General features: G+C 32.6%; 6 protein-coding genes across 14 annotated transcripts in view; 4 read left to right on the forward strand and 2 right to left on the reverse strand.

The window, feature by feature from the left end:
* Positions 1 to 4,853: 4,853 nt before the first annotated feature.
* Positions 4,854 to 7,197, forward strand: LOC107913282 (cyclin-D5-1). The gene is made up of 5 exons (XM_016841823.2): positions 4,854 to 5,565; positions 5,654 to 5,740; positions 5,826 to 6,117; positions 6,200 to 6,333; positions 6,417 to 7,197. Exons 1-5 carry the CDS (start codon positions 5,263 to 5,265, stop codon positions 6,639 to 6,641), a joined length of 1,041 nt encoding a protein of 346 aa, XP_016697312.2. The 5' UTR covers positions 4,854 to 5,262; the 3' UTR covers positions 6,642 to 7,197.
* Positions 7,198 to 17,466: 10,269 nt separating this feature from the next.
* Positions 17,467 to 22,862, forward strand: LOC107913283 (uncharacterized). Of its 2 annotated transcripts, XM_016841825.2 has the most exons (6): positions 17,642 to 18,016; positions 18,108 to 18,673; positions 19,124 to 19,588; positions 19,687 to 20,742; positions 21,122 to 21,305; positions 21,751 to 22,862. In XM_016841825.2, exons 1-6 carry the CDS (start codon positions 17,977 to 17,979, stop codon positions 22,725 to 22,727), a joined length of 3,288 nt encoding a protein of 1,095 aa, XP_016697314.2. In that variant the 5' UTR covers positions 17,642 to 17,976; the 3' UTR covers positions 22,728 to 22,862. The 2 variants fall into 2 exon arrangements, with proteins under 2 accessions (XP_016697313.2, XP_016697314.2); XM_016841824.2 differs by having other exon boundaries at positions 17,467 to 18,673.
* A 3,275-nt stretch (positions 22,863 to 26,137) lies between these two features.
* LOC107913284 (mitochondrial outer membrane protein porin 2) lies at positions 26,138 to 28,491 on the forward strand. Its single transcript, XM_016841826.2, has 6 exons — positions 26,138 to 26,331; positions 26,459 to 26,526; positions 27,225 to 27,335; positions 27,416 to 27,502; positions 27,598 to 27,806; positions 27,903 to 28,491. The coding sequence occupies exons 1-6, from the start codon at positions 26,283 to 26,285 to the stop codon at positions 28,207 to 28,209; spliced, it is 831 nt and encodes a 276-aa protein (XP_016697315.2). The 5' UTR covers positions 26,138 to 26,282; the 3' UTR covers positions 28,210 to 28,491.
* Positions 28,492 to 29,019: 528 nt separating this feature from the next.
* On the reverse strand, positions 29,020 to 29,749 carry LOC107913285 (60S ribosomal protein L26-1). The gene has a single exon (XM_016841827.2). It carries the CDS (start codon positions 29,632 to 29,634, stop codon positions 29,194 to 29,196), a length of 441 nt encoding a protein of 146 aa, XP_016697316.1. The 5' UTR covers positions 29,635 to 29,749; the 3' UTR covers positions 29,020 to 29,193.
* An 18,972-nt stretch (positions 29,750 to 48,721) lies between these two features.
* LOC107913287 (adenylyl-sulfate kinase 2, chloroplastic) lies at positions 48,722 to 51,685 on the forward strand. 2 transcript variants are annotated; one of them, XM_016841828.2, is made up of 6 exons: positions 48,730 to 49,081; positions 49,763 to 49,888; positions 50,640 to 50,758; positions 50,880 to 50,964; positions 51,052 to 51,098; positions 51,209 to 51,685. In XM_016841828.2, the coding sequence occupies exons 1-6, from the start codon at positions 48,856 to 48,858 to the stop codon at positions 51,305 to 51,307; spliced, it is 702 nt and encodes a 233-aa protein (XP_016697317.1). In that variant the 5' UTR covers positions 48,730 to 48,855; the 3' UTR covers positions 51,308 to 51,685. The 2 variants fall into 2 exon arrangements, with proteins under 2 accessions (XP_040959927.1, XP_016697317.1); XM_041103993.1 differs by having other exon boundaries at positions 48,722 to 49,081; positions 50,880 to 51,098.
* Positions 51,686 to 70,427: 18,742 nt separating this feature from the next.
* LOC107911113 (uncharacterized) overlaps positions 70,428 to 72,089 on the reverse strand; it is a 3,119-nt gene continuing 1,457 nt past the window's right edge. For 2 of the 7 annotated variants that reach the window (XM_041103995.1, XM_041104001.1), the window contains 3 exons: positions 71,896 to 72,089; positions 70,967 to 71,038; positions 70,428 to 70,784 (listed from right to left, as the gene is read on the reverse strand). The exon at positions 71,896 to 72,089 is cut by the window's right edge. In XM_041103995.1, the coding sequence (XP_040959929.1) occupies positions 70,584 to 70,784; positions 70,967 to 71,038; positions 71,896 to 72,089 (467 nt within the window). In that variant the 3' untranslated portion in view covers positions 70,428 to 70,583. Of the gene's footprint in view, positions 71,811 to 71,895 lie in introns of all 7 variants that reach the window. The other 5 variants (XM_041103996.1, XM_041104000.1, XM_041103999.1 and 2 more) reach the window with 5 other exon arrangements.

Raw genomic sequence — 72,089 nt, forward strand, 5'->3', positions numbered from 1 at the left:
TTTAATAATATATCACAAAAATATTAGTAAGCTCTAATAAATATCTTAATCTAATTAAACTAAATAATAAAACAAAACACACGCCTTCTTTTTTTTTCTTAACTAAGGGTTAATTACAAGATTAGTCTCCCATTAAACATTAATAATTTAATTTAATCCTTAAAACAAAGTCGAAATTTAATTTGACCTCGAAATTAAACTAAAAATTTAAATAAGTCCGTAATTCATAAAAATACTAAAAATTTAAATTTTATAATTGTATCCAAAATTTCAAAATTAATTTATTATATGCAAAAAAATTATGAATTTATCTCGATTCGATGTAAAATCCGATATCAAAATTTATAAACCCAAAGAAAAAGAGAATTCTTTATTGTAGAATTTTTGAAACAATCAAATTATTGGATGGAAGAAGAGAATGAATTTGATTGGATCTTGAACCTTGATATACAAGGCATGATTGTTTACAAAATTATGGGCAATGTTGAATAGTTGCACGACATAAATTGGAGGTTGACATTGAAGAGTTATATATGGTTCCAAACTTGTTTTTTTTTATACGATGCTTAAAACTATTCATAATCATTTACAACTCGTAAATAAGAGGAAAAATTTACTTCAGCACACTCAAATTTATGTTCTCCTACTTTGACAACAATATCAATATTAATCGAATTAAGATTTGTACTTGACGATGGTTGAAGCTTGTGTCTGAGTACTGTGAGAAGATATTTTCAAAAGGGAGAAACAAAGAGGGCCCTTGCTGCAATGGGTTGATAATTGGAACTGGTAAATCATAGAGAAAGTCAACTATCATAGATGACTACATCTGCCTGGGCCATATAGATCGTTGGAACAATGAGCCACATGGTTCTGGGCTTAGATGATTAGTTGAGGTTTCCATTCAGGCTCAATTGAGCTGACCCAGATAGATGAACCCAAACATCAAGCCGACTGTAAAAAAATAAAAGTGGAGTTAAATTACGAAGATATAAGTAAGAGATGGTTGAAACACTGTAAAGAAACATATTATAAAACTATATTCATTCATGGCAGCAGCAACAACAACACTAATAATATGAAATTATGAAAATAAGTAAGAGATGGTTGGCAGTTGGCAAAGGGCCAAAGGCTAAAGCAGGGGAGCGTCTTCTTTCCATGATACTACTAATAAAATTAAAAACCAGAGTGGGCTGAGGATGGTCCAGCCTTTGGCACGTGAAGACGCTCCTCACCCTGGCCTCCCATTATCATCACCCGTGTTTATCAAATTCCCTTTTCTTTTTCTTGCTTTAGCTTACCCCTAAATCTTCCTTATTTTAACCAACATATGGGACCTATAATATTTACACATATATAACAACATAGCTTTCACATTCCATTCTATTTTACAAATTAATGTAACCTCCCTCTCCACGATGATTTCTTCACTTATTTATAGACTTATGAAACCCCTTTTTTTGTTCCAGGAAAGGATTGCATCTTGTTCTTCTTTTTAATAGATAAATTACATTAATAATTTAATCAAATGTTTGGATACTTTACACTATCATTTGAATTTTGTTTTGTTTTATATATACTAAATAAAAGATTGTGCACTAATTATTGAGCTCAAAATATAATTGCATGGGTAAAAGTATTATGGAATTCATTGTACTAGAAGTTGGATTGCATTTTGCTTCTTCTACTAAAAAAATAGATAAATTAGCTCACATGCGTTAGCTTAAATAGCAAACCGTTGTTTCTATAAAATTTTCATCTATTTCTACTATTAAGAATTGATACCTGTACATCAAAATGAGGTACACATGGTATCACATGTAACTTTTTGGGTATTCTATTAGTCATGCTAGTTTTTAATAGTAGAAATGGGTAAGTTTTTTAATAGAAATTATCAATTTACTCTTTGATCTAATGTATATGGACCATTTTGCTCATTTTTTAAATAATAAATAAAATGTAATCTAACTCCTAATACAAGGATTCTGTGATACTTTTACCTAATTCGTTACCAAAACAATGAAAAGAGCAAGAAATTAAAGTATATAGAGCATGCTACTTGTGTTAGATATGACCCCTTTTTCCTAACTAAATAAATGAAGAATTATATATGTACATATTGATTACATTATTTGTTGGTGAAAAACATTAATATTCATAATTTTTGGACCATATTGAATAGGGAGTTTTAGCTTGGTTTGATTTATATCTATAACAAAACTTTACAGCTTGTGTTCATATATCCCAAATTCACACACACATTTATATAATATTAATGATTTCCAAGGTTGATAACAAATGAAACATGCATGTGCATCACAATTTGTGAAAAACTAATTAAAAATACTACCAATTAATTGATACTGTTTATTGGAAATATATAAATGAAAGAAAACAGACAAAAAAAATTGAAAGAACATATTCTCTAATGCAACAATGATCACTGTATATCTTTTTTGGTAAAATTAATATTATTTTGTCAGACCCTCTGATCATTAAGAAGTGATTAATATGATTATCTGAGTTTTTGGGATTTTGTAATCTAAATCCATTTTTCTTAATTTATATCACTGCATGCATTGCAGGAGCCCTAAAAAGAATTGGCTTTAATTCACATTCTAATTAAAATAGCATTGAATTTATGGTAAAGTAATCCAAATGTGTAATAAGCCAGAAACATCTTGTATATTTTTATTTTCTTTTGGGCAAAATTAAAGATGGATTCTTCTCTCCTACCTTTTGCTTGCACATAATTTGTTTTAGATGGTCTTAAAAGCAATTTCCTGTCTATCAACTTGATATATTCAAGATTTTTAATGCCACAAGAATCAAATATTAAAAGGATTCATATCGGGGTATGGATCCCTCCATAAATTTTAATTATTATTAATCCTCTTAAATTATTGTATTTTTTTTAACCTCTTCTATAAATTAATAAAACACAATATATATGATAAAATTTTAACCAAAAAAGAGTGGTCGACTTTACCCTTATTTATAGAAAAATAAATTAAAGAGACATGTGTGAGGAGGGTAGGTAATTCTATTAATTTTGTTAACTTGTATATGGAGCTACCACTATTTTTACTCGTTTACAGCTATTACCAAAATAATGCAGATTTCTTTGTCCCCCCCAAAAAAAAATGTGATAGAGAAGTTGGGACTGCCTTAATTTTATTTAAACATAAATTATGAAATATATAAAATAGTAGTAAAAACTTTTTTTGATAATAATACAAACTTTGAGACGATTCAACTTAAATCTGGATGCATTATATATATATATATATATAAACCCTATTACTTATCTTTTTTAAGTTTTTTTCAAAATTTAATAATGAGAAACAATGAGTAATATATTCATCATACACATGCTACACTCTCTCCGACTTTGTGAAGCTCATTTTTCTAATGCAACTTTTTATATCTTTTGAATTTTTAGATTTTTTAATTTTAAATAGTTTTATTATAAATTTTAATATTTTTATTGGAAATAGAATAACTTCTGATTTTTTATTTTTTTTAATTTTAAATTGTTAATGCGACATATAAAATAAAATAGTGACATAGGCAACCACATGAAATATCACATCATCATCTAACATCTGTTCTAAAATTTTAATTGCTCAATTACAATTTTTGTCACAATATGCCTGATGTAATATGTATTGAACGAATAACTTACAATTTAGACAAAACTTAGTAAAAACACTTTTTTTTTAATTTTTCATTGTTTTGAAAAGTTTTAAGTTTTTAGGGTTTTTTTAAATTTTAAATGATTTTTTAAAAAAATATGTACTTTATCAAATTGATAAACTATAAATGTTTGGGAGATAAATTCTTTTTATAAGTGTTTAGTGTAATTAACTATAAATTTCGATGTTGTTATTTTCAAAAAAAAAAAATTGGATGGTGTTATCAAATTACACTAAACTTATTATATCATTATAAAAATTAGGGGTAAATCTTAAAATTATATATGAATTTTGATTTGGTGCAATTATATACGTGAAACTCTAATTGTGGTTCAGATGTATACTTAAAACTTTTAATTTTGATTTAAGTATACACATTTAAAGAAATAAATACATTAATTTATTTTTATATTAGATAAATATAATTATTTATGTATGCAGTACATAAACATAAAATGATGTTATATCAATAATTGTGTTAATAATTTACAAGAATTAAATCAAATTAAAATTTCATGTATAAATTTACACAAAATTAAAATTTATGTATACAAATATACATTAAACTATAATTAATGTATAGTTTTAAAATTTATCCCTAAATATTATAACTTATTGTTTGAAATTAAAGTACAAGGAATAATTTTGCAACAACATAAATACCTTCGGTAGGTTTAATCCAAAATAATAATAAAAATGAAAACATTACCAATACTACAACTATGAACTATCTTGTATAAAAAGAAGTAAGAATTATCTCTTATATTTTAAATTAAAAAACATTTTAATTGATATTAAATAGCAATTTAAATCTGTCATTTATTTCATTTTATTTTAATACATTAGATTAAGTTGTTAATGCAATAGGTAGAGCTTAAATATGCTCCCATGTAAGATTTAAGTTGTTATAGAACTCTCAAGATAAAGATAAAAGTACCTAACTCATACTTTAAATCCAGTGATTAATTTAACATCTAATCATACTTTGAGGACGTGGAGTGACATTTAACTAAAATATATATAATATGAACTTAAAGTAATTTTGTGTTATTTTTTCGGCCTGACTAATTAACCCACAATATATATACAAAATTTTACAACTTTACTACAATCTCCCCCAAAAACTAAATTTTCACCCACAAAATATGGTAGAATCACCCAAAACATGGAAGGATTTTATAATATAGAAGAGATTAATGAGTCTACCCTACTTTTTTTACTTTCCTGCAATCTTGAATCTTGATTCTAATTTGCACAGTGCACGTCTGCAAGTAAATGCTGAATAGCGGCCTCTCTATTTATCTAATCCGCTAATTTTGGCGCCTTCAAAACCGCAAATCTCATCACCAACTTTCCTTTTCGTTGTAACCCTCCTTCCCTTCTTCACTTTTAACTTACCATATTCTCATTTTTTGTATATTTTCCTTAATCTCCTCAAACGTGGATTCAACTGTTAACAACTTAACATATATAGTAGTTGTATTACAGTGGGTAAACACCGACCGACCAAACCCATGTTTTGTTTTTGTTCTTTTTGTTGCTGGGGATTGAGATTTTTCCACTGCTGATGTGTAATACAGAACAGAGAGCTGAGAGAGAAATGGGAGAGTTAGACACTTCGTTTTCTTGTTCCAGTCTCTTGTGTCGGGAAACTGAAGAAGATGCATGTTTTTCCGAAACAGAGAAAGAAGATGATCGAAGTGTTTACTTCAAATCATGTTTTGTTTCGGACAATGAAGACGAGTATATCGAGATGTTGGTTCAAAGAGAGATTGAAATCGGATTCAAAACCAGTGCATCGTTTAGTGATTCGAAACATAAAAGTTGGTTGGAATGTGCTCGCTTAGATGCTATTCAATGGATGTTCAATGTTTGTGTCTCTTCCCTAATCTCTGTTTTCTTTGTTTCATTGTATGATTTTGATTAATCAAATTTTTATTTTTCATTGTTTGGTTCAGACAAGAGCAATTTTTGGGTTTCAAATCCATACAGCTTATTTATCTGTCATATACTTTGATCGGTTTCTATCAAAGAGATCCATTGATGTAAGTTTTTTTTGTCAATTGTATAAACAATAATAGTTAAATGAAGTTTCTTGTCTGTGTTTGTAACATTGCCTGTTTGGTGTAGGATGGGAAGTTGTGGGCTATTCGATTGTTATCAGTAACATGTTTATCATTAGCAGCAAAAATGGAGGAATGCAGTGCCCCTGCTTTTTCAGAATTTCCTATACAAGATTACCAATTTGAGAATAAAACGATCCAAAAAATGGAGTTATTGGTACTTACCACCTTGGAATGGAAGATGAGTTCAATCACACCCTTTGCTTATTTGGATTATTTCATCCATAAATTTTATGGTGAATATAGGCCTAAAGGATTAGTCTCCAAAATTATGCAACTTATCATGTCAATGATAAAAGGTAATCCAGAACTTCAGTTTTTATTGAAATGTATGAACTTTTATCTTTATTATGTGTTGACTCCTTCGTTACCGTAATGCAGAAATCAGTTTCGTGGATCATCGACCCTCGATTATTGCTGCGGCCGCAGTGTTAGCTGCTTATGATAGCCGATTAACAAGAAAATCAATTGATCTCAATGTTGACTTCATTTCATTTTGGGGAACTCTAGAAAATGTGAGCATTCATTTTTTTAATTAAGAACAGCATTCATATGTTTATGTATATACTAATATCTATCTTTATACTGGATGATGCAGGAACATATATTTTGGAGCTATAATATGATGCAGGAAATAGAGATGAGAAAATCGAAGACACCACCGTCTGTTATTTCTTCAAATTATTCATCAGTAACTTATAGCTCACTTGATGCTATTGAGACTTCTTCTGCTGTCAGTAATGGAGCTGGCACTAAGAGGAAACTTACATTCAATGAGTCCGATCGAAATAGCCCACCGACGAAGAAATTCTATCAGCTGTGAATGAGTCTGAGTTTGGTGGTAGGATTTGGGTTTATTGATTGGATTACTTTGACAGTCTATGAAAAAGAAAAGATTGATTATTGCAATTAGATTTGGTTAGATAGGTGTAATGAATGTTTTCATCCATTTCATTAAGATTTGGTGTTGATCCTTTGGGGGATTTCATTTTCCAATAACAAACTAAAGTTTTCAGCCTGCGACAACTAAGTTAGATAAAAACAAAGGGATAACTTTAGCCTACAGTAAAAGATAAGAATCCATCGGGGAAGAGATCTGTCAAGTGAATGCCAGAAGCCAATTGAAGATCGTTCGGTTTAGTCGTTTTCTCAAGCGTTGCTTTGAAGAATGCTACTGTTGCTTACCCGTTTCTTTCAATTTGTTTGTATTTTGTTCTTCCTTTTGATGTTTTTGTTTTGACAAAGTATAGTTAAATAGATATAATGACTTGCAACCTTGAGGCCTACCCCTTTTGATGAGGGGGGACTTGGGATGCTTCCTATGTCTTTCAAAAGGCTGAAAGCCATGAGGAATGAGGAGCTGCTTTTGTTTGATTTGATTCATCTGTGTTTCATTTGGGCCAATCTGAAAAGCATAACAAATGGTGAATGGTGATTGGATTTGTCTGGAGTGTTGGGTTACTTTTAGATTAGTGGGAAAGTGCACTAAACCTTGGGGTCATGTAAACCCAGCAATCAAAGAGGTGCTTCTTTAAATGATAAACAAAAATAGTGCACCAATGATGAGATAGATCGTAAGAAATGCAAAGTGCACCCCTATATATGCGGCTAGCTATGGCATTGTCTTTGCCCACACATGTGAATGCTGATACTTGTAGGACCCCAAGGAGCCATGATGGAGTTAAGCGAAGTTTGTATTTGGGGGTGAATTAGGGGAGGCATGCATTTGGCATATTGGGTGTCAGAGACTCTCCACCTTTTCCACATGCTTTCATGGTAGGAAATCCAGTCTGGCACCGTACAAACATTTGTATATATTTTAGTCTTCCTGTAGTAATCCTGTGAATATACATGGTAGATGCTTCCTCTGCCACACTCATATCCAGAGGTTCAATCATCCTTCGAAATGAGATAATGTTTTAAGGATTCTGCAAACCATGCTTTTAGGTTTTCTTCCCCAAGTTATTTCTTTTTCATTGCCTAACATAGCATTACAGTTTAATGGACTGTTCCTTAAGCTACACTTTGATAACATAACATTGCAAAAATGGCAGACAAGAGACATAGTATAGTAGAGTAGTCATAAATGTAGCGACATAGCAGGATTTGTTGTAGCCGGCCAAGATGGCAACCTTAAGTAGACAAACTGAAAATCATCCTTCATATAAAGTTTTTGAGACTTAAAAGGTATAAATAAGGCTATGAATTTTATTTTTAAATGAAAATTTCATTGTAATTAAAACAAGTGTACAATAGATATATTAATTAAATTTTTACATGTCATGACTCGTCTATGGACAAGTACTAGTACTTTTTTAAATTGCATCACAGTGATGTTGTGAGCACAATATCAATATTGTCCTTTTTGAGCATTCATTGATTTCTCAAAGATTTGTCGTCTTGAGATGTACCTTTTTAAGTATGAATTAAGGATTTTTTACTTATATTTGAGTTACCTAAGTTCATTCAACCTAAATACCCTTAAATTTCACTAGGACTGTTGTCAAGTAAAAATGAAATGGAAGGAACTCTATTAAACTAGATAACTTCAGACTATAAGCATCTACGGCTTTCTAAGAATCTCAACTAATCTATCGAACTATATCTCATCTCTCTAGATTAGTTAAGCCAAATCTTTCCAGTTTCCTCCCTAACGCAACTCTCACTTGTAGGCTATGCAATTGTTAACATTTTCGATACAGATGAGAGAGATAATTAATTAATTTGATCGACTAAGGTTAGATCTCTCATATACCTCAATGAATTATACCAAATAGGTAATAAATTGACTTAGTATTAGCAAGCTCAACCACTTAATCAAGCTCTAGCAAAACATTCAAAAAAATACAATTAATCAATAGATCTCAATATTACCCAATCACAATTAATACAATCACACCATTATTGAATCGCAAACATAAAAAACTAAACAATAGATGCAACAACAACAACAAATAATTAAGAAAAGAGTTTTAGTGATTCTCGTTAATCAAGTTAAAACTCCAAAATCCTCCTTTGAATTTTCATTTGCACCTTTTAACCCAAAGTTTCAACTCTCAATTGTCAAGATATCACAAATGAAACTTGAAACTTGTTGGGGATCGACCCATATAAATAACGAGATAGTAAAAGTGGAGAAGAACGAACACAAATATTTTACATGGAAAACCCTCAAAGAGGAAAAAATCACGAGCAAAGGAGGTATCGACTTTTCACTAAATGTGTAAACAAATTAAAGTACAATATGGAGAAAATAAACTTAAATGTACTAAACGTACAATCCTAAACCCCGAAAATAAAGTCCTAACTCGAGAACAAAATTCTCTCCATAATTACCACGAAACTCTCACCAAAACTCATATACAACTACATCTTGTCACCCTTAAGAAAAACCTTTATTGATTGGCTTATCAAAATAGGGATACAATGGCTCCTTTAAATGGGCTAAGATTAGAGTTCTAATTATACAAAATACCCCTGGAATAATCAGAGTCTAACTAGGAGAAAAAGTCCTACTTGAAGTCTAAAATGTAGCTGCCAAATAGGATCATACGTCGTGACGTCGCAACATCTCATTCGCCTTGTCACGACATCGTCCATCACGTTGTCCTAATGAGCCAACACTCCTCGTCTCAATGTCGGGCCTGTTTTGTCCCTTCTTTTGTTGCTCGTTGGTTCTCGTCTAAGGTGTCTACAATGTATCCGATAAATGTGAGGCACACCTCACAAATCTCTACCTTGAATCGTATTTATCATGCCTCCTTTTTCATGCCCCGTCACGAGCCAAAATCAAAATTTTCAGAATACCAAACAAGCTCGAGCAGTGCTTAAACTTGTAAATTGAAAGACTCCTAGTTTTCAAATCAAAGTTGTATAATGTAATAAGGACCAGTAATATCCAAACAAGAGAGAAAAGATCAACTCTTTCTACCTGACTATAACCCTCTACGACTAACCTTACCTCAAACACTTTGTGAACCATTCGAGTCCTAAAGACTAAAAGAGGATTATATTCTTCTCTAAATCAGACACATGCCTGACATCTGACATGACTCCACCTTCACCAGATTATGTGGAGAACAACGAATCATCACCATTGTTCTCATTCACATTAGCTACCTCTGTAATTATCTGAAATTGCCAGAAACTAAAATTTGTGGATCCATCGAATTTCTCGATATCCAAAATTATTGTTGTGTCACCGAATAAGTCAATCTATGAAAGTTGAATCAGGCTCTAATACCAGTTTGTTAGGAATCGACCTGTATAAACAACGAGATAGTAAAAGTAGAGAAGAACAAACACAAATATTTTACGTGGAAAACCCTCAAAGAGGGAAAAACCTATTGGAAAATGTGCCCATATTGTAGTAAACATGTAATTATTTTTTATGTATTTGAACGACAAACAAATAAATAAAGCTAATTTAACATTCACTATTATGTGTTTTGTGTTTCTGTCTTTCATGTTTTACATGCATAACGAAATTGTGATGAACAAATATTAGCTCATTGATTGTCTCAGTTCAAACTAATGATAAGTGGCACTATAAGAACGTTTACATTGTGAAAAAGACAACTTACTTTAGTAGATAATCTAAACGAGTCCGTAATCTACTTAGAAGGATTACTATGTTGTCTACAATTATATTTAGGAAGATGACTAGTCTTGGCTATCAGAGCAATTGACTCCATGGGTAGAGACATAGATGTATTCATTGAAAGAATGATACATTGGATTGGACCCAAGATGAATTAATTCTAAATCCGTTTGTGAGTTAATTCACTTGTGACGATCATGATATGATTTACCTAAATCTTGAGTTAATCATTGACCATGCCTATGTAACTCATGTGATTTGATATAAGTGGAGGCTTATACTCTAAAGATGATTGAGCCTATACTTGGTATGTTGGGTACATGACTTGTGTATGGTATGGCTTTACTAGCAACAATGGAACTCATAGCTCGATTAAAGAGTGAACGATATCTTTTAATTGGCATTGTGTGAATTGATAAATATGGAACATGGCCATGGGTTGCTCATTCTTGAACAAGGAATTTATTATAGTCATTTGTTGACAGTGATAATATTAATCATTAAGAATACACACTGGTGACAATGAGATAATATAGGATTGTATTGAGTGAACAGATTTAACTCAAAAGAATCAAAGATATCATATGAGGGTAACACACACATGACGAGGTCATTGGACAAAGTAGTTTGAATGAATTGCTTTCATAAAGAGTATACTATAATGAGTTTTCAATCATGGTACTTCTTGTGGACTGACTCCATGATTAAGTAATTGCGAATTATCGAAATGATGCTTTTGGACATAATTGCAATTACTAGAGCCTAATTATATATGTTCGGTTGTCCCCTCTGCTAGTTCAACAAAAGCTCGATCGAACTGCATTTAAATTAGAAGAAAATTTTACGACTTTGGAAATAACTTAATTGAGTTGATTTTTTCGATATGAAATTAAATTAGGCTATCGTGAGAATTGTTTAACTAGAGAATTTGATTAAAGAATTTTCTTGAAAAATTAATTCAAAAAATCTAAGTGATTTTTGGAAAATTAATTTTGATCAAGTAAAATTAAATTAATAAAATTAATTAAAATAATATGATATTTTTGGAAATTAATTTTCGAGTCAGACAATTAATTTCAAGTTAAACAATTGAACCGATAGGTAATTGAATTTGAAAATTGGACCTGAGTACTCAAAATTGAGATTGATTCCCAAAAACTAGTTGAACCGGGTCTGGTATATGAAACTGGGTTGACGGTCCAACCGGTGGTAGGACCGAACTAGTTGTGCCGTCATTGGCCCGAACCAAGTTAGCTTGAGGGTGTCGTGAGGGTGTCACACCTGCGATGGCACCATCAGACACGATGGTGCCAACAACATTTCAGTGGTTGGCGGGTGGTCCTTCGGCGGTTGAGCAATAGAGGAATCACACTCTTACTGAGACTCTACCGAATAATTTGATTTCAGATTAACTAATTCAAAAATAATAATATTTTAATAAATTTAATATTAAAATTAATTTAATACTTGTCTTGATAGTATTTTATTAATTTAATATTGAAGTTATTATCTTGACATTAAATTTAATTTAATATTTTTTTGTAGATAAATATTCTATTAATTTAATAGATTTAATATTAAAGTGATTAAGTTTAATCATGGGACTCTCTAAACTTTCCTTATATAAAGAGAGCTTAGGTCATTATTTTTCACACACTTGAATTCAAGAGAAAGTTGTAGAGACAAAATTCTCTAAAGAAATTATTTTAGAATTTTTAGAGATATTTTTTTATTTACAACTTGACCCTAAAATTTAAAGAAATTACAAAATTACCCCATTAGTAATTTTTGTAAAAAAATTTCTGATTCGAAGCGAGCCCACACTTGGCATACGTGAGCTTGAGGATAGTGGAGAAGACTACTTGGTCGAAGCATTCATCCTAGACGAATCGAAAAGGTACAATTTTAATTAAATGTTTATTACTTTACATATCACAACCAAGTTCTTTTTTTTTTGGAAAAGAAATTTAAAACTCTGATTTTTTCTCAAATTTATTTTTCGTTGCGTTTTCCAAACCTGATTTTCCAACAAAATCATAGGCAAAGGAGGTATACACTTTTCACTAAATGAGTAAACAAATGAGAGTACAATATAGAGAAAATAAATCTAATTGTACTAATCGTACAATCCCAAACCCCAAAAATAAAGTCCTAACTTGGGAACAAAATTATCTCCATAATTACCACTAAACTCTCACTAAAACTCATATGCAACTACATCTTACCTCCCTTAAGAAAAACCCTTACTGATTGGTGTCTCAAAATAGGGATACAATGGCCCCTTTAAATAGGCTAAGATTAGAGTTCTAATCATACTAAAATATCCCTAGAATAATTAGAGTCTAACTGGGAGAAGAAGTCCTGCTTGAAGTCTAAAACGCAACCTCCAAATAAGAGAACACATCATGACGTCGCAACGTCCCATTTGCCTCGTCACGACGTCGTCCATCACGTTGTCTCGATGAGCCAACGCTCATTGTCCCAACGTCGGGCTTGTTTTGGCCCTTCTTTGATTGTTCGTCGATTCTCGCCTAATGTGCTTGCAACATGTTTGATAAATTCGAGGCACACCCCACAAAACTAAAGAAATTTTACAAAAGAGTCTAAAACAAATATTAAAGAAAATACAAAAGGAAATGAAAGAAACTACCTATGACTATTTATAATTCTTAGTATCAATTAAGTGTCTCAAAATTTGATTCAAATTAGAGTATTTTTAATAAATCCAAAATTATGAAAGGATGTTTTGTGTCCTACTATCCCCTAGAGCACGACATCTGGACGGCTAGTTGTAGCATCTATACACCAACCCCTATAACTCATGGTCTTGTCTTTCTTTGGGGTCTCATGCCAAGCCTCTTCACCTACAACTTAAAACCTTAGATCCAACCATTATTCATACACTAGTTAACATGCTAGAAATTGACACTAGAAACAAACTTAAGACACTAACACGAACAACTAACAAAAAAAAACACTAAAATAGCCATTTCCTGTTGTTGTTGTAGCATCTCATTCCATGACCCAAAAAATAACTAAAACACCTTAAGATCTCACCTAATACTAAGAACTACAAAAACAACATAAAATACGACATAGGCATGCATATGAAAAAAAACATATTATAAACCCCCTATAAAGCTCACAGACTTAGCTTAATAAAGTTTACAAAGGAAAAACATGAAATATTTGTTAATCATTGGATAACCTAAGGAAGTGGTATTTTTCTATCATTGGATAACCTAAGGTAGTGGTAGTACCTTTTGGCCCTGGCATAAAAAATAATGGCCCACTGACTAGCAATGTACTATTGTTTTCTTGGGATGTGTCGTGTTGGCATCGTGAGCATAATATTGATATTGTCCTCTTTGGATGTCCAGTAATCCTTCAAGAATTTGTCACCTTAAGTTGGGTCTTTCTCAGTTCGAGTTCAAAACTTTCTACTCATAAGTCCTTGCCACAACTTCGGTACCATTTGATCTTGGTGGACACAAAGGCTTGATTAGGAATATAAGAATTCACAGAATAATCTTGTAAGCAAAATTAAAACATCTTATGAGTGAAAAATGAGTTATCTTCTCTAAACAACTTTGTTTTATTATCAAAATAAGATATTTTTTTAGTTAAGCTCTTTTAGCAAATGCAAGTCATATTCAAGTAGTAAAAGTTCGGGAGTTCGAGCTAGGTCCACATAGAAGTCTCTTTTAGAAATTACAAGAATATAAATGTTTAACCAAAAATGAAAAGATATTTAAGTTTTAGACTATAATTATCTATATATTTCTAAATTCTAATGAGTGCGAAAATATATAAAATAAATGTAATTGAAAGAGATATCAGAAATAAAAGATGTTGTGGTTAAGATATCTACTCTCGGAGTCATACTATAATTAATTTTTACTCGATTTTATTACTCAATTGGAGTCTACACGTTACGGAGGTTTCAACATGAGAGTTTAGAAATTTAAATCCAATAATATATTTTATGATATTATATTTACTTGATGACTTTAAAACTTACATAAATTCAAGTATTCATTATGTCAATTTATATGTCTACACCAAATAATGGTTGAAACTAAGCAAATATTGTGCATTCCTCATCTATAATAAATAAAGACTCCTACTTTAAATATATGATTGCAAAACAAATGAATATAATACATATATTAATGAGAAAAATAATAATTCATGCTAATCCAAGTCAATAGTATCACATGTGTCAAATATTGATTCTGTAGTTGTTTCTATGGCTAAAATAGTGACCACAACTTTAGGTATTGTTTCATTGTCCAACTTGTCTATTTCCAAAGTTGGTAGATTTTAGAACAAAAGTATTGAACTCTCTATTTTGGAGATATTTGGAAGAGTTAGAACCCAAAACATAAATACCAATTGAGTTGAAATTGAAGACTTGAAGATTGATTCTTACGGAACAAGTAAGGTCACTTTCTATAGTTGAAGACATTAAATTACATCAAGACTCTTATGGAATTATTATCCTATGTTGTTTTTTAGCTTTACTTTATAGAAAAGTGGTTAGACTATAACTCTTACGTAAACAAAACTTATGTAATATATAACTTAAGTTTTGTAGGTTAAAGTGAACCGTGAGACCTAGAGTTCGAAAGAGAACAAATTTGTTCAAGTTAGGAATGTGTATGTGTGCAGTGTTTTTGTACAACGATAAGGTCGCTAAATTGGTCAGAGTTAGACCAATGTTAGAACTTAAATTATTAGTTGTACTGTGAAAAAGATAGTGGATCATTGCTTTGGGCAAGGTTCCGTAAACTGAGGTTGAACTACGTAAACAATCTCGGTGTTCATCTTTACGCTTTCACACTTGTGATTTCAAAACTAGTTACCAATCCAAGACCAGAATATTCAGAGGGTTCTTCTGAACAAAATAGAAAATATATAAAAAAAACTAAGAAGTATAATAAATAAGAAATAAAAAAGTTACATATAATTTGAATATCTAATTGTACTTAGAATTGTATAATGTATAATTGTAATTTGTTAACAAAGTTGTTGTTTTTTTCTTCAAATTCAAAGAATTATTCTCCGTTTATGCATAGGTCATTGATTCAACATTGGAAAAAAGAGCTCAAATGGTTTTATTGACATGTGTGTTTTATATCGAAAAGATATTTTTATTTTGAAAATATTTCTATATTTAATAGTGATTAAAATAAAAACACCTTAAAATTTGAGTAATTAAATTGCAATGATTTTATTAAAACACTCTAAAAATTGAGTAAACAATTAGATAGTTTACCATTTCTATTATTTGAAAATCGCTTTATCCCTTCATCATCAATCTTTCAAATTTTTTTTCTCAAAATCTTTCAGTTCCACTCTTTGCTTTTTAGATTTTTTTTCTTTAAATGATCGAGTATTTTCTTTTATAGTTTTATTAAGTTTCTCTCAGCATCACATATGCTCTCATCTCATTTATTGCTTCTATTCTTTTTATTTTCATTTTTCTTTGGTTGGGTGATTGGATTACATAAAATTGGACTAAAATTATATACAAAAAGTAAAAAAAAAGAGAAAAATTATTAAAACACACTTGAATAAGTTTTTTATCGATTCAAACGATTTCAATTTTTGATTTAATAACAATTTTGAACGATTCAATTAAAAAATATTCAACATTTTTATTCGCATTATTAATTAACGATTCTTAATTTAATTAGTCTAATCCCAACAACACCCCTTTTAATTTCATTGAATTCAAAACAACAAATTATATTAATAAATATTCATTAAATTGATTAATTTCTTTCATTCATAAATGGTGAAAATTAAATTTGTTCCAAATTAATTTGATAAAATATGTAAATATTAAAGATTAAATTTATTATTATGTTAATATAAAATATACCACATCAGCTTTTAATGATAAAAATTATTATTTTTATAATTAGATGATGAAAATAAAATCGGGCAAATAACCAAAAAAGGCCGGTTTTTTTTCAAAATTTACCGAAATGGGCCGGTTTTTTAATTATTTACCGGAATGGGCCATTTTCCGCGAAATCGCGTCCACGTCAGCACGATGTCAGGGTGCGCGCAGGAAATCGCGTCCACGTCAGCGCGATTTGCTGACGTGGAAGGAAATCGCTCCCTCTAGGACGCGATTTGCTGACGTGGCATGAACAGTGTGTTTTTAGCTTGGAAAACTTTGAAAGGCCATAACTTTTGGCTCGGTTGTCCGATTGAGACGAATTTTTTTTTGATTTCGAATAACTTTTTGAGATCTACGCGCTAGCAAACCGTCAAAGGTGGTTTGCCAAATTTTTCGTCGAAAAAGATCCTTTTTTGCCCCTAAATTTTAATTTTTTCGGTTTAAAATTGAATTTTGAAACATTCAAATCGTTATTTTCCTCATTTATTTGAAGTAAACACCGGATCTTTTTTTACAGAATTATCTTATATCATCCTGTTATAGGTATAAGTCAGCTCATTCCACTTTTGAGAAGTTCCCTAAAATTTTCCATTTTATTCAATTTAGTCCCTAAAACCTAAATAGTCATATTTTCAAATCTAAGCTTCATTTTTCAATTAAAATTCAATTTCATCCTTCCATAACATTCAAATATTCTTAAATACAAAAATTTCGTGCTAATTTTGAAATAATTACACTTTAGTCCCTATACTCGTAACTAACAAATTATACTTTACAAATTAGTCCCTATTCATCTCTAAGCAGTTTTCCAACGCGTAGATCTCTAAAATTTATTCGAAATAAAAAAAATTTGTCTCAATCGGACAACCGAGCCAAAAGTTATGGCCTTTCAAAGTTTTCCAAGCTAAAAACACATTGCTCATGCCACGTCAGCAAATCGCGTCCTAGAGGGCGCGATTTTCTTCCACGTCAGCAAATCGTGCTGACGTGGACGCGATTTCCTGTGCGTACCCTGACATCGTGCTGACGTGGACGCGATTTCGCGGAAAATGGCCCATTCCAGTAAATAATTAAAAAACCAGCCCATTTCGGTAAATTTTGAAAAAAACGGCCTTTTTTGGTTATTTGCCCAATAAAATCACCCTAATAATTCCTAAAATAATTCTTTTACAGCCAAGCAGGCCCAACCCAAACTCTACGATTCATCGTCCCCAAAAATAAAAAATTGAACGGTTTCTTCATTTCCCCCCATTTTTGTTTTTCAAACTCTCCCGATCTTATCCCGAAGAGGGGGGAAAGTAAAGCTATGGAGAAAAGGCTCCGCTCCTCCCTCAAATCCTCTGCCGAGGACTTCCTCTCACACGCCGTCAAACTATCCCTTAAATCTTCAAAACCAGCTCTCAAAACTCTCGTCCACACCATTCCTCCTTCTTCCCCTCTCTCATCCACTCTCCCGCCTTGTCTTCACCTCTCTATCTCCAACTCAATTCTCTCCTTCCAAAACGGACCAACCCACCCTGAAGCTGACTCCTCCCGTTCCCCGCCCGCCAAACGCTCCCGCCGCTCGACTCGAAGCTCCAACCCTGAAGACAACCAACCAAACAACAATAGCGAAACCCTCCGCGTTCTCGTTTATATCACCGGCTTATGCGTTTCGCATCCCCGGAACACGTTTCAACACTCCGAGGTAATCTCATCCATCCGTTCCTTGCACGATAGCATCATCCTTTTCGAGTCGGATCCGGGTTTATCTTACGAAATAGCGTGTTTATGTGAAGATTGGTGGAAACAGAACTTACCAGAAAAGGAAACCCTCATTTCGCAAACGTTGCCCTTTTTGCTCTCGAAGTCGTTAACTTTGAAGAAAAAAGTGGATGTTCACAAAGTTTATTCGCTCCGCGAGGCCTTCAATTCCTTCGATTTTGAAGACGAAAGCATCGAAGATCTGAAGCTGTTATTAATCCGATGTGTCATCGAGCCTTTGTATTTGAAATCGGATGAAGGAAAGAGATTCGTGGCGTTTACATTTGGGTTAAGTTTGCAGTTTTTGAAGGAATGCTTGGCGATGATTAAAGCACAGATTCCGTTTGGTAGGAAATCCATGTTGGAAGCTTACGGGGAGATCGTGTTTAAGGGATGGAAAGGGGTTGAAGGAGAATTGAAAAGGGAAATTGAAGACGGGTTCTTGATGGGTTTAGTTGAAGGAGCCATACATGCAAGATCGAAAGGTTTGGGAAGTAGTATTAGAAGGGTTTTAGGCGGCTTTATTAATCAGAGAACAGTTGATGGAGTTGAGAAGTTGCTTTTTAGACTAGCTGAGCCTGTGATTTTCCGTTCTTTACAGGCAGGTGATCCTAGTGCTTTTTTTTTTAAATGCTTTGTTGACTGATTTTGTGTTCATATATTGTGGATACAACATTAATATGGCATTTTCTTAGTTTCTTTTTTTTTTTGTTGAAAGAATCAGAGAGACTGAAAAAGGAAGTTTGGTTAAGAAAGCAAATAAGCTCTTTTGAAGAATGTAGAATCAAAGTTTTGATTCTAAGAAATAAGCTACTTGAATTTTCCCCCCTCAAATAAAATAGTTCTGTTTAAATTGGGGTTATATTTAGTTACACTTTGCAAATATTCTTGCCACAAGTTTCATGGAGGCAAAAACCTTTTTGGATCAGATATCTTTGCCCTGTCAACTAGGATAACTTCTGGTTTGTAACTTAGCATGTTTCTAGTCTGGTATTGGGTTTGGGTGTTTTGGATGACATCTATTTAATCGAGCTGCGTGGTCCTTGAACAGGTTGCAAATTCAAATGTTCGCCAAAATGCATTGCATTTACTTCTAGACTTGTTCCCTTTTGAAGACCCTGATGCCACTAAAGAGGCTAAAGATACATTGCTGGATAGACAGTTTTTTTTGTTGGAGAGATTGATCATGGATGATTGTCCTGACGTGAGAGTTATTGCTGTAGAAGGTTGCTTTCGCATTCTCCATTTGTTTTGGGAAGTTATTCCTCCACCTACCATTACAAAGATGATCACAAAAATTTTTGATGAAATGGCATTTGACGCTTGCCATGAAGTTAGGCTTTCCACATTGAATGGCATTATCTATTTGCTTGGCAATCCACAGTCTCATGAAATTCTTAAAGTGCTTCTGCCAAGACTGGGGCATCTTATGTTAGATAATGTTCTTTCAGTAAGAGTTGCTATGGTAGATCTCCTTCTTCTTTTAAAGGACATTCGAACTTTCCAATTTAATAAGGTATAAAGTACATTTCACATCTAATTTTGCATCAGCAGTGCTTTAATTCCTTTCTCTTAGGGTGGGTGTTGATGTTGTTCATTTTTCTATTTTTGAAGGTGATTGGTTTAGAAGTCTTGTTGCATAAACTTGCAAGTGACCAATCTCCGGTTGCTCAGAAAATTGTAAGACTGCTTATGCCATCATACTTTCCTGCAAGACTAGACGTTGAGGAGGCATGCGATCGCTGTGTCACACTAATGAAACGGTCTCCGCTAGCTGGAGCTAGGTTTTGTGAGTTTGCTTTATCAGAAGGAGCATCTCCTAAATCTATGATGGAACTTGTCAAGGTTTTCATCAGCTTACTGTTGTCAAATGCTAAACTTGAAGAACCGGTGGTTGAGGGTTTACTGGTTGCATCAGCCAACCTTTGCAGGAGCCTAGCAAATGAGCGAAATCAGCAGGATGCCCTTAAAGAGTTGTTTTCTAATGAAAGCGTTAAGCGTTTATTAGCTGTTGCATCGACTGCTCATGCTAGGTCTACTGTTTTTGACATGTTATCCACCACTGCTTCAGATGATGTAGCTGGGCTCCTTGGAGATTGTATGAGCCTAATCACTGATTGTAGTGATTTATCCGAAAATTTGGAAAAACAGGCTGAAGTGAGGTCTGCCCACAAATTATTGATATCATGTGATGCCTTTGATAATATGTTTGAGGCTCTAACAAGGCTCTTGCAAAAAACTGCCTATCGTTGCCATATTAAATTTGACACAGAAGCACCAAAACAGAATGTTTCTCCTGCAAAAAGAAAGAAATCAAAGTCTTCATCAAAAACTTCTGTTAAATGGAAACATGTTGGAGGAAAAAAGTCATCCAATTTCAAGGATGATTATTCAGTTGCTATTGGAGTATCGTGGCAGATAAAAGATATGCTTTCTTCTGAGGATGCTCGGAAAGCTATGATGGCTTCTCAAGCTTTGGAACTGCCATTCCTAGCTTTAAAGGTTATCTCTGAGGCCAGCATTGTCCAATGTGAGTATTATGAGTATATGGACCCATATCCAGTGTTGGCATATACAGCTCTTGCTCTGCGGATGGCTGTTCAAAATGCTACCACTGAATCTGGTACAAAGAAGGATGATCGGATCAACTCCTCAGGTTTAATTTCAAAGGCAAGTTACGGTGTTGACTTTTCTTTAACTTCAATGCTCATTTCAAAATTCCTTTCTCTTTGCTTTACAGAGTTATAGCTGGTGATTTGCTCTTATTTTAATTCTTCCTACAGTAGGATTTGTCAAATCTTAAATGAACTAGAGGATTCCTTTGCATTGTGTATTTGTGTTGGTTTTTGTAAATCAGGCTACATTGTTATGGTTTTGACCTGGTTGAAGTTTGTTACTAGGATTAAATATTTGGACCTGCTACCACCTGTTTCTCTTTGATATTTAATGCTATAAATATCTTATACATAAAAAATATATATTATGGTTCTAAGTAAATTAATGTCACTGATGGGCTGAGTGCTTATCTTTTTCGTTAAACTTCTGACAGGCAATGCTAGACCAGGTATTGGATCACCTACTTGATTGTACAGATAAGCTGTTTGAGGCAGGTGACTCGGAAAAGAATGGTAAATCACTTCAAAAATCTAAGCAGGACAACAGCAAGAGCGCCACACGTCTTGGGCAGAAACGGAGAGAACCTCAAATAGATGCCTCTAGCTCTAATAACGATGGTAAGAGATTGGGAAGAATGCATGTGGACATGTTATCCAAAGTTAGATGCATAAGCATTCATATCAAAGTATTTAGTGTGGATATAGAGAGAAGTGCTTTTAGTAATGAGTTTATACGTTCCTAAAATCTAAATGATTATAATCCATTTGGGAATTTGTATATGTAGCGGTGGGTTTAGGCTTAGATTTAGAAATAAGTATATTGCTTGAAAATCCACTAGTATTAACGCCTATTTCTGGACTAGGAGAGACGCCTAACACAAAAATCTAGATTAGGAGTGATCTGTTGTATTAACTTCCATTTCTAAAGGCGTCGTTGTGGTTCCTTTGTTTGTCAAGTTGTTTGAATTCTCATGCAAGCTTTTTATGACTTTTTTATAAAGAAAATGGCTGTAAAAATAATAGGTTATGACTGAATGCATTGGTTTTGTTTATATTCATGTAGGATCTGCCTACACCAAACAAAAACAGACATCAAAGAAGGTGAAGATGTTCACAACAGTTCTCAAGTTCGTCATTGATTCTATTGCAATGGGTTTTGCTTCTCGTAACCATACCAGGTGCTTGAGGTTTACATCATCATACGTTCAATATATCATCTCTTGCTTAAGGCAACTATCTAAAGATAAATCCCCGTTGAAGGAAGAGAAATCAAAGGAATGCTTTATGTGTGTGAAGAGCTCTTTCAGCTATGCATTTAAGTTACTGAATCTAGTCCATAATGCTGCCACTGAAGCTTCACCTGCACCAGTGGAGTCCTTTTATCTAGCCAATGATTTGCTTGATCTGATCATCTCAGGTGAATTGTTTTGGGGTTCTACTTATGCTGCACAACTTGTTGCAGCTGCAAAGCCTTGGCTCCCTGATTTGATTCTGGCACTAGGTTCTACAAGCATGCATGAGCAGAGCATAGAGAGACCATATTTGACTGCATTGGATCACATTAAGCTCCATTTTCCGTCATGGCCCCTAATTTTGGCAAAGATCGAGCTTGCTGAAATGAGTGAACATGATGATCTGGAAGAGGATGATAGAGTTTCTGAACCAGAATTCACCGAGTTCAAGAAACTCATGGGAAATATCATTTCATTGTTAAAGGGAAATCGCAGCATACTGGATGCAGTTGGCGTTATCTTCTTGGCAACCTCAGTTGTAGGGCTAGAAAGGAAGGACTTCGGTCTGCTACTTGGACTGCTAAACTTTATTTGTCTGAAGTTGATTGGACAAGAAGACCGCGAATGGCGTGGGCTTGACATGATGCTGGTTTCTCTGCCGGACATGTATCCTCGTATTGAGCGAGAGATCGAAGAACAAGATGAAGAAGATGAAAGCCATGATAGGTTAACTAACGCCAGAGCATTGCTTGAACCTGTTTGGTTCTATCATGTTTATGAAACTCAAAGGTTTTCAGAGGTCGAATAATAGATGAAATACATATTAATGTCTCTTGGTAATAAGGGCAGCTTTTGAAAATTTTAGAATTTTATTGAAGAGTGCCTTTATTAAGTTTTAAAATTAATTAATATACTATTTATAATAATATTATATTAAACATTATATTTGGAATTAGATTGATGATCGAATCATTGATTTTTGATTCGATTATCATTTCAATTTCAATTAAATAAATTATTAAAAAAATTATAAAAATAAGAAAATTATAGAATCAATTCTTTTTTTTTTATTTCGATTTAATTGGTTTAGGGTAATTTATTTTAAAATCGGTTCATTCTTTTGTTTGATCAATATATCCATCACATAGTTAATGAAAGATTAAAAATTTTGAGTATGATCTAAACTATGACATGTAGTTATCTTGTATAGTAATATATATATATATAGATATGAAAAGAATGAAACATAAGATAATCTTTTAATTTACTTGTAGAATTCAAAAAATTGCATTTTGAGTATGCCAAATAGTAAGTTACCAACAATAAGAAATATTTTAAATGTAGAAGATATTGAAATGTGCAACATAATTAAGATTTTAAGATATTATAAATATTTAGGTAGTGATTAGAAAATTATTTAATAATTGGATTTGGGTGTAATTATTTGTATGTCTTAGGGAAGGAGAAAATTAGAGTAATTACATAAGTAATTACACCTAATTCAATTTTTAAAACATATTATTTTTATACAATTTGTAAAAATTATATTATAAGCATGGGCATGTACGAGCGTTTGAGATGTTTATAACTAAAAAAAAAAACTTATATTATAAATCCTAGAAAGTATATTATGAAAATAATTTGTATATTTTATAAAGTTATGAAAAAAATATTATTTAAATCCTAATTCTTTTAAAATTTATGACAACAAAATCTATTATAAAAAATTAATTTACATGTTATAAAAGTATTATAATATATTTATTTATAAAAATTTATGGCAAAGAAGTATTGACATATTTTATTTATGTGTCAATGTTATATATTATAAAAATAATATACTTATTCATAAAAAATTGTTATAATTTTTTTATCATAATCTATTTGTAAAAACTAACTTTTTAAAGTTATGACAAAAATGTGAGAATTACTATGAAAATTTTAGACAATTCATAAAATTTTTTTTATAAATATTATATTATTTTTAATATTATAAAATTGAATATAATCTAGTATAAATTTTTTTTTCTAAAATTAAGTTTATATAAGTTTTTATAATTGAAGCTACAGATTATTTGTTATTTAGACTGTGAACTCAAATATTATAAGGTCGATGTTAATTGTGTAAATAGAAAAGATTTTCTTGTACTACACCATGGAGTATTATACCATTTAAAAGAATGGTGTCACACACAAACACCACAACTCATAAACTCTTTAATTTAAGATATTAAAGGTTTCAAAATGTAGTTGAGAAAACATTTGTTATTTAAAAAAAATATTTCTCATATCAACATCACTTTAGTATAACATAAAAAATCAAGATTAGATTGTTTCAACATGTTGCATATTTCATAACTTCAATCATAGGTTGAATTGAGATGATCTGATACGAGTCACAAAGGCCCAACCCAAGCTCAAGAACGTGATGGGCTCAAATTACCACAAGGCCCAATAACGAGGTCAAAGGCCAGACAAATGCGTTCCAAACTAAATGGGACCATTCAGGAATTTGTTAGCAAGGTCTTAGATGCGTACACGAAAGAAAGAGAAAATCAAGATTCACTTCCTTGTTTTCAAGAAAATCAAGAAACCGAATCTTGGCCCAATTTTGCTGTTTGGAGCGATTTCAAGAATCAAGAAAATCAAGATTTCAAATCTTGGAAATCTTGGTCCAAGAAACCGAATCTTGCAGCCAAAGTGCATTGGATCTCCGTTACGAGCATCAACGAACCAATTTCGGTAGGAGATGAACTACAAGCCCAAGTTCTTGAAGGTAAGGCCCAATAAGATGATTCCAAGCCCAACCAAGAAGTCAAACCATACTTAGTTGAAAATCAGACCAAATTGTTAAAGTGGCCCAATTTGTAAAAATTTTAATTGTTTAAATATCTAAGTTTAATTTTTTGACTTTAGGATTATTATATGTAAAAATTCGGCCCAAGCAGCCCATTAAAATGCCTTGGCCGAATTTCCTCTTAATTTATTAATTAGGTCTTTTTTTTAAGTTTTCCTAATGAGATTAGGAAATAGATAGAAGGCCTATTAATAGGCATGGCCTGCCACCTTATTGAACACATTACAATTACATAGAAAATTTCAAATTTGCTTTTAGTGAAAATTCTCTTTGAGTTCTCCAAGAGTTTTCTCTTGAGTTTTCTTTAGAAGTAGTTTTAACAATCTTTTTGATTGTGGGAGCCATCTTCAGCCTTCTTCTTGCCATTGTTCTTCATTGGAGGGGAGATTAGAGTCATTTGAAGGGAGTTGTGAAATCTTTCTCGATTTCAAGGCTTCTTAGGACTTTATTCATCTTTCTTGCTGTTTGTCATTCTTTAATTGTTTTTATTTTTGCTGATTTGTGGGTTAACTTAATTTAATTGTTCTTGTTGTGTTTCAGCCATTCCCAAATTTCAAGATCTGTCTTTATAACATTCTTTGGCATCAAGAAACGTCCGTCAATCATATTTTTCCAGATTTCTTGCCGTCCAAGTATTCTATTTTCCTATTCAGATTTGGGTTTCTTGATCCGTTGAGTTTAACTTGCTGTTTTGGGTTCTCCTTGTCAGATTCGGCTTGGAGAGTCGTTCGTGCAATTTAGATCTCGTTTCTTCCAAGAAACCATATTAATACGTGTTCTAATTATTAGCTGATTCTTTCTTGTTTTGTGCGCTCCATTATAGATCTATTGCTGCTAAGATTTAATTTTCTGTTTCGTTTCAGATCCAAGCGTCTAACATTTTCGTAGGAGTTTCTCGTGACTTGACAACTCGATCTTAATCTTCGCGCAACCCTCTATCATGATCTATACTTCAAAGAGTAAATAGAAGAAGAAAATATTAATAATATTAATTATGAATATTCAAAGTCAAATGATAATAAACTTGGTTAAGTACTAACAGATAATGATAATGAGCATATGTGAATATTAAAGAGAAAATAACCCAATAAATATGCACTAAAACAATTAAAAAAATTACATATGATGTTTAACTGTATTATCAACTACTTTTTTAGACTAATATGGTGTGTAATTACAAATTATATTATCAAATATGAAATAAGAAATTTAAAGAAATTGTCAACTTTATTTAAGTATAGCTTTGGGTGTTACTTTATATTATATTGGATTTTATCTAATCATGTGTTTTATTTGTTTGATTATTTTAATAATTATAATTATATTTTTTTTGCAAAAGTCAATAAAATCAACGGTGGACAACACGCCAACCCTGAAAGGATCGCATTCGCACCTAATAATCACATAATCTTTTTTTTTTTCAAAAAAAGTTTGTCCAGTGCGATTCTGTTTAACCAAAATTGATTCTTTCTCTCCCAATTTGTGAGATCTTTTTCTTTGGCAGTGATGAGTAAGGGACCGGGACTGTTCGTCGATATCGGCAAGAGAGCCAAAGGTAACCAAATCCTCTTATCTTCTTCGTTCTCCACCTACGATCTTTTTCTTTATCGACTTTGGAATTTCTCCTTTTGCGTTTACTTATATCGGTTTATCTTTTCTCTCTTCTCCTTTTGAATGCTTAGATCTCTTGACCAAAGATTATACGTCGGATCAGAAGTTCACGGTTTCCACTTATACTGGCGCTGGAGTGGTATGCCAACGTCATTTCTTTTATTTGAATTTAAACAATGATTATATAGTCTGGATAGGTTATTCTTGGATGATATGCCGCTTTGCTTGCTTAGATCTTTTATCAACTGAATTTTGCTGTCGATTGAATAAGGTGCTCAGATGAATGCAAATATTAAAAAAAAATTGTGGTTTTTAGCAGATTTCTGTCTCACTTGTTTAAATTGCTTTAAATATTGAAAAGGAAATGAGAAAATGTAGAGGCATTTGAGAAGTTTAAGGTTCTTGTTTTTTCCTCCTGTTTGGTTTTTTTACCCATTTAAAAGAAATATTTGTCTTTGAGGTGATTTCCCCGAATTTCTCATGGACCAGCATTATCTTTGAATTCCAAGATTTGATACTGGTTGTTGCTCTGAATTTATGCACATTTTGTATTTGATCTCAAGGTATTGTTGGGTGAAATTGATGTTATGTCTGACCAGTTGTTATGCTTTGAAAGGAACTAAGAGGCCGTTTAATCTTGTGCTATGCTTTTCTACTTCTCTAGGTTTTTTTTTTTTTATGAGCTGCTTGATGTATCTGCTGAACCTTAATGTATTTTAGTTAACTTGGATCCTCGTGTTCTGACTTTGATGAAACCATTAGAGGATATCGAGATTCTCTTAAACCAAAACATTCCACTGGTATTTATTGGCTAATTTCCTTTTTCCTTCAATTCAGGCCATCACATCAACTTCTCTAAAGAAAGGAGGACTTTCTACTGGGGATGTTGCTGCACTATACAAGTACAAGAACACTCAATTTGATGTCAAAGTCGATACCGACTCTAATGTAGGTTCTTACGTCCTTGGTCTGTAAACTATTTGCCTAGTTCAGCCGAGAATCTCACAATTTTTACATTGTTTGGACAGATCTCGACGACGATGACATTCACTGATATTCTTCCCTCCACTAAGACTATTGCGTCATTCAAAGTGCCTGATTATAACGCTGGCAAGGTAGGAAGTTACCTCTTATAAGCAGAAATGTTTCTCAGGATAATGAGTTTTGATGTTTGAAAATTGGAAGTTTCTATCTGCTATCTATTTTGCAGCTGGAGGTTCAGTATTTTCATCACCATGCAACCTTCACAACAACTATTGCTCTGTACAAGACGCCAGTTGTTGATGCCACAGCAACAATTGGTACACCCTCTATTGCTTTTGGAGCAGAGGCAGGTTATGATCCTACCAAAGGCAATTTTACAAAGTACACTGCTGGTATTAGTGTGACAAAACCAGATTCATGCGCTTCCATAATTCTGTAAGCTTTTATAAACTAAACCATGAATCGAATAGAAAGTAAGCACTTTCTAATCTTTTGGCACTAATTCCTTCCTCTTTTTTTTTTTACATCCAGAGGAGACAAGGGAGACAGCATAAAAGCATCTTATGTGCATTATCTGGACAACCTGAAGAAGAGCGCTGCCGTGGGCGAGATCCGCAGAAAGTTTTCAACAAATGAGAACACGTTCACTGTTGGAGGGGCTTACGCTGTTGATCATCTCACACTGATTAAAGCTAAGCTCAACAATCATGGGAGGCTTGGAGCATTGCTGCAGCATGAAGTCATACCGAAGTCATTGTTGACAGTCTCTGGTGAGCTTGACACCAAGTCCTTGGACAAAAGTCCTCGCTTAGGATTGGCCTTTGCTCTGAAACCCTAATCAATTATTTGCAACCCAATGATGCTTTTACAGATTTGATTACGATTTTTTTTTTGTGGTGATTTAAAATGGGGGTGTCAATAAGTTGCTCCACAGACGATTAATATTCATTTCTAGGTTCGCATTTCCTGTGGATGGATGATTGATACTTTTGGCTTTCAATGATTCACATGTTGAAGTTTTGATCCGATTTGAGCCATTTTGACATTGGCACATTTATGCCTCCTTGTATTGAGTATTTCTTTGATTTGGTAAATGCTTTATAACTGCCTTGATTTGTTACCTTTGAGTGATCTACAAAAGCTTATTTGTTCCAGTTGCCTTCCAAGTTCCTCCATACACAGTCCCCTTAAGCTTACCGGCTACTGCCTCGACCAAAAGAAATGGTGGATTTCGAGTTTCAAGCTCGGCTTTTCTTCAAGTGGTATCATCCCAATCTCATGGACAAATGGATTATCAATGAACACCCAATCTAATGTCGTTTTGGATGCAAATGAACCATTTGAATCCCTATCCCAATGGAATGTCAATGCTTTTCAAGAGAAACAGCTCAACTCTGCATATCCATATCACAAGCCATTGAATGGATGGTAGGTAGTGATGTAGCATTTCAAAGAAACCACTCAATTTGGTGTAGTTTTTGAATAAAATGATTGATAAACAATACAAAAGCATAATGAAGACCAAAAATAGAATCTTTATTGCATTAGTTTCAGACAATGTTTAAACGTAGCAGATTCTTTGCACAGCCATTTCCATGTATTTAACATTATAAGTTCCATGCCTACGAATTTAATCATGCAACCAAAATAAAATGAAAACAAAAATTGCAATATATAATAGCATTATCAAAGTCTACAAAATCCCAGATTCCTCATCCAATAACATGAAGATAAATACTATGAAAAATGATGTCCAATAGTTGCAAACTCCGTAAATTGTAACATAACAAAGCATATCATAGCAATGAAAAACAAGACAACCTTAATCGACACTCTGCATGATATCCTCGGCAGAGAACTTAGTACCCTTATCCTTATCAGCAGCAGCCCGTCCCTTAGCCTTACGGTCCAACAACGACTTCCGGTCCTTGTCCAGCCTCAGCTTGGTAATGACAACCTTGGATGGGTTAATCCCAACGTTGACGGTCGAACCATTAACTTTCTCGCGGGTGATGCGCTCGATGTGGATTACCCATTTGCGACGGTAGACTTGAACAACTTTCCCTTCCCGGCCTTTGTAAGTCCCACGAACCAGTTGGACCTCGTCGTCCTTGCGCACCGGCATGGACCGGACGTTGTACTTGGACCTCAAATCGGATGAGAGTGGGGCGCTCATCAACACACGGCGGACCGACGAGGGTGCCGTGAAATGGGCCTTGCGGCTCTTGCGGCGAGAGGAGGAGACTCGTGGGTTGTACTTCATTTTTTGCTGTGGGGAAAGGGGCTTGAATCCTCTTCGACTCGGCGACGGCCAACCTAGAGTTTGAGAAGTAGGGTATTGAGAGAATATATGGTGGAAACTAGGGTAAATTTAGGATTTGTTGGGCTTTAGGACTATTTTTCTAGGCCTTTTTGTGGGTTGTGGCCTAACTTGGATTTGGATTTTCTTTTTCCCTCTCCTATCTGATTAAGATTTTTTAAACCTAATTTCGGTTTTGATATTTAATATATTTATGGTTTTTTTAAATTTTATTAATTCATTCAAAGCTATTAGATATTTATTTTTGAATATATTAAAAAAACTAATAATTTATTAGCTTAGGTTCCATTTGATAGATGTTGGAAATTTTAAGTATTAAAGTAAATTAATTTTTTGAATATATTACTTAAAATTAAACATCATATGTAATCTATCAACAAGTATTTTGTATAGTGATAATTGATAAGACATATTGCATTCTTAAATGGAGAACGTAAGTTTAAACTTTATAAACAATATTATTAGAGGAGACAATATTAAATCTCGAGCATAAATAATAGAACGAACGTAAAATATACAAAAATATAATAATATATAATTAAATATACATAAGAAATATTTGAAATAAAATATATTATCAAATAATACGCATTATAAATCTAAAAGAAATATTATATTGAGAGTAATTGATGGTTTATGTTTCAATGAAAGTTTTTTTTTTTGGGATAAATGAGAATGAAAAAGTAGACGTTAAGTAAACTTAAAGATTTTAAATGATAATATAGTCTTGAAATGGTAAAAGAATATATGTCTTATTTACTTATTATTTTTAATATTTTAAATTAAAAAATATTATGTAATTTTTATTATAGATGATTTAATATGACAAATGTATTGACCTTTGAGTTGAAATAAGTTTAAAACTAGCATTAATTTAAAGCTTAGATTTGTACAATCCTTTCCTCCCCTTTCCAAAACTAGCCAAAAAAAAAATCATCAGAAAATATGTGTTATTTTGTTAATATCTTTTTTATACTAGCTACAAAATGAGAAAATAAAGGTATACCAAATATAGGTATGTGGTTGACAAAGGTTCTAGTTAATTTTGGAGTTTCTCGAACTACTTCATAATTCAAAGTGGATATGATCAACTTTCTCGTGCCATAGTTTCAAGTTAGACACAACATCACTATCACACAAGATAGATTGAATCACCCTATAGTGATTATCAAAGGTGCGGGCTCATTCCATAATCTTCTCATCAGATGTGGTGGTGACAATACACTTGTCTTTTTTAAAGTTGACAAGCAGACCTTGGTCACACATTTGACTTATATTGACCAAGTTGGCTTTAAGATCATTCACCAACTATCGATTCTTCAATTGAGGCATCCCAAGGACATTTAAGGTTCCCTTTTCCAGTATATGAATTTTCTTCCCATCTCAAAATGTCACCTTTCCAGCAAGACAATTCACAAAGTTAGACAAGTATAATTGATACCGTCATATGTTGAAAGCAACCACTATCAAAATACCAAACTCCATTAATGGTAGAGTTTTGAGAACAATATAAAACCTGTATATATCTAGTCTCCTTTTTTACCCACATTCGTTTATACTTCTTCACAGCTGATGTGCCATCGGAGTGGGCTCTTCTTTAGGCACTGCACGTCTTCACCTTAGATCATATAGTATCTTGAAACACCGATGGTTGATATGTTTAAGGGCCCCACGGAAATAATAAACCACTTTTGTGACAACTGAATACCTTTTTGTTATTCTTGATCAGCACAAGCTTTGAACATTCACCAAAATCACCAAAACTCAAACCTTCATAAAGGCAGTAGGATTCTAAATCATAACCTTTCCTTCCTTGACATACCGTAGACCTCCCTTGCTTGGATTTCTCCTTCTTGCTGCAAGGATTTCTTCAAGTTTGTTACTATTGGTGATAAATTTCTTGAGCATGAGTTTAACTTTAGTAAGCTCATTTGTAAGAAGTAATTCTTTTATTTCAACATGTTTAACCAATTTAGGATTTTCATAATTCAAATGCTTATTTTCCTATAATAGTTGAGTATTGATGTTGTACACTTTCCTCCACTTGCCCAATATCTCATTGTAGGTTTTCAAGAATTTCTCATTAGAACTAATATCCGAATCTCTAGTTGAATCTTCTCCATCTTCTTTGACAACACTAGTAGCAAAAGCAACATAATTACTATGATGATCATCTTTCGAATTTAAGTTGCTAGATGAATCTTCATCACTCTAGGTTACACAAAGTGACATCTTTTTCATTTTAAGAGTGTTGGCACACTTAGATTGAATATGACCATACCCCTAACATTCATGGCATCGGACACCTTCCTCTTTATCTTTCTCATGTTCCTCTTTAATGGTAACTCCTTTTGATTTGTTTCTAGGGAAATTGATATGGATTCGTGAGGATGAACGTGGAAGTGGATTATAAAGTTTGTCTAAATCACAGATTTGACTTAGGGTTCTAGACATTCAAAAAGAAACTTGGATTCTACCATAACCTGAAACACAAACGAATCCAAGTCAGATAAAAATAAAGAGAACAATTAAAAATAAATAAATAGAATAATGAAATCAAAGATTAGAATAATAAAGAAGAAAATAAAGTCAATAGATGGAAAAAAATAGAACGTGATATGTAGAAGTCCTAAGAAGCCTTGGAAACATAAAGAATCCACAACCCCCTTCAAGTGGCTCTAGTTTCCCCCCAAGATAGAAACTTTGGCAATAAAAAGTTTGAAGATGATCCCCACAATATATAAAGATTGTTAAACTCTTCTAAAAGAAACTCAAGAACAATTCTTGAAAAGAAAAACTCAAAGAGAATTTGAATAACAATCAATTGTGCGAATTGTGTACAATGCAAAGGCCTATAAATAAACCTAAATAAAACTCTTATATTAGAACTCTAATTAACCTAAACAAGAAGTAGTTTTAAACTAAACTCTCTTGTTGGCATAAAACTCTTAAATAACTTAAACTAATTAATAATTATTAAAAATTAGGAATAATAAAATAATAAAATAATAAGAGCTAATAAATACAATATTGAGCTCATATATAATAAAAATTAAGCCCAAAACCCGAACCCAATACGATTTAAACTCGAATTAAAAGCCCAAAACTCGTAATTCTCATCATAATCCTGTTCAGAAATTTTACTCGTCCAATCTTCACTAAAATGGTCATAACTTGAGCTCCCAAACTCAAAAACGAGTGATTCAAAGTGTATTTTGAAGCTAAGAGATAGATCTTCGAATGTTATGAAGACATCTCAACTCAGAAATGCTAGGATGCCATCCAAAAGTCGTCGCAAGTCTGTTGATTTCCCAAGCTTGAAAATTGGCAGCTTTAGTGAATAGAATTTAATAAATTTCACTTGATCCGTATATGTATCAAAATTGGTACTGGCTTCAAAATTTTTAAACTTCTTTGCTTGCTTCTTGGAAGTCTTGTTAAAATTGCGTAAGTAAGGAAATTTGTTCTTAGATATCCTCAATTGCAATGTTTTGAGAAGTTGGCACTTCATCACCCACTTGGAGAGTAATGTTTCTCTCGTCTTTTGTCTTGCTGCGTTTTGCATTCTCAAAGTTCATTTAAAAGGTTTGCAAAAAGCCAATGAGTTCATCATTAGCTAGCTTTTTAAGATCCTTGGCCTTTTCAATAGTAATAACCTTGATGAAGAATCTCTTAGGAAGAGATCTCAACACCTTTTTGACCAATTTGGCATTGGAGTATTCCTCTACCTATGCAAACTTCTGGTTCGATAGATCACACAACTCTGCATAAAACTCTCCTATAGTTTCCAATTCTTGCATTCTCAGACTCTCAAATCTGGAGATTAAAATATGCATCTTTGACTATTTAACAATGGAAATACCTGTATAAGCAATCTCCAAAATATCCCAAGTAGATTTGGCAACAATATATTTAGAAAACTTTTTAAATTCTTTGCAAGTTCGCGAAGCCTAGCTTAGTGAGAATTATCCAAAATCTTTAACAATTACAACAAGTGAACCTAAATCTTTCACACCCTAGTGATAATTTTTTCAATTTTGTACCTTCGAAGATTAGAACTCTCACCACTAAATTCACCCTTATGAACTTAGCTTGTAAAACCACAACACAAAGGTTTTACAATCAAAATGCACTTTTACAAATAATGTTCCTTACTTGAACAAATTAAGTGCTCTCAATTTAATACATATTCCTATACAAGTCTTTTAATTATATAGAGTTATTTGAGACTTGCTATCATAATGAAGAGCTATACCAATCCTTATTAAACATCAGCTAAACTAGTTGAATACAATATAATATTAATAAACAAGGTAAACAAGGACTGTTGGTAGCTAAGTCTTCAACATTCCAATCTGATCCAACTTCCTCTATCCAAAGGATTAGATAGATGTGATCCGATCTGATCTAATCCTTCAAACCTATTTCCTTAAGTGATATGATCTTCATTATTGGGCTATATACAATCCACAAACTCATCTCAACCCAAAAATCATGTTCAATAAATTATCAATCACCTAAATATAGAAACAAGCTAGTGTTTTGCATTTGGTAAGGAAGTGACCTCTTTCTCTAGCACGTCACTCTATATTTTTCAATAGTTGCAAATCAATGTGTTTTCCAATAATATATGTTTTTCATTGTTAATTTACATTTGTACTTGATAATTATTAACTAAAATACTATTAATTATAAAACCCTTTTGACTAATAATTTCATTTTAATACAATTTTCAAACTACAAGCATATAATTTAATTCTGAAAAATTTGAACATGAAATTATAATGAAGATTAGGTTGTTATAAAGATTACAATATCTACAAAAGTATAAAAAAATAATAGTTAATGTAGGATAGTTTAGTGGTAAGGGTATTAGATTGTTAGGTGTGAGACTTGATTTCCATTCCAGGCAATCTCATCTCCTTAATTATGATAAAAAAAGTTAATGCAAAATTTTACAATTGTAATTAAGAAATGACCTATATAGAAAATTAATTGTTGTAGTATATCTCATTTTCTCATTTTAATAACTTATATAGTTACTTAAAGTATTGCTTTATTAAACAAATTAGTTCTTTGACTAATGACATTTGTAACTATAAAAATTTAAATTTAAATATATATTGTAAAAAAATAAACAAACTAAAATATAAAAAGTTAAAATACAAAAGATAATAAATATTTAGAGAATTAAAAGATAATAGTTTACTTTTTTATGATTTTATATTTATTTTAATTTTATATAATTCTTATATATTAGGAATACTTTTAGTATTTTTTTAATAGGGAAATCATTCTATTAAGAAAAAAGTGTACCAAAACAAAGAAGTCCAATATGTCAATGGAAAACTATACCCAAGCCAACAAGCTTACCCATAACTTAGACCTAAATCCCTCAATTCTATTGGATGAATGAGAGATATTATCAAAATTGAAGAAGCTTACAAGGAGCAAGGGATAAGTGTCCCATGTTTGACGATCGGGCACCTTAGCTAACTCATGAGCCACCTTATTAGAAGAACACCGCGTCCACCAAAAGGACAAAAAATGGAAATTAGATTTTAAAAGCAAAGAGTCTTGAAGAACAACACCAAAATCAGAAAGATAACACCTAGAAGCCTTGAATGCATAAATAACTTTAAAACAATCCAATTCCACAATTACTCAATCAAAATGGTAATTTTTTAGCCACAACATTACCTCTCTAATGGCCAACCATGCGTTCAAGCGGACTTGATGCGACATGAAAGTTAACATCATTTGGAAACCATGCGTCAGAAAAAACACTAATATTATGCTTCGTACCCACTCTCCATTGGAGTCCTCGAGCTAGAAACGACTTAGCAATATATATACTCCTCCAAATTGTAACTAAGGAAATATCTAGCTTTGAAAATAAGACTTGGAAGAGAATCTTGATTGGCTACAAAATGCCAACCTTGCTTGCAAAGCATTGTGATATTAAAACATCAAAGATCCTGAAAATCCATCCCACCAAACTTCTTAAGCACACAAAGTCTGTAATATCCTATTTTTCAATGATGTCGAAAATAATGGTTTCGGAACCACAATTTTGATATGTGAGGTCATGTTTTATTATTTAATTAATTTTTATGGAGTTACATTAGAGTCGTACTAAATTTTGGTGAAATTTTTTTAATGTTTAGTTAGTTAATTGAATAAAAAAGACTAAATTGTGAAAGATGCAAAACTTAACAAATATTGAATTGTATTGATTTGATACCTTAGATATCAAATTAGAGAGGACCTATGAAGTAATTAGACTATATTGAATAATAGTGGATGGTTTAGGGATAAGTTTGAGGTGAAATTTGATTTAAAAACCAAGGTTAAATTAGTAATTTAATAATTAAATTAAATCAAAAGATGGCAAAATGTCATCATATTCATTTTCTCTCCAACATCTAAACTTGAAGGAACACCATTTTTAAAAATCCTTTGGTTCAGCCAAGCTTATTGTTGTGTGCATGGTATGTATTTGTTATCTGTTTTTAGTTATTTTTATGTTTTTGAGATCGTTGCAACTAGGTCCAGCTAACCACACCTTTGTTTTTGAAACTGTTAAAGATTTTAGATTTTTCCATTAATGTATTCTTGTTGTTTATGATGTTAAATGATGGGTTTGAAGTATTGATTATTGAGTATGATCAATTTATAAATTAATTTTGTTAGTTTTTTTTTATTAAAGGACTAAATTGATTGAATATTAAAATTGACAGGGAATTCTTGAGAATTTAGAATAATTTTGGGCTGAAAATGGATGAGTGAAAATTTGGTTAGCATGAGAAGTTGTAAAATTTTGTTAAATTTTGAATTTCGAGTTTAGGGACTAAATTGTGAGAAATGTAAAAGTTTAGGGAAAATATATAAATAATGAAAAGTTAAGGTTCTCATGCATTGAATTGAATTTGAAATGTATGTGAATGTAATAAATTGAATTTAATTATTATATAGATTAAGAACCAAATAAAAAAGATAATAACCAAAAAAGGGGAAAATTATGGAATATGTCCTTACGTTTTAACCTAAAGTAATCGTAGGTAAGTTTATAGTGTTTTGATAAGTAAATGTAAGTTTCTTGTGATTATAGCATTGTTTCTAGTTAGTTGTATAAATGTATGGGAAACTTTATTAGTTACTTATATATTATTGAATATTGTAATAAAGTTCATATGACAATGAATAATAGATGGTGGCAATCCTTGTGATTGTACATTTTTTACATGAATTTATTGAATTTATAGTATGTGTACGGAAATGATGAAATGCCTCTAAATGATAAATATGTATAAAGGTAACAAATTTACATATATGCCCGATTGAACGTAGTAATCGCTTAGGATACGATTGGAATGCCATTATAATCAGTATGTACGCTTGTATAGGATTTCACTTTGGTTCCTCTGTTTGCACTTCGATGCCTCTATTTGCACTTCAGTGCCTTTGTTATGCATCTATGACACCTCTAGTGTGGTTTAGTTACTCGAGTATCCGAGTCGAGTTACTTAGTTCGTCGGGCTAAGTGTTAATTGAATTACAATTTATTATGTGTTTGAATGTTAATGCATATTCATGGTATTAGTAAGTGAAAAATGTTACAATGAACCATTTGTTTACATGCGTGGAAAATTAAATTGATGAAATGTGGTTTATGGTAATGATAAGTTATTTGAGATATTCGAGCAAAAACTAATGGGGTTTGTGGATTTGTATTTGGATATCAAGAATTGTAAATCAACTCTTTGAATATTTTTGTTCGATTAAGGTAAGTTAATTTGATGTTTAAACTATGAGCTTACTAAGCTTATGTAGCTTACTTGTTTCATTTATGTTCTTTTGTAGTTGCCAAATTTGTGGATTGACCGGACGGATCGACTGGAAGCTCACACTATCCAACTATTTTGGTAGATGTTGTTTTCTATTTTGGGATGTGGCATGTATATAAGTGTTAAGTTGTGAGCTTGTAAAGTGTTATGTTATGATGATATATCTAGTTAAATGGTTGGTTTTGGATGTGTATTTGTTTTTGGTTAGGTTAATCCTTAAGGTTAAGAAATTGGTGATAATTCTTTGGAATGGTAAACTTTTGAGCATGGTTATATTTTGGCCAACTTGGTTAATGGTTTGAACATGAATATATGATTAATGCCATGTGCTTTCTTAGCTAGGGTATTTGAATGAATGATATTTGATTGTGGTGCCTTTGAATGGCATATTGGTTAGGCATAGGGTGGATGAAATTTGGCATGAAATTGGTGTTTTAAATGTGCTTTTGAACCATAGAAATGAGTTAGATATGGTATATCTTGTTGTACTTTGAATTAGCTTGAATCAGGGGTTAAATATGGAGCACACGGCCTGCGACATGGGCTTTCACATGGCATGTGCCACACACGGTCACCTCACACGGCCATGCGAGTTTATTGTTTTTAGGTGCAGTATCCACATTGCTTAGTAGACAACCTGCAACACGGCTGTGTGACTCAAAATAGTTTGTTACACGATCTGGCACACAACTTGTGATACGGCAGCGTGACTCTATTTCAAATACTCACACGGGCTGGGACACGGCCGTGTGTCTTGACTTCGGATGTTCACACGGTTTGGGCTATGTCACATGGCCTGGCCACACAGCCGTGTGACCCCTATTTTACAAATTTTCAAGTTTTTCCTAAATTTTTTTGATTTGTTTCTATTTGATCCCAGATTGTTCTCAAACTATTTTTAGGGTCCCGTAAGCCCGATTTAAGGCCCATAAGTGTATTTATATCATGAATTGAGTTGTTTATTATATGTTTTTGATTTATTTGCTTAACTGTTTTGAAATGAAGTTAATGTTTTGTCTTGCTCGGTAACACTTTGTAACCCTAATTCGGTAACTGAGACAGGTTAGGGGTGTTACAAAGTTGATCTCCTAATGCCTAACAAGTCCCTCTTGTAACACCCCTATCCCGTATCTATCATCGAAATAGGGTTACGGAGTATTACCAGAGTTTACAGTACAAACAAACATAATTTCAAACATTTCATATCTTAACAATATTCATAAAAAAACCAATCAAAACCATTCATATTGTCCCTTATACGAGCCCTCGAGGCCCTAAAATCACGTTAGAAACAAGTCGGGACTAAATCGAGAACTCAGAGAATTCTTTTAGAAAAAGATGAAAATTTACAAACTGTAGGGGTCACACGGCCAAGAGACACATCCGTGTCTTAGGCCGTGTGGGCATTCGAAATAGGGACACACAGCCGTGTCCCAGCCTGTGTCCATGCCTGTGTAACTCACTGACTTGGTCACACGGCCAAGTCACACGCCCGTGTGCTACCTTTCGAAGTAACCTTACATGCCTGTGTGCTAGGCCATGTGCTAGGCTGTGCAACAGCCTGACTTGCAACCTTTTAAAAACTACAAGGGACACACGGCCGTATCACCTGGTCGTGTGTCACACACGGCTGAGACACACGCTCGTGTCTCTGCTCGTGTGGACGAAAATAGGCTATTTTACCATCCATACTTCTCACCCAATTTGGCATCCACCTACACTTAACATTGTGCATATAAACAAGCCATATTATGACATCCAAAACAAGCAAAATCAAGCCTTAAACATGTAGTATATTCACATACACCTAATATGCCCTTAGGCACCTCAAATGACAATTATAAACATATTTAACCATGTATTCAATATAACAAAATGTTCAACTAAATTATATGTATAATTGTATCATTACATATCATGTAGATCACTTTACCAAAACATACCAATTGATGTTAAACATGCCCTTCAATTTCTAACATAATTAGACATATATGTCTTACACAACAAGGTACCAATTCACAACTAATTCATCAACTCACAAAACACTTATACAAAATGCACATATAACTATCATTTTACTTTTCATAATTCAACCACCAATCAAGCCACACCTCAACCAAATTCAGGCCACATATATCCATATCAAAATATACCAAAACACAAGCCAACTCAAATGCCTATAATCACAACAAAATATATAGGCCAACATTAGCCAAAATAACCTATACATGTCATTATAACCAAACTTAAACCAACTGAAAGTACCGAGTGACTCGATGAATAGTGTGATGGATCTCCGACTAGCTTCCAACCCGATCGAGCTTTCAATAATCTGAAAGGTAAAGAAAAACAACTACGTAAGCAATGAATTCTTAGTAAGCTCATATGAACTATAATCATATCAATCCATTTCAAATATAAAGTTTACACATATCAAGAATAATCATATACCGATACCACAAGATTCATGAAACCATACTCAAGAACTCACAAAATGAGTAAATCCACAACATCACTTATACATATTATTGCTAGCATATTAGGATTATAAACAACTTTAAACTCTTCCCAAATTTCTTTATTTTTCATTTGCATTTCATTACTTTCCACACCTGTTCCATATGCATAACTCACAAACCATAAACATATCATTCAACCATAGCCACAAGCTAGTGCATTTAAACATAGCCCTTTTTCGAGTTAATCACATGATAAGCCATTTCATAAGAAATTGCATAATTTAAACCTTACCACTCTTTCATGAGCACAAGCATATTTTCATTTGAGCATTTACCATTTCAATGCAACTTATAAGTAAACATAATACTATTCAACCAACAACATGACACTTGCCTAAGCATCAAATAACAACACATGTTAGCATACTTGAACATATTTCATATAAATTCAACATTGATAACCTTATTTTCTCAACATGTCACACTTGAGTTTATTACTCGTCTCAACTTACATAATTTCCATGTAGCATCATATCAAATATGTTCATATATGTACATGTTATGATACATATCATTCACTTACCGTTTCTTCATATATATTTATCATCCATTTCAATACATCAATATATCATGTACCATCATTTCCATGTATTTCATGTATATACCTGTATTAATTCGTATCGAACTCAAATTGTCTCGTAACAGAACATTTCCCGTTGAACAATTTAGAATATCATTGGATACTCGGATAGCTCATACATGGTGTGCTAAACTGTAATACGTCATTTCCTATACATGTATGCTCATACGAGCTATGAATCGGTATGCTCTTACGAGCTGTAATCGGTAAGCTCATACGAGCTGAGTAACAGTAAGCTCATTCGAGCTGTGTTGTGTCCTCAACACATGCAAGACCTCAAAAAAATTGGTAACCCTAATGACATGTCATTTGTATCCTATGAATTCCTAAGGTTCAAACGGGACTCGGTAATCGTCATACGTCGTTGGATTTACATTGTTTCATAACACAGTAAATTGCATACTAACGTTTATATATTGATTTAATCATAATATAATCACATTTTAATATTCAATTTAATCAAAATTATATAGAATACGGTTCATACGGACTTACCTAGCTAATTTACATAAATACCAAAGTTTAGGGGCATTTTGGTAATTTTCCATTTTTCTTGATTTTCCACCTGATCTTGATCTAAATTAATAATTTCATTCAATATATTAATTTAGACAATGAAAAAATTCATTTCACGTAATTTGGTCATTTTTTACATTTTTACAAAATTACCCCTAAAGTTTTCTTTTATTCAATTTAGTCCCTAAACCCAAAACATGCAAATTAACCATTTTTAATACAAACCCAAGCTAGCCAAATTTTCATAGTACTCAAAACATTCCATTTATGCAACAATTTCACATTAAATCCTTGTACTTTTATTAATTTAACAAATTAGTCCTTAATCAAAAAATTCATCAAAACCACTTAACAAAATACTTTTAAATATAAATCAACATTCCAAATTCATCATATAACATCAAAAATCACAAGATTCATCAATGGAAACATTCAAAATCTTTAACACCTTCAAAATCGAAGGTACGTGCTAGTTGGACCTAGTTGCCACGATCTAAAAAACATAAAAATTATTAAAAACGGATGAAAAATGGCTTACCATGCATGAATTGAAGCATGGCCAAACCTTGGTTATTCTTGCCATGGTGTTTTGATGATGAAGATGTCAAATGAAGAGGAAAACCTTCGTTTTCTTATTTTATTAACTTTTATTTCTTTATTTTATCTTTTTCATTTAATAATAACATTATAATATAAAAATCACATATAAACTTAAAAGAACATAAAGCTTTAACCGTTCACCAACTTAAGAATGGGTAATTTACCCATTAAGGTCTTCAAATTATAATTCTTTAATCAATTAACACATTTAAATTAATAGCGATTGACTTTTTTAACTTTTACGATTTAGTCCTTTTTGCTTAATTAACTATCGAAACGATAAAATTTTCCAACAAAACTTTAATACCACCTTAATTAAACTATAAATATTTATAAAAATATTTACAGCTTGGTTTATAAAAATGAGGTCTTGATACCTCAATTTCTAAAACCACTTGACCTTAGGGTCATACCACTTGAACTTAATAAATCGCTTATAAAATAAAAACAACTAAATCAAAAACCTTTTCGAAGTCACGATTAACTCGTAAGTATTAAATATAATATTTATGAACTTACTCGTCGAATTTGGTGACCCCGAAACCACTGTTTCTGACACTACTAAAAAATGGGTTGTTACACCTCTACTATTACTCGAGCTTGATCCCCACCAGAATGAATTCCTGAGTCTTGAAAAATCATGACATAAACCAAACGCGAGTATGAATACACTTATGCAATAAGCCAAGATGGCTTAAGCAATAGACTTGAGCATAAATTACTTGCCCACCTTAGGCAAGAGTCTATTTTCCCAACTCAGTACTTGCTTGTTCAAATAATATCTAATAAAACCAAAAACTTGCTTGTTATTCTTCCTAATGAACGAGGGAAGACTTAAGTATGAGCCATGGGCTAATGATGTGGAGATGTTAGGCAAAGAGTAAGCAATTTATCTATCTGCAAGCTTCGTATTGGAACTAAACACCTGACTTAAGAAAATTAAATGTTTGACTAGATGCCTGTTCATAAGTAGAAGGTATAGAACGTACCGATTTCCATTTCGACGCAATAACTCTTAAGAAAAGAAAACTATCATCAACAAAAAACAGATGGGCAATTGGAGGGGCTCCACGATAAACAGAGAATAAAAAAGTACAACAATAAAGGGTCCCATTGCTTAATGTCTTTGTACGAAATAACCAATCCCACCTCATGCCCATTTAACATGACAAAATAACAAACCGAGGAAACACACAACATAATCACTAGACGAATGGTCAACGAAACCCAAATTAGTTAAAATAAATAAAAAAAATAGACCAATCAACCCTTTCATAAGCTTTACTTATATCAATGTTCATAGCTACCTTACCTACCTTTCTTCGACTTTTGTTCTTCATATGATGGATAATCTCACACAAAACCATGACATTATCAATGACCAGTCTCCTTGGAACAAAAACAGACTGCATTGTAGAAATGAGTTTTTCCAGAATTGACTTTAACCACTTAGAGAAAACTTTAGCAATAATTTTATACAATACATTACAAAGAGCAATAGGTCAAAATTTAAAAAACAACTTTTGGTTTCTGGTTTTTAGGAATAAGAACCGACAAGGTATCATTAAGAGTAGCCGAAAACTCAACACTTCCTAGCTAAGCTGTAAACTTCGTAACAATATCAAGCCCCAGTACATCCCAACAAAGTTGATAAAAATGTAGGCCATAAGTGTCCAATTGAAAATTTTGAGACATAAACTCGAAAAAATTCAATTAATGGCTCTAATAAACTCTCCAAGAAATAATCCTTGTCAAATTGAAGGATGAAGAATGGAAGAAAACAAAAGTAAGATGGATGATGGAAAGATTATCCCTTTTGAAGAACTGCTTTAATAAAATCAACCAATGGTGATGGAAAGTCCATGTCCTACAAAACCCTTTGAAGAATGATCTTCAACAAGCTCCAAAATGGTTCTAACCAACCCCCTAAGGCTGAACCTTGGTACATTGGAGGGTGAAGAGTTCTCCCACAACTTCAAAGAGAAAACCAATAAGAAAACCTACTTCTAAAATAAACAAAAGAGAACTCTCACAAAGAGAAATAACTCAAAGAGTTGAAATTTATTAATCAATGTATCTCTCTAATGAATAATGAATGACCTTTATATAACCTGGCTAATTACATCAAAATAAAACTCTTAAGTATAATGAAACTTTAATTAATCTAAACAAAAAGTAGTTTTAGTAAAACTAAGCTTTCTTTTTTGTTAAAAAACATAAAACTCCTAAATAACTTTAAATACTTAAAAATGTCCTAAAATTCGGAATAAATAAATAATAAAATAATAAAACATAATATATACAATATTGGGCTCATATATAATAAAAATTAAGCCTAAAATCGAACCTAATATGATTTAAACTCAAATTAAAGCTCAAAACTCACAATTTCCCGTAATAATCCTATTAAAAATTTTTGCTCGCACAATCTTCAAAAACATTCATAATTTGAGCTCTTAAGCTCAAAATCGAGTGATTTAAAGTGTGTTTCTAAGCTAAGAGATAACTCTTCAAATACTATGCAGACATCTCAATCTATAACTACTTGGATCCCTGATCGCCTCTCCCATACTCTCATGGATGGGGGAGAGAAATCAACACTAAAACAACAATCAATCAAATAATAAGTGCGGTGTCTGCAAGTGTGACAAGTAAGTTTTAATATTTGTAGTGTTACATTGGAACATCGGAGTATTCCAATGATCAAACCTAATAGAGTCAATGGTTTAGTGATTTCTATGCAAAAGTGCATGCAATGAAGGAGTCTAGCTAGCTAATCACTAATTGCTATAGTATACAATACATAATTTGAGGTTGAGTTAAACTAATTAATAACCTAAATCTGAAAAAGACTAAACTGTAAATAAATCAAAATATAAAAATACCAAATATGATAACAAAAAACGATTGGTTGATTTCCATGTTGTAAGTTAAATTTTGAATTAGGGATCTAAATCGTTAACACTCCTAAATTGACTTCATTTTACCTCTCGCTGTCAAATTTAGCAACTTAGACAAATTATTCTAGTTTATCTCTCGACCTCACCCAACTAACCTGACACTAATGAATTGATGCCCAATAAAATTTACCTCTCGGTCTCACTTATCTTGATTTTCCTTTAGGGGAATCAATCTTAATTTTTGAAGTTTATTCAATTTAGTCTAGTTTATTGCAATTTAGTCGCTGACCCAAAGGCTAACTAAACAACACTTCTATCAACCAACCACCAAATATTTAGCTACTCATACTACTACTTAAGAAAAAAAGAACACAATAATAACATAAAAATGCATAAAGGGTAAATGCAAGAGAAATGAGAAAAGCTAGGGTTTTTCTTAAACAAACTTGAAGATAAATAAAATGACAACAAAGGAAATGTAAAAGAACACTTAAAAATTAGATTTTTAATGATGAAACGAAAAAAAACTGAGTTGCATTAATACTAAAGATTAAACTAAAATTACAAGGAGTTTAAGGTACTAAACAAGTAAATAAACACTACCTACAATAATAACTAACTATTAACTACCACTAAAATTAGAAAAATAAACTAAGCCCTAAAAAGATAAAGAAGAAAACTCTAACCCTAAACTAAAAAGATGAAAGAAAAACCTAAACTAAAGCTTTCTAACCTAAAACTACAGCTTTTTTTTTCTTCAGCCAATTTTTGGCTTTTTAAAGCTGATTACAACCTAAGTTTTAGTGACCAAAATGTCCCTAAATGTCTAATTTTGCTTGGTGCTTTGGTTGGACAAGGACTACCTCTAATGTCATTTTTTGTCCCCTAATGACAATGATATCACGATACCCAGGGTTGGATATCGCGATATCATTGACAGTCTCAAAATGAGGGTCTTCCTTGAGAGCTGTGTAATACCTTATACCTAGTCCGATTGCTGAACTCGAGCTATGGAATGCCACATTAGCAACCCAACTGACTCTTCATTAAAACCCAACCCAATCTAACCTCCAACACACCACAAGTTAAAACATAAAATATGCTTAAGTTACTAACATGCAGTGGAATATCATATAAGTACTTTCATCAATACACTTAAACTAACTTTTATTCAGGTGGTATTCTAAGTTTAAGTAAACAGTTATCTCGTTAGCTATATGTTACACATCTCAACATCAAGGTTCACTCCTAGCGTGGCTCGCACCTTTTAAGTCTTTTCAATGTAGGACTTTATAAACAAGGTAAGTTTCGTGAATTACCCTACGTGTTTAGATACTGTGACATGGTTCGTAGGGTTTCTCCTATTTCGTATATCAAAATTTTTTAAGAGTTTGCAAATATCAGTTCACCAATTATTAAGGTTTGCACTTTGCACAAATCGACAATGTTGTCACTTCACAGTAACCTTGGCGAACTCTACATAAGTTAGCTAGTTTTGATTATTTCATGTTTTTGCTTATGGCGAACTCTCTGTTAAAAATTTTAAAAAACTTGGGCGTGAACTTATAATCTAAGAAACTAACAATCAAACTTGGACTATATTCATATACTTAAAATTCAGGTGTGTATATATTTAACTTTGTTGGTTCGCAAATAAAAACATAATGAATAACTTTAAGAATAACTAAGTCCTAGAACAATCATTGAAGTCAACAGGTAGAAATAAATCTCTAATCCCAAGCGGAGTCTCACTTACCTTTATGTCTAAAGTTCGCTTGTACCATCTTTTCAGTATTTATGCTTCACCTAGATCACTCGCCTTGCCGTTACATACCGTGCGATCTAACTATCTGCAGTGTTTGAAAAGGAGTGTGTGAGTTCTTGTGAACTCAGTGAATATACATGAAAGAGTAACCACATTACACGCACAAAACATAAGTTAAACAAAAGCCTTGGCAAGGTCACTGAATTGCGAACTGGGCACGCCATACTTACGCAAAGTCTAGTTCGCAATTACTCATAGTCAATTAACTTGTAAAACATAATATTTTAAAAAACACAATCTTATTCACAAGTTCTTTCCTATTAGATAAGTGGATCTTCTTATAACACCTCAGAATGACTCAATTAGTCTTAACATGCCCCATAAGTGTAGCATAAAGCTAGGCACTCTCCAAACACACCAACATATCCCATTGAATGGAGCTTAGCTCCACATTCCCTTATCTCTCCAGACTTGTCCCAGGGCCTCTCGCCCAAATCACAAAACATAAGGTGAATACTCATAATTCTATGGCATGTTATAATATCCAATGGTTTCAGAAGTTTATAGTGTCAAAACATTTGCTTAAACATAGAGCTAGCAAATCATAAGGAGCTCATCACTGTTCATATCTAGCTCGCAAATAGAGCTTGCATATCAATGTTCATAAAAACAAATATTTAACACAATAAAAAATAGGGTTTTAGAGAAGGCTTACTATTGAAACTTAGGATAAAATCCCAAGCTCCTGATAAACACTATGGTTCACACATACATGTGGTGATCCCTGAGATTCTCTTGTTTATTTTGTGCTAAGTGAAAGATAAGTGAACTTGAAAAAAAAAAAGAGAGGGTTTTTAAGTTTTAATTTTATTTTTTAAAGTTACATCATATTTTAATTTTGGGGAAAAAGATTTTTTTAACTATTTTAAAATTTCATTAGAATTTTATAATTTTATTAGAAGAGGCAATTTGTAAATATTGAGAATTAATTTTTTTGGTGAAAAGTAAAGTACACAAACGTAATTAAACTAATTCTTCAAAGGAGAGTCTTCAAATAATCTTAATCCTGTTCTTCTATCATAAACCATCTTGACAAGACTATCCGCGATTAATTTTTTTATTATCATGACCAATTTAATCAAATGTATAATTATTGATAATTAATTATGTTATTATATCAAATTCGAAACTATCACGCCATCAATTTATAACATTCAATATAAAAGGACAAAAAAATAACTCGATTAGGTAGGTGATCATATTAAAATTTTATCCAAAATAGAAATTCGATCATAGTTGGATGAGCACCAATGTAATTGTGAATAAAAAATTAATGAAAATAGGATTAATATTTGATACCTTGTAGCTTCACAAATAAGATTAAAAAATTATCATGCATTTATTTATATATATATTATTTATTTACTTTTACTATATTATGCTTCTATTTCACAGTTTTTAGATATAAAAAAAAATTTACTAAATATTTTTCTATGAAAGTAATAAGTTATGAGTGAATTATACCTCAATAATTACTCTGATGTTCTAGAAGACCGACAAGTTAAGCACTTCATTGTTACATCGATGTCATGTCAGTAAAATGATTACGTGGCCTAGATCCTTGACTGAAAAGCTTCATAAAGAGCCTCATTTTCAATAAGAGCAAGTGGTCACCCAACTAGACTGAACCTTATCAACCTCGGTTGTGAACTTGATACAGTTCTCTCCTATCACTTTTTATCTCTTTCCATACTAAAAAAAACCCCAGTTATTCTCTTCTAACTAAAAGTTAGGGGGTTGATAATTTGATTAAAATTAAATTAACGGATTGAACCAATCTAAGTCAATTAATAGGTTAATAATCGAATTTAGTTCAGTCGAAGGTCGGTTAATAATTTTTTAAAATTTCGATTATCGATTAATTCAGTTTGAAATTAAATAATTAATAGAAATAAATAATAAATATTATATATAATAAATTTTTTATATTAACAATGTGTTTTTTGTACTATTATGTTTTCTATTAAACGAAATAAAAAAATATATTATATATAATATTTTTTAACTATTAAAACAAAGATAATCAACATTAGTAATATATGTTTTATATTTATTTTAATTAAAAGATAAAAATATATAAATTTCGATTAATTAAATTAATTGACCAAATTATTTAAAATATTTCGATTTGTTTATTGTATTTTAAAAAATTTCGATTGATTAAAATTTTTTACTTTTCAAATAAATGGATTATTAGTAATTAGTTGGGTTATTTGAACGCCCCTACTAAAAACTTGCATGATGCCAGCTTTTCATGGACCGCTCTATATATAAATCCAGAAACCAAATCATTTTGCAATTACTTCGCCATTAACCACGCCTCGCACTGTCCATTTTTTCCAATTATTGTTCCTTTTTTTTATTGTTTTTAATTAAGATGGCTGCAGGCAAAGTGGTATGGCCAGCGATTTCTTGCTCTTCTTCCGGTCTCGACGGTGGCCAGTCAGTACCTCTTCCCAAGGCCGGCTTCGTGAAGTTACCGTTACCGGCGCCGTTGACTTCTTTGGGGTTGAGTAGTGGCAACAATGCGAGGTTGAGCTCGGTGCAGGCGACTGAGGAATCCACCGTAGTGATTACGGATGATCGCGTTGCTGTTATTTCAGGTAACTTAATGTTTTCTTAATTTTTAACATGGATTTGGTTTTTCCTATTTTAACTTTTAACTTGGCCCATTTATTTGGAGTATTAAAAAAAAAAAAACTGGTAAGGTGGGAAATGCTAATTAGGTTGACTATTGGAGTAATTTTCAGCTTCATTGGCTTGTAAACGTAGCCTAGCTTACTCTGCTTTGATTTTTTTTGGGGGGGGGGGTTCATTGCTCTGAATCGTGCTTTCAACCCTTATTTTTTACTGACCAGAAAAAAAAAACCCCTTATTTTTTGAAAAATAAAAATGTCATTTTCAACGAAAATATTTGTCTACTTTTATGGTGAATAAAATTAGGTGTAGAACATGGATACTCTAACCCAATGTTATCACCATAAATGCCTACCGTTGAGGAGGCACTAGAACCCCTTGTACTCTCTCAAGGCCCTTGTGCCAGAAATTAGCTGCCCCCTTTCAATTTTGAAGGGACCCCAACATTGTTATTGTTGTGTGTGTGTGTGTTCTTTAAATGGAGTTGATGGAATTCAAAATCACACATTACATATCCTATTTTTAAGGTTTGTAATATTTTGTTCATATTTAATAATATTGTAGTAAATGCAAAAGTTAACAATTTTATTTATTATTTCCTAGATGTTGGTTTATAATTAGAGTTGTGGTTTGAAACGTGTGAGTAGGTGAAAATCTCCGCCAGATGGCTACGAACATTGTATGGCACAAAAGTTCAGTTGGTAAACTTCATCGACAGGAGTTGCTTCAGCAAAAGGGTTGTGTCATATGGGTTACGGGTCTCAGTGGCTCAGGTTTGTGGCACTAATTTATATGGATACTGAAAGTCATGCTAATGTTATTCATTTATTCCCATTAAGTGATTTCTTGTGTGTTGCTTTCTATTGAGTATATTAGTGGCTTCTTGAGCTTATAGCATGCTTTACTAGTCTCCATTATGAGGTACATGTGGCACACACATGTAACTATTTAATTATTTCGTTAGTACTTTTACCACCAAGGTGACATTTCAAAATTAACTTTGACTTGGGTGTGAGCGTAAAATATTGGTACGCATATAACATTGTATGTTTTTTCTTCAAAGTTTCTCCAACTATTAGAGGATGTTCGTGGATTCATGTCATCAATCTATTTTAGGATATACATCAGATCTAAATGACGAGTCAAAAGCACCTTAGTTTCAGAGTGCCTTCCTTGTGACTATACTTGATTCTTTGTTCCTGTTGTCTGTTAGTTTTCCTTGATAAACTAAAGAGCATGTTCACTCTCTCCCCCTTTCTCTCACTGTGGTGGTACATGAATATAAACACATTTGGCGTGTGCTCTGTGCCAAGCCTTGTATTCAAGGGGAAAATTGACTTACATCCTTGACGGTGATAATGTTCGGTATGGTTTAAACCGTGACCTTACTTTTAAAGCAGAAGACCGAGCTGAAAACATACGAAGGATGCGTAAATGTTGTTCCAGTCCTCAGCTGCTTTACCTTTTCATTCTCTTCTTATGATGGTTGGTTTCAACTTTTAACTTGTTATGATTCACACACAGGAGAGGTAGCCAAGCTCTTTGCTAATGCTGGCATCATCTGCATTGCTAGTGTGATATCTCCCTACAGAAAAGACAGGGATGCTTGTCGTGCACTGTTGCCTGAAGGGGATTTCATTGAGGTAAGTGCTGCCTCTAAAAAATCCGGACGGCTTTGATCTTAGTTGTGATAAAGAGCATTTGCATCGGATGAAAAATTCTTTGTTGCTCTAAGAAAAGTTATCCTGGCAATGCTTTATTCAGGTATTCATGGATGTGCCACTCCATATATGCGAGGCAAGGGACCCAAAGGGCCTGTACAAGCTTGCTAGAGCTGGAAAAATTAAAGGTGGCCATTCTCTGGAATTTTGTATATATATGAAAGTTGGTATAAGCTCACAATTTAGAAGTAGCTTATGTAATATCTTCTTTGTAGGTTTCACCGGTGTCGATGACCCATATGAGCCACCTCTGAATTTTGAGGTATATTCGAAGACCATGGAATTTCTACAAATTCAAAATGCTGCTATTCTCTACTTTGTCGTCATATTCTCGCATAGGAATTGGAGCTCAACCTTTTTTCTATTTTGCAGATAGTATTACCAGAAAAGGGAAACAACATTGCTTCGCCATATGAAATGGCTGAAACGGTGATATCTTACCTGGAGGAGAAGGGTTACCTACGGGCATAAGAAGTGAGAAACCTTGCAATTCCTGGTTGCCATAATATCATGTGCTGAATCAATGGAAATCTGGATTCCTTCTAAAATTAAGGAAATTTATTGCTTCCACATTAGGTAAACTATATCTATATCCTGTTTCAGGCATCAAGGAAACTTACTGTTTCCAGTGTAGATAATTAATCGCTTGATTAATTAGTGGAAGTGTCTTCTTGAAGGCACGTTGTTTGGTATTGGCTAGTGGAAGTGTCTTCTTGAAGGCACGTTGTTTGGTATTGGCTCAGTTATTGTAATTATTGGTTATGAGGTTTTTCAGTGAAAGGTGCCCTGAAATTTGTAGATTTTTTCATTGTTCTTTAATGTTAAGCAAACATATTTTGTATGCATAAACCTGGATGTTGCCTTGATTAAAGCATATATCTTGATGGTCCTTAGCCTAGAGAACTAGGGATGTGACAGTTTCCAACAAGTTCAGTCTTGGAGTATACCTGAATTAGAAAGAGCCGAATCTGGATCATCCTTTCAAATCTTTGCTCAAAGGCTTTGGCACGTTAGGTATCCAAATTTTGAAATGATATAATAATTAAAATATTTTTATGTTTTGAATTCAAATTCTACCATGTAGTTTAGATTTTATATGTAAAGACAAAATTATCCTCAGAATAATCTCTTATTTTGTTAAAATAACAGGTTTTTATATGTTTTACAATTGAGTTAGTGTTAGAATTGTAAACCAAGATATGATATAAAACTTAAGAAATTATAAATCAGGATCTACCTTGTCAAATCATAGAGAACAAAATATAATAGAATTAAATGCGGAAGCGTACTTGAATCCATGGATTCCTTGAAAATTTCTAGATCTTTAGGTTTTGATTTTCCAAATTAACACACAAGAAATTTAAAGAATATTTGCTCTCTTTCCTAAGGATGAGATATTAGAAAAGTTGTCTCATGTATAATTTGGGGACCATAACCCTAATATATATAATTTTAGCACATTAGCCCTAATTCCTAATTAGCTCATCATTAATTAGGAATTAATTACTAAAGTGTCTACATAGATTTGACCCATACTTTATTTAATAATTAAAGTCCATTAAACCTTAACCAAATTAGATTATTTTTAATTTGGGCTAACCTATCATGATAGTAAATAATAACATGTAATTACCCTTATTATATATGTGATGTCCATATTTTCCAACAATTTCCCACTTGGACCACATATATATATATTAATTACTCTATAATTACATGTCATTATATAACCTTATGAGCTCAAAAAATTTACTATCATATCCAAAAGGTATTCCGAATAATCTCGTCCATTAATTATGCTAACATAGCAATAAAGCGACTTTCATTACATTTATCATAACTAAATCCATCCCTGATCACGTATATTAGCACAACCAAATGACATAGATCAAGTATGGATGTGTAGCATGAAAATTACATGCAATACGATCTAAGCATGTCTATTTCCAACTGGTCCTCTTTAAACTTAAGTAAGGTCAGTATCAAAATAACAAACAGAGTGAATAAATTGAATAATTCATTTCTGATCAGAAAATAACCAAATACATAAATTTCTGAAAATAAACATAAAACAAATAAAATATAAACTCCCACAAAATCATGATATCCTCAAACAATGAAACACCCATGTGAACAGTGTGCTCATGAAAGACCTTGGGTGGTAAACCTTTTGTGAGCAGATCCATTATCATGGAGTTTGTCCCAATGTGCTATATGGATATTTGACCATTTTGAACTCTTTCTTTCACAACCAGGAACTTTTTGTCAATATACTTTGACTTAGATGAACTTCTATTGTTATTGAAATACAACACTGCTGACTTATTGTCACAAAATAATTTGAGTGATCTTTCTACATTTTTCAAAATGCGCAGCCCAGTGACAAAGTTTCGCAAGCATATTCCATGGTTTGATGCCTCATAGCATGCTACAAACTCTGCTGCCATATTGGACAAAGCTACAAGTGTCTGTTTGACACTTTTCTTGGATATAGCTCCTCCAGCTAATAGGTAAATATAGCTTGATATAGATTTCCTGCTATCTTAGTAGCCAGCGAAATCAGAATCAGAATACCTTACGACCTCCAAAAGATCTTTTGTTCTTTGAAGATATCTCATAACCCTTTTGGTTGCTACCCAATGGTCTATACCAGGGTTGCTTATATATCTGTCTAACATCCCAACAATGTACGCAATATCCGAACGCGTACATACATGAGCATACATTAAACTCCCAACAGCTGATGCATAGGGAATCTTTTATATTTCTTGAATTTCAAGGTTACTTTTAGCGTATTGAGTAAGACTAAATTTGTCTCTTTTTTAGTGACAGGGTGTCACTTGGTCTACAACTTTGCATGCCAAACCTTTTGAGTAATTTATCGATATAGCTCTTTTGTGACAATCCAAGAATACCCCGAGTTCAGTCTTGATGTACCTGAATTCCTAAAACAAAAGAGGCGTCTCAAAATCTTTCATCTCAAAATGCTTAGATAAAAGCCTCTTGGTTTTGTGCAATAAGCCTATATCATTAGCAGTAAGCAAAATGTCATCGACATATAGAACTAGAAATATGTACTTACTCCCATTGAATTTGTGATACACACAATCATCAACAATATTCATCTCAAAATCGAACGAAATAATTACTTGATGAAACTTGTGGTACAATTGACGAGAAGCTTGTTTGAGTCCATAGATGGATTTTGTCAATTTGCAAACCATATTCTTTGAGTCTTCTGACTCAAAGTTTTCTAGTTGCACCATATAAATTGTTTCTTCAATGTCGCCATTAAGAAATGCAGCCTTAACATTCATCTGATGTAACTCAAGATCAAAATGAGCAACAAGTGCCATGATTATCCTGAAAGAGTCTTTCAATAAAATTGGAGATAAAGTCTCTGTAAAATCAATGTCTTCTTTCTGAGTATATCCTTTAGCTACAAGACACACATTATATACCTCTCCACATTACCATTTGCATCCCTCTTGGTTTTAAATATCCATTTACAACAAATTGGTTTTGCACCTTCAGGTAATGAGACAAGTTCCTAATCTTTATTGTCTTGAATAGACTTATACTCATCTTTCATGGCATAAATCCACTTTTCAGAATTAGAACTTTTCATGGCCTAATGAAAGTTGATTAGATCATCTTCCATCATTCCATTATCATCCTCATGTTCTTGGAGGAATACAACATAATCATCTGGAATAGCATTTCTCCTTTCTTTTGTGGACCTTCTTAATGGCACTTGTTCTTGAGGTTGTTGAGTTTGTTTTTCTAGAACAATTAACTCATCTTGAATGGGGAGTTGTTCAACATTGTCTTGTTGAGGTTCTGGATTCAATTCTTGATCAATGATAGGTATGGGAACCTGAACATTACCAAAAGTGATAGTAGAAACTGAGTTAGAATCCAATTCCTCCTAAAGAAAATGTCTCTAACCTTATTTCTCCCCCTCAAACTCAACATCCTCAAAAAATATTGCAGTTCCCATATCAAAAATATTCCTTATTATGGAATCATAAAACTTATATCCCCTAAATTGCTCAGAATAACCAATAAAGTAGCTGCTCACTATTTTGAAGTCTAATTTCTTTTCATGTGGCCTAAAAGGCCTTGCCTCAACTGGACATCCTCAAATGTGAAGTGCTTTAGACTAGGCTTTTGAATTGTTCAAAGCTCATAAAGTGTTTTTGCAACTGCTTTATTGGGTACTCTATTCAGAATGTAAGCTACTGTTTTTAATGCTTCTCCCCAGAGGGACTCAGGTAAGGTAGAATGAGTAATCATGCTCCTTACCATATCCTTAAGAGTCCTGTTTCATCTTTCAGCTACACCATTCATACTAAGTGATCCTGGCATGGTGTATTGTAGGACAATACTGCATTCCTCTACGATATTCACAAATGGTCCTAGGCATTATTCACCTAAGCCATCTTATCTATCGTAGTACTCACCACCATGATCAGATCTGACGTTTTTAATCCTTTTGTTGAGTTGATTCTCAACTTCAGCTTTATAAGCTTTGAACACGTCCAGAGACTGAGATTTCTCATGAATGAGATATAGGTACCCATAACGTGAGGTCTATGAATGTTATGAAATATTGTTGACCATTCTAGGATGCGTAGGGAATGACCCACAAATATCTGTGTGAATTAATTCTAAGACGTCTGAAAATATGTTGGCACGCAATCTCTTGGTTTTGGTCTATTTTCCTTAATGCAATCAACACAAACATCAAAGTCTGTGAAATCAAGGGATTCTAAAATACCATCAGACACAAGGCATTCAACTCTAACTTTTGAGATATGACCTAAGTGCTTATGCCATAATGATACTAAATTTTCCTTATTTAATTTGTGTTTAATACCACATGATTTCACATGTAAGGTTTCATTATAGGATGCAACTGTTTCTAGCAAATAAAAGTTGTCATAAGTATTTAAATAACCAGTTCCAACAACATTCTAATTCAAAGACAAACTAAATTGATTGTTTTTGAATGAACAATAATATCTAAAATTTTCCGATGAAGAAACAAAAACTAAATTCCATCTAAATGACGGTACAATAAAAGTGTCTTTTAAATCCAAATAAAAACCAATTCCTGATAACAACCTAAAGTGCCCAATCACTTCCACTTTTACCAATTTTCCATCGCACATGAAGATGTGTCTTTCACCATCACTTGGCTTTCGGTAACTCAAGCAATCCTGCATAGAAACACTTATGTGAGTAGTAGCACCAGAATCTATCCACCAAGTGTTTCTAGGTACTGAAGTTAAATTAACCTCATAACAACCCAAATTAAGAATTATACCTTTCTTTGCACGTCAAACATGATATTTTGTACAATCTTTCTTCACATGTCCAAACTTGTTACAAAAGAAACAACTCTCTGTAGCTTGATGTTGTTTCTTTTGAACTGGACCCTTAGCAGTTTCATTCTGATATTTTCTTTTCTTGCCCCTGTCTTTAGGGGTATTGGCCAAACAAGCTTTTTCAAACTTATCACGCTTCAACATTTCTTCCTCTTGCATACAATGAGAAATGAGCTTATTTAGAGTCCATTTTTCCTTTTAACAGTTATAACTAATTTTAAATTAATTAAATTGTGCAGGAAGCGATACCAAAACCCATAAGAACAAGCAATTCCTCAGAAAGCTCGATCGTAAGTTCCTTAAGTCTTGAAGCAGTATGGAACATCTCTATAATGTACTCCCTTACATTTCCTTGACACTTATACTTCATAGACATCAAAGAAGTTAGTAGTGATGTCATCTCAACCTTATCGTTTTTAGAAAAATGTTTCTCAATTTCATCAAGGAAACCCTTGGCCTGAGTAATCTCTTTAGATTCTGTACCCCTAAAGGCTTCTGGAATGCTGTGTTTCATGATCATTAGACTCATGCGATTTGAACGATCCCACCTTTCAAAATCCCTCTTAAAATCAGGGGTGCTTTTCGCAGTGAAAGGTGCAAGTTGTTCTTCCCTTAGTGCAAGGTCTATGTCCATACAACCAAGCACTATAAGTAAGTGCCTTTTCCATTTCTTAAAATTAGTTCCATTAAGCTTGTGTATAGAATTTATATTAGTAGATATTGCGGCAGCAGAAGATGAGCTAGCTGAATATAGAACAAATAAAAATAAGCTCACGTCAATATTCATAAGTAAACAATAAATTTAAGATACTGGCTAATCCCATCTCAAGATACCAAACACAACATTAATATCAAGTCTTTGGACAGTAATATTAATAGCATGCGATACTCTTGTTGTAGCAATCAAACATTAACAATAGATTATGTCAAACAATTAATTAATCTTTGGACTAACTTATTGCTCACATAAAATACCTTATAAATGTCACACATTTATCACCACAAATATCATTGAAATTCTGCCAAATATTAATATACCTTTGGGTCAATTAATAAACGCATGAATCATAAAAATATATAATCATCTTGATATTTCAAATAAACTAATCTACACAAAAGATGTCACTTTGGCGGCATTTTGTTTCAACTAATCTATTTAAAATATTAGACATCCTTAATTAAAAGCCAAAATCTAAATTTAGTTGTTTCAAAATATTTATCTTAATCTTATCTTTCAATCAAATTAAAAGATAATTGTGTATATATATGTATTTATATACTTTTCCAAAACAACATGCATATATTATATATGTATATAAAAATATATATATGAATTAAGTCATGCTTATATATTGTTAACGTTTTTTTTAATCCATCGATTCAAAATCACCTAAATTAAAAAATAAAAAACAAAACTTCAAAATTTTAATGACTAACTTGTCCTTCAAGCATTATTTATTTATTATTAAGCATAATCAGGAGAAAAAGCATAATATACATATAGCAAACTAGGTTTTAACCTTAGGCAGCTTATATTGTATGTTATTTTATATGCGCGTACATGCTAAAACAAGCAAAATAATTGACATAATGCCATAAAACTTAATCTAAAACGAATTATCAGATTTGGAGAATTAATCCAAAAATTATAAATCAAGATTTATAAACAATAAATCAAGAATATCAAGAATGTTATATTATGCAATTGCAATCAAAACATTCTAAACAAGAAAATTTTAAAAGATCAAATACATAATTAATCCAAGATTCATCATTTAATAGAAATCAAATAAAAAAGTAACCCTAAAAAGATTTAATCATAATTAACCAATGTAACAACTCGGTTTTAGCTAAATCGAAACAGTGGTTTCGGAACCACAAATTCGAAGTCGTAAAATTATTTTAATATTACTTACAGTATTTACAACTTGTTATTTGATATGTGTGAAAATTTCGTGAACTAATTTTATCGTTTAATAGCTCAATTTGAAAAAAAAGACTTAATTGCATAAAATGAAAAAGTTGCATTCTACTTGTTAAAGGTATTAAATAGCTATGGAATATTAAATTAGAGGTCCTTATGTTGTAATTAAACCATAATTAAATTGAGTGGACATTAATGGGCATAATATCATGAAATTTGATGGTTTTTCATTAAGATTAATTTAGTAAAATGATAAATAAAATAAGTTAAATAAAACAAAAGCTAAAATTTGGTGTTCATCTTCTTACTTAACCGAAAATAAGAGAGGAATACACCATTTTTGAGCTTTAAAAGGTTCGGCCATAGTTCCTTATGCATGATATGTATTTTTTCCTTAGTTTTTGATGATTTCTATATTTTCGTAATCGTTGCAGCTCAATCTAGCTAGCCTGTACCTTTAATTTTGAAATTTTTAAATATTTTGAGAGTTTCCATTGTTGAATATATGTGTTCTTTGATGTTTAATGTTGAAATATGAAAGCTTGATGATAGTTTTACATGTTTTGTAAAGTAATTTTTGACAAAAATGTCAAATAAGGATTAAATTGAGAAATGTGTAAATTGAGTAATTGAAATGTGAAATAAATGCAAATTTTGGGCTGCTAGGGACCTCTAATAAATTTGGCTAAGCATGGGTGTATTGAAATTTTGTGTAATTTGTGATTTTGTTAAATAAGAACTAAATTGAATAAATGTGAAACTTTAGGGGCTAAAGTGAAAAAATGTCCAAATAGATATTTTTAAATGAAATTGAATGAATAGGTGATTGAATGAGCTAAATTTGAATTCATATAGATCAAGAAAGAAAGAAATCAGATTTAGATCGGAGGAAATCGAAAGTTGATGAGTAGTCGATCCGATCTGTTCATCGTATATACGAGATAAGTTCATATGCAAATAAATACCTTTAAATTGATTTATATATGTTTATTTGTTATTGAATTGCTTTGGATGCTGAATATTTGAATACGAGAAAGTATCAACCGAATTATAATGTCCGAAAGCCCCGTACGAACCATAGGAATAGTATAGGATACATATGTCATGACATTAGGATTTCGAGATGTGATTTCACGTAAGACCATGTTTGGGACATTGGCATCGTATATGATTTCGTGTAAGACCTGTCTGAGACAGTGGCATCGATATCTTATAACATGTAAGACCATATCTATGATATGGCATTGTATGAGCTTTATGTACTATCCGAGTATCCTTATGAATTCCGAACGGTTCAACGGGCAATATTGAGAAGCAGATGAATATGAGAATGAGTAATCAATTCAGGTATGTATGATGTTATATGAAAATTGAAAGGTCAAGGTAAGTGATGCTTATGAATCATTAACAAGTGAGTTAGATGAGGAATGTGATATTTATACATGTGATTACCATGATTTTTCATTGATGAGTTAGTTATATTTACTTCATGTACTATAAGTTTATTTTTATACGGCTTACTAAGCTTTTAAAGCTTACTGTGTTTACTTTTCACTATTTTATAGATTATCAAAGCTAGTTCGGACTCGGGGATCATCGAGAAACGTCATCACACTATCGACCATCTTGTTGGTACTTTTAAAGCTTTGTATATATGGTATATGGCATGTATAGGCTAATGAACTTTTGGTATGTTTTGAATTGTAATTCTAGCCATGTGAGTTGGCTTGGAAATGGTATATCTTGTGTGATGGATGAGGGCAATTCGGTTTGTGTGATGATAAGATGCTGTCCAAATTGGGGCTTAATTGCTGTCCATTTTTTAGCATATTAATGCTGTCCAAATTAGTGCTTAAATGCTTTCCATTTTTTAGCATATTAGTGCTGTCCAAATTAGTGCTTAAATGCTGTCCATTTTTTTTGAGCACATTAATGCTATCCAAATTAATGCTTAATTGCTATCCATTTTTTGAGTATATTAATGCTGTCCAAATTGGTACTTAAATGTTGTCCAAATATTTGTGAATTAATGATGTATGAATGTTGCAAATCAAAGCTGTCCAAAACAAGACTTGTTTCCTATGTTTACCTAGTGTAAATGCTTGTTTAATTGGAGTATAAATGCTGTCCAAAACGGGGTAGGTTACCTATGTTTTATCTTATTTTACATGCTTATTGTCCAAATGTGTTGTCATTTATGTGGTTTTATTTAACTAACTAAGCTGTTCAAATGTGTTGTTTTCACTGACCAGTTGTGATGCTGTTATGTTGCTATATTGTGTAATTTAGTTGCTATCCAAATAGAGGAAAACTTATTGACTTAAATGCTATATGTTGCTGCTGTTTATTGAATTAACTGCGAAATGTTAAGTGCTGCTCAAAAAAGAGGGATTGTCTGAATGCTGAAATTTCGACATTTATCTTTTGATTATAATGTGTCTCGCTGGGTTAGTATGGCTTGGTATGCGAATGTGCATAGGTTTATAAAATAGAATGGTTAGTAATTTGTTAATGAAATAAATGTATGCAAATGGGTGCTTTGGCATATGCTCAGTATATGAAATGTAATGATATATGCTTTAATATATTTTAAGTATTCGAATGACATGAATTTGATGGTAATGAAATGGTTGAATTTCGAAGCATGATTTGAAAATGTGATTTAATTAGTAAAACATGTTTGTTTAAATTAGCTATGTGTTTTAATTATGTGTTTTACTGATATAGTTAAATATTGAAATAAAGTTCGATTATGTGAAATGATTAGTAAGGCATGATTGATTTTTGGTTGGCTATGAGAATCTAATATGCGAATTTGATTTATGTGAATAGAAGGATTAAGGCTAATTGAGTTTAGAAAATTTTGTAAAGAAGTGGATATAAATTTGTGCATGAAATGTAATAAATGATTGTGCTTAACTATGTTTTGTTCGGTAATGCCTCGTAACCCTAATCCAACGACGGATACGGGTTAACGGTGTTATATTTTATTGGTATCAGAGCTACAGTTGAGTCAGTTCTAGGACTAACGTAGCTCATGGGAGTCTAGCTATACATGCCATATATAGAAACTGCGATAGTGTGATGATTCCTGACAATTAAAATGTGTTTTTGTATAGTAAATGGATCCCGATTGAGCTGTAGTTGATGATGTGGAAAGTAATGCATCTGCTCCCATTCAAAGAGTCGCGCCGATTGATTCTAGGCCGATTATGAGTAACCATGAAGAAGAGGCTAAACAAGCCTTCTTCTAGATGATGAACGAATGGTTCACAAAGTATATCTAGACAAATCTGGCTGCTCAACAACCTTCACCCCTACCTAATTTTCTTCAAATACATGTGATGCCTCAAGTTACTGATCCGATACGATTGAATAAGCCTCCGGTTGATAAAATTAGAAAATATGGGGCTGAAGAGTTCATAGTTACTATCGATGATGATGCTGAACGAGTTGAATTCTGGCTTGATAATACAATCCGACTGTTCAATAAATTATCACGCACTCCTGATGAATGTATCAAATGTGTTGTATCTTTGTTAAGGGACACTGCATATCACTGATGGAATACATTAGTATTAGTGGTTCCAAAAGAATGGGTTGCCTGGGAGTTCTTTCAAACTGAATTTCAAAAGAAATATATTAGTCAGAGGTTCATAGATAAAAAACGTAAAGAATTCATTGAGTTAAAACAAGGTCGCATGACAGTGACAGAATATGAGCGAGAATTTGTGAGACTCAGCAGATATACCTGAGAATTTGTTTCAACTGAAGCTATAATGTGTAAAATATTTGAAGACGGTTTGAATGAAGACATTAAGCTGTTAGTCAGGATTCTGGAAATAAAAGAGTTTGTGGTACTCGTCGAGCGAGCATGCAAAGCTGAAGAACTTGGAAAAGAGAAAAGAAAAGCTGACTTTAAAGCTAGAGCTTCGCGAAAAAGATCATCGAGTAAGTCATTTCAGTTAGCATCAAAGAAGTTCCGAGATGATTTTAGCAGTTCAAAGGATACTGTAGGTTATTTTAGAAGAGACCGAGACAGACCACCTTTGAGTTTGAAAGTTACTTCAATAACTAGTGTTAGAAATGTCAGACCAAATCAACCTAAGTGCAAACATTACCGTAAATGAAATCCCAGCAATTGTAGATTGAATAATCGGGCTTGTTTCAAATGTGGATCATTAGATCATTTCATTCGTGAATGTCCTGAGTTGGCCGAGCAAGACACAGTGCAAAATACAAGGCCGAATAACACTGTAGCTAGAGGTAGACCACCCAAAAACACGGGTAATGTGAGTAGTAGTCAGAGGGGAACTAAAGACACTACTGTTAGATCTGAAGCCCGCGCACCTAACAGAGCTTATGCTATTTTCACTCGCGAAGAAGCTTCGTCTCCAGATGTTATTACCTGTACTTTCACTCTCTATGATACTACTGTGATTGCATTGATAGATTTAGGATTAACTCATTCTTATATATGCATGAATTTAGTATCCAGTAAGAATTTGCTTGTAGAGTCTACTGAATTTGTGATTAGAGTATCAAACCCCTTAGGCAAGTGTATCTTGGTAGATAAAGTGTGCAAGAACTGTCCGTTAATGATTCGAGATTTTAGCTTTCCAGCTAATCTGATGTTGTTACCATTTGATGAATTTGATATAATTCTGGGTATGGATTGGTTAGCACTGCATGATGCTATTATAAACTGCAAACAGGAGAAAATTGATTTAAAATGTCAGAATAATGAGATTATCCGGATTGAGTCAGATGATCTGAATGGGTTACCGACTGTGATTTCGTCGATGAAAGCTCAAAGTTATGTGAGAAAGGGTTGTGAAGGTTACTTTACCTATGTACTTGACTCTAAAGTGACCGAAAAGAATATTGAATCTGTGCCAGTTGTGTGTGAGTATCTAGATGTATTTTTCGAAGAGCTACCGGGATTACCACCGATTCGAGAAGTTAAATTTGATATTGAACTAGTTCCGGGAACTACTCCGATATCAAAAGCTCCATATAGAATGGCTCCGACCGAGTTAAAAGAATTGAAATCTCAGTTGTAAGAGTTAACCGATAGAGGTTTTGCACGACCGAGTTTCTCTCCCTGGGGTGCTCCGGTATTATTTGTGAAAAAGAAAGGCGGAACTATGAGAATGTGTATTATTATAGCTAACTCAATAAAGTGATAATCAATAATAAATATCCTCTACCACGAATAGATGATTTGTTTGATCAACTGATATAGGCTACAGTATTTTCTGAGTAGATTTGAGATCGGGTTATTATCAGCTGCGAGTTAAAGATTCAGATGTGCCGAAAATTGCTTTCTGAATGAGGTACGGGCATTATGAGTTTTTAGTTATGCCTTTCAGACTTACAAATGCACCTGCTATTTTTATGGACCTAATGAATCATATCTTCAGATCGTATTTGGATAGATTTGTTGTTGTGTTTATAGATGACATCTTGATCTATTCTCGTGATGAATATGAGCATGCTGAACATCTGTGAATAGTGCTACAGACTTTGCGAGATAAATAGCTATTTGCAAAGTTTAGTAAATGTGAGTTCTGGTTACGGGAAGTTAGTTTTCTGAGGCATATTGTGTCCGCATTGGGTATTCGAGTTGATCCGATTAAGATTTCAGCAATATTGGATTGGAAACTTCTGAAAAATGTATCTGAAGCTGAAGTTTTCTGGGACTTGCCGGTTATTATAGACGATTCATAAAAGGTTTCTCAATGATTGCAACTCTGTTGACGAGACTACTTTAGAAAGATGTTAAGTTCGAGTGGTCGAACAAATGTCAAAAATATTTTGATCAGTTGAAAGCTTTTTTGATTGAAGCTCCAGTGTTAGTACAACCAGAATCGGGTAAAGAATTCGTAATCTATAGTGATGCATCGTTGAATGGTTTGGGTTGTGTTTTGATGCAGGAAGGCAAAGTCATGGCCTATGCATCGAGACAATTAAATACGTTGGAAAAGAATTTTTTCGACTCACGATTTAGAATTAGCAACTATCGTGTTCGCATTGAAGATTTGGTGTAACTATCTGTTCGGTAAGAAATGTAATGTTTATTCTGATCACAAGAGCTTAAAATATTTAATGACTCAGAAAGATTTAAATCTAGGACAACGAAGATGGTTGGAATTGTTAAAAGATTACGAGCTAGTGATTGACTACCATCTGGGAAAGGCCAATGTTGTTGTTGATGCTTTAAGTCAGAAATCTTTGTTTGCTCTACGTGCAATGAATACTCAGTTAGCTCTATCTGATGACGGTTCGATTATAGTTGAGTTGAAAGTAAGACTGTTATTTATGAAGTAGATTTGCGAAGCTTAAAAAGTTGATAATGAATTGTTAGCGAAACGGGCTCAATGCGAGTTGGTACTAATGATTGTTTAAGATTCAGAGGCTGAATATGTGTACCGAGAAATTCAGAGTTGATTCGGATGATTTTAAATGAACCTCATAACAGTTAGCTATCTGTTCATTCGAGAAGCACGAAAATGTATAACGATCTGAAATAACTTTACTGGTGGTCTGGTATGAAATGTGACATCTCAAAGTTCGTTTCTAAATGTTTGATCTTTCAGCAAGTTAAAGCTGAGCATCAAGTACCGTTTGGTTTATTGCAGTCGAATATGATTCCTGAGTGGAAATGGGATAGAGTGACTATGGAGTTTGTGCCGGGATTGCCCTTATCTCCAAAAAAGAAAGATGAAATATGGGTTATAGTTGACAGATTGACGAAATCAGCTTATTTCATTCCAGTACGAATGGACTATTCACTTGATAAGTTAGCTGAGTTGTATATTTCTGAGGTTGCGAGATTGCACATAGTACCTATTTTTATTGTTTCGGATAGAGACCCTGGGTTCACATCACGGTTTTGGAAGAAACTGCAAGATGCACTAGGTACAAAGCTACAATTCAGTAATGATTTTCACCCACAGATGGATGGACAATCCGAACGAGTTATTTAGATACTTGAGGATATGTTACGATGTTCTATTCTTGAGTTTGAAAGCACGTGGGAAAAATATTTGTCGTTGATTGAATTTGCGTATAATAACAACTATAAATCGAGTATTAAAATAGCACCTTACGAAGCTTTATACGGTCGCAAATGCCAAACACCTCTGTACTGGACCAAACTTAGTGATAATAAAATTCACGGGGTCGATTTGATTAAAGAGACTGAACAGAAAGTGAAAGTGATTCATGATAGTTTGAAAGCAACGTCAGATCGTTAGAAATCATACGCAGACTTGAAACAAAAAGATATTGAGTTTCAGATTGGGGATCGAGTGTTTTTGAAAGTATCTCCGTGGAAGAAAATACTTAGATTTGGCAGAAAAGGAAAGTTAAGTCTGAGATTTATCGGGTCGTATGAAATTATCGAGCGTATCGGGCTAATTGCTTATAGATTGTTATTGCCACCTGAATTAGAAAGGATTCATAATGTATTTCATGTATCGATGCTTCGACGATATCGATCCAATCCCTCACATGTGTTTTCCCCGTCTGAGATTGAGATTCAGTCTGATATGACATACGAAGAAGAACCGATTCGAGTTTTAGATCGTGAGGTTAAAGAACAGAGAAATAAGAAAATTTCTTTAGTGAAAGTCTTATGGCATTGACACGGGGTTGAAGAAGCTACGTGGGAGCCCGAGGATGCTATGAGAGAACAATATCCAAACCTATTCATTGGTAAGATTTTCGAGGACGAAAATCCCTAAGGGGGGAGAGTTGTAGCAGCCTGGTTTTAGCTAAATCAAAACAGTGGTTTCGGAACCACAAATCTGAAGTCGTAAAATTATTGTAATATTACTTCCAGTATTTGCAGCATGTTATTTGATATGTGTGAAAATTTCGTGAGCTAATTTTATCGTTTAATTGCTCAATTTGAAAAAAAAGACTTAATCGCGTAAAATGTAAAAGTTGCATTCTGCTTGTTAATGGTATTAAATAGCTATGGAATATTAAATTATAGGTCCTTATGTTATAATTAAACCATAATTAAATTGAGTGGACATTAATGGGCATAATATCATGAAATTTGATGGTTTTTCATTAAGGTTAATTTAGTAAAATGATAAATAACATAAGTTAAATAAAACAAAAGCTAAAATTTGGTGTTCATCTTCTTCCTTAACCTAAAATAAGAGAGGAATACACCATTTTTGAGCTTTAAAAGGTTCGGCCATAGTTCCTTATGCATGGTATGTATTTTTTACTCGGTTTTTGATGATTTCTATGTTTTTGTAATCGTTGCAGCTCCATCTAGCTAGCCTGTACCTTTAATTTTGAATTTTTTAAATATTTTGAGAGTTGCCATTGTTGAATATATGTGTTCTTTGATGTTTAATGTTGAAATATGAAAGCTTGATGATAGTTTTACATATTTTGTAAAGTAATTTTTGACAAAAAAAGTCAAATAGAGATTAAATTGAGAAATGTGTAAATTGAGTGGTTGAAATGTGAAATAAATGCAAATTTTGGGCTGCTAAGGACCTCTAATAAATTCGGCTAAGCATGAGTGTATTGAAATTTTGTGTAATTTGTGATTTTGTGAAATAAGGACTAAATTGAATAAATGTAAAAATTTAGGGGCTAAAGTGAAAAAATGTCCAAATAGATATTTTTGAATGAAATTGAATGAATAGGTGATTAAATGAGCTAAATTTGAATTCATATAGATCAAGAAAGAAAGAAATCAGACTTAGATCGAGGGAAATCAAAAATTGACGAGTAGTCGATCCGATCTGTTCATCGTATATACGAGGTAAGTTCATATGCAAATAAATACCTTTAAATTGATTTATATATGTTTATTTTTTATTGAATTACATTGGATGTTGAATATTTGAATACGAGAAAGTATCAACTGAATGACGATGTTCGAAATCCCTGTACGAACCATAGGAATAGTATAGGATATGTATGTCATGACATTAGGATTCCGAGGTGTGATCTAGTGTAAGACCATGTCTGGGACATTGGCATCGTATATGATTTCGTGGAAGACCCTGTCTGAGACAGTGGCATCGATATATTATAACATGTAAGACCATATCTGGGATATGGCATTGTACGAGCTTTATGTACTATTCGAGTATCCTTATCAATTCCAAACAGTTCAACAGGCAATGTTGAGAAGCAAATGAATATGAGAATGAGTAATCAATTCAGGTATGTATGATGTTATATGAAAATTGAAAGGTTAAGGTAAGTAATGCTTATGAATCATTAACAAGTGAGTTCGATGAGGAATGTGATATTTATACATGTGATTAGCCATGATTTTTCATTGATGAGTTGGTTATATTTACTTCATGTATTATAAGTTTATTTGTATATGGCTTGCTAAACTTTTAAAGCTTATTGTGTTTATTGTTCATTATTTTATAGATTATCGAAGCTAGTTCAGACTCGGGGATTGTCGGGAAACGTCATCACACTATCGATCATCTTGTTGGTACTTTTGAAGCTTTGTATATATGGTATATGGCATGTATAGGCTAATGAACTTTTGGTATGTTTTGAATTGTAATTCTAGCCATGTGAGTTGGCTTGGAAATGGTATATCTTGTGTGATGGATGAGGGCAATTCAGTTTGTGTGATGATAAGATGTTGTCCAAATTGGTGCTTAATTGCTGTCCATTTTTTAGCATATTAATGCTGTCCAAATTAGTGCTTAAATGCTTTCCATTTTTTAGCATATTAGTGCTGTCCAAATTAGTGCTTAAATGTTGTCCATTTTTTTTGAGCATATTAATGCTATCCAAATTGATGCTTAATTGCTGTCCATTTTTGAGTATATTAATGCTGTCCAAATTGGTACGTAAATGTTGTCCAAATATTTGTGAATTAATGATGTATGAATGTGGCAAATCAAAGCTGTCCAAAACAAGACATGTTTCCTATGGTTACCTAGTGTAAATGCTTGTTTAATTGGAGTATAAATGTAGTCCAAAACGAGGTAGGTTACCTATGTTTTATCTTATTTTACATGCTTATTGTCCAAATGTGTTGTCATTTATGTGGTTTTATTTAACTAACTAAGCTGTTCAAATGTGTTGTTTTCACTGACCAGTTGTGATGCTGTTATGCTGCTATATTGTGTAATTTAGTTGCTATCCAAATGGAGGAAAACTTATTGACTTAAATGCTATATGTTGCTGCTGTTTATTGAATTAACTGCGAAATGTTAAGTGCTGCTCAAAAAAAGAGGGATTGTCTGAATGCTGAAATTTCGACATTTATCTTTTGATTATAATGTGTCTCGCTGGGTTAGTATGGCTTGGTATGCGAATGTGCATAGGTTTATAAAATAGAATGGTTAGTAATTTGTTAATGAAATAAATGTATGCAAATGGGTGCTTTGGCATATGCTTAGTATATGAAATGTAATGATATATGCTTTAATATATTTTAAGTATTCGAATGACATGAATTTGATGGTAATGAAATGGTTGAATTTCGAAGCATGATTTGAAAATGTGATTTAATTAGTAAAACATGTTTGTTTAAATTAGCTATGTGTTTTAATTATGTGTTTTATTGATATGGTTAAATATTGAAATAAAGTTCGATTATGTGAAATGATTAGTAAGGCATGATTGATTTTTGGTTGGCTATGAGAATCTAATATGCGAATTTGATTTATGTGAATAGGAGAATTATGGCTAATTGAGTTTAGAAAATTTTGTAAAGAAGTGGATATAAATTTGTGCATGAAATGTAATAAATGATTGTGCTTAACTATGTTTTGTTCGGTAATGCCTCGTAACCCTAATCCGGCGACGGATATAGGTTAGGGGTGTTACAACCAAAACCTAAAAAATATTTACAATAATTTCAAAGATTCAACATGGTATATAATAGAAATATCAAATCTATAAGATCTGAAAAATGAATCAATCCAAAAATAATAGAGACTCAATTCATTCGAAAAAGAATAGAAACTTAATCAATTCCCAATGATTCAACATGACGAGGCTCGAATGCCACTTGTTAGAATCGTAAATCAAGATATGATATAAAACTTAAAAAATCATAAATCAGGATTTATCATGTCAAATCATAGAGAATAAAACGATAACAGAACTAGATACGGTAGCATACCTGAATCCATGGATTTCTTGAAATTTTCTAGATCTTGGAGTTTTGATCTTCCAAATTAGCACATAAGAAATTTAGATAATATTTGCTCTCTCTTTCCTAAGGATGAGATATTAAAAAAGTTGTATATTTAATTTGGGGACCATAATCCTACTATATATAACTTTGGCACATTAGCCCGTCATTAATTAGAAACTAATTACTAGAGTATCTACACATATTTGATCCATACTTTATTTAATAATTAAAACCTATTAAACCTTAACCAAATTAAATCACTTTTAATTTAGGCTAACCTATCATAATAATAAATAATAACATGTATTACCCTTATTATTGTGATGTCCATATTTTCCAATTATTACATAATTTTTTATTTTAATACAAAGAGAGCACTTCCCTAAGATGAAGTTGATCCACCAATCTATTAAAAGAGATGCTAAATATATCCTAACTTAAAATTTTAAAAAAAAAAGTTGAAAAATAAATCAGGACCAAATAGGATCCAAACTTAAGAAAAGCCTTAAACAAAGTACATCTTTGGATAGGTCTTTAAAGTAGAAAAATGGAAAAACAAGATGAAGGGTCAAGTTTGTGATGATTGTCGGCTAATGAGTTCTGGGAGGAAAATGTGCGAAAGAAATGTCTGTAGGAAGTACAAAGTATATGAAAAGTTGGCATGATAGTGATACAATCCCCAAGCGCCTTTTTTTTTTATGGTTATTTAATAATATATTTTTATTTTTTAATTTTACAATAAATTTATATGGATTAAAAATTTTATACGTTCCTCTGGGGATATGCTTAATTGAGCTTTAGGTATCCTGCAATCAGACACAAGGATTTAGAACATCCGTCTTTAGTAATAAGACTAATGACAGCACAATTTCCAATTTTTATATTCATGTTTAGTCTGGTTGCAAGTTAAAGTCCATCTCTTAAATCCGTATAATTCTGCTTCAAGGCTTGTGGCTTTTGGGATGTAATGGTTTATTCCACTGATCCACCTTCCATTAGAATCAAGGATAGTAAGTTTATTTGATTGGAAAATCCTCCTACAAAATACACCCAACATGCACAGGTGCAGCTTGGAAATAAATAAATGAATCTATGAATTTTGGGTGCCACAACTTGCACAAATTGTTTGCCAGAGTGAAAAAATGGCTAGTAATATATAGAAAGAAAGCCATATATATCATATATACATGTATTCTTGTTTATCAGTGAAGTACAGCAGCAAAAAGCACTAGTATAAAAAAGATAGAGGAGAAAGAAAAGCTTTAAATATAGATGGAAATATCAAATGTAGGCAACACCAATCTCTGGTGTTGCATGTCCATGAAGGGACAAGAGGCAAACTACAAGGGCCATGGTGATGGAAATAGCAGCTGAAGTCACAGCATTAAAAGTTGCAGAGAATCGCCTCTCTTGCAGATCCCACAGCGTCCTAACAAACAATCCCAAGCCATCAATCACCACCGCCAGCACCACCGCCATCTTCTAAAACAAAATTGTCAAGGGGTTACAAAAGAGAGGCTTTTATATTGATGGGAAACTCTCTTTCGGCTAGATAAAAAATGAGTTATAAATGACACTTCGACAGTGTTATTTTGCAGCTGAAGAAAAAGAGGGTTAGTAGGTAAAAACCGTAAAGGCCGAAGGGATGGAGTGATGGAGACTACCGTCATTTTCCATGGCTTTTTCACGAAAAGGTTAAATAAGGCGGCAGCTTCCGCGTTGCTTCCCATTTTCACCTGCGCTACCATTTTACTATTTGGGAGCATATGGTTAATAGAACAATGGAGCTCCATACAGTCTATTTCCTTACAAGATACATGATTTTTAATAGCAAGAAATGAAAAGAAAAAAAACTATATTAATTGGGATTGTTAACCACATTGAGGCGAGCCAATTGGATCTTTTTTTCCCTTCTTGTATGGGATTTTTGCTTCATCATTCTTGTGATTCATACCCTGTCTTAAAAGTCGATGTCTTGGCTAAGGATGATCATATTTCTTGTCCCCCCCCCCCTTTATTTTCTTGATAATAATACAGGCTGAATAATATCATTCTCTCAAAAGTCTACATTTTGTAATGCTGATTTGCTATTAGTCATGTTAATTTGATTATTACTTCAATGATACTTTATACCATGCTGATTGCCAAAATCATCTGAAGCTTTGTAATAGGAGGGGCTTGAATCCTCCTATTTAAAAAATAGACCATTACAGCATTGTCGGGAGGGGTATCACAAATCCCAAAGGATTAGTCTTTCATGGACAAGGAAAATACCTTAGTTATACCCAAACAAAAAGACACTATTACAAAGCATGTAAAAGTTACATGTAACTTACAAGGAAGGTGATATCTAGCATCAGCTCAAGAGAAAAATAAATAAATAAAGAAGGGGAGGCTTTGCCATGCATGCTCATGAATCAATTATGATCATCATTCATCAAGGAAAAACAACCATCTAAACAGCTTCAAATGTTTGGCCTATAATTGTTGCCCAGATCTTTTGCTTAACTGAGCAAGAAAAAGATAATGGCAACAAGAGATTAGATGACTGAAAATGTGCATAAGATCGTGATTTTCAAACTTGAGACTTTACCTGCATCTGTCTAGCCATTGAAGGTAGCCACCTCTCTCCCCTAATCCTTTTCAGTTCCGTGATCCTGGCTTCCTCTCTCTTGGCTCTTTCTTTGGCTGTTGCTTCTTTAGCTTCTAATCTAGCTAACGATCTCTGGCTTGCATCTCTTGCTGCAGCCAATATATCTTTTCCATCAACAGCTATGGACCGTAGTT

Source organism: Gossypium hirsutum, chromosome D11 (assembly GCF_007990345.1).
Source record: "Gossypium hirsutum isolate 1008001.06 chromosome D11, Gossypium_hirsutum_v2.1, whole genome shotgun sequence".
In the NCBI taxonomy this organism is placed as follows: Eukaryota; Viridiplantae; Streptophyta; class Magnoliopsida; order Malvales; family Malvaceae; genus Gossypium; species Gossypium hirsutum.

Excerpts from the sequence above, each read along its gene's own strand:
- LOC107913285 (XM_016841827.2), bottom strand. The coding sequence starts at position 29,634 with ATGAAGTACAACCCACGAGTCTCCTCCTCTCGCCGCAAGAGCCGCAAG.
- LOC107913282 (XM_016841823.2), top strand. The coding sequence starts at position 5,263 with ATGTGTAATACAGAACAGAGAGCTGAGAGAGAAATGGGAGAGTTAGAC. Across the intron at positions 5,566-5,653 it reads CTATTCAATGGATGTTCAAT|ACAAGAGCAATTTTTGGGTT; the intron begins GTTTGTGTCTCT and ends TGTTTGGTTCAG. Across the intron at positions 6,334-6,416 it reads TTTGGGGAACTCTAGAAAAT|GAACATATATTTTGGAGCTA; the intron begins GTGAGCATTCAT and ends TGGATGATGCAG.
- LOC107913283 (XM_016841824.2), top strand. The coding sequence starts at position 17,636 with ATGGAGAAAAGGCTCCGCTCCTCCCTCAAATCCTCTGCCGAGGACTTC. Across the intron at positions 18,674-19,123 it reads TGATTTTCCGTTCTTTACAG|GTTGCAAATTCAAATGTTCG; the intron begins GCAGGTGATCCT and ends GTCCTTGAACAG. Across the intron at positions 21,306-21,750 it reads CTCTAGCTCTAATAACGATG|GATCTGCCTACACCAAACAA; the intron begins GTAAGAGATTGG and ends ATATTCATGTAG.
- LOC107913287 (XM_041103993.1), top strand. The coding sequence starts at position 48,856 with ATGGCTGCAGGCAAAGTGGTATGGCCAGCGATTTCTTGCTCTTCTTCC. Across the intron at positions 49,082-49,762 it reads TCGCGTTGCTGTTATTTCAG|GTGAAAATCTCCGCCAGATG; the intron begins GTAACTTAATGT and ends ACGTGTGAGTAG. Across the intron at positions 51,099-51,208 it reads AGCCACCTCTGAATTTTGAG|ATAGTATTACCAGAAAAGGG; the intron begins GTATATTCGAAG and ends TCTATTTTGCAG.
- LOC107913284 (XM_016841826.2), top strand. The coding sequence starts at position 26,283 with ATGAGTAAGGGACCGGGACTGTTCGTCGATATCGGCAAGAGAGCCAAA. Across the intron at positions 26,332-26,458 it reads TATCGGCAAGAGAGCCAAAG|ATCTCTTGACCAAAGATTAT; the intron begins GTAACCAAATCC and ends TTGAATGCTTAG. Across the intron at positions 27,503-27,597 it reads CTGATTATAACGCTGGCAAG|CTGGAGGTTCAGTATTTTCA; the intron begins GTAGGAAGTTAC and ends TCTATTTTGCAG.